Below are 72,089 nucleotides of genomic sequence, written 5' to 3'. Positions count from 1 at the left end.
ATGTAATTTAAAATTTATTAAAAAATGAAAAATAATAGTGTATAATAGCCATGTTGAGATAAACAAAAACTTAGGGAATTTGTTGCCGGCACACCTAACTTCTCAAAGATGATAAAGAAAGTTCTTTTGGCTAAAGAGAAATGATATTAGAGAAAAACTCAGATCTACAGCAAAAAAATGAAAAGTAATGGAAATTGTAAATATGTGGGTGAATATGAAGGTGGTCATTTTCTTTCTTTTTGTTTCTATATTTCTTTAAGAGAAAAAATTTTATAGTATAAATAATATTTTACTGTGGGATGTTTAACATACGGTGGAAGCTAACTGACAAAATAGCACAAGGTATAGGAGGGAAAATAGAATTATACTCTTTTAAATGTTTTGAATTTTACAGCCAGTGGTATAATATTAATTCTAAGAAGACTGTGGTAAATTAGGGATACATATTATTATCCCAAGAAAAAGTAGGACAAACAGGTATCAATTAAAATCCAATAGAGATTATAAAATAAAAGACTGAAAATATTCAGGTAACACACAAAAAAGCAGTAAATGAGGACAAAAGAAACAATGTATGAGACAAATAGAAAACAAATAGCTTATAAATCAACTATATTCCAATATAAAATAAAAATTAAAAAAATAAAAATCACATACACAAAAAGAAATTATATAGAAAACAAATAGCTTAGAAGGTAGACTCAAGTTAAACCACAGCAAAAACTGTCATTTCCACAGACCTACTAGAGAATGGACTTGAGGATATGGGGAGGGGGAAGGGTAGTAAGCTGTGACAAAGTGAGAGAGTAGCATGGACATATATATACTACCAAATGTAAAATAGATAGCTAGTGGGAAGCAGCTGCATAACACAGGGAGATCAGCTCAGTGCTTTGTGACCACCTAGAGGAGTGGGATTGGGAGGGAGGGAGATGCAAGAGGGAAGAGATATGGGAACATATGTATATGTATAACTGATTCACTTTGTTATAAAGCAGAAGCTAACACACCATTGTAACGCAATTATACTCCAATAAAGATGTTAAAAAAAACAAAACAAAACCAAAAAAGCTGTCATTTCATTAGGAAGACCTCACAATCCTAAAAGTGAACGCACCAAGTAACAGAGCTACAAAATAGATGAAGTAAAAACTAACAGAACTAAGATAAGAAACACAAAAAGCCACAGTCATAGTTGGTGATTTCATTACCGCTCTCTCAGTAATTGATAAAACAAGTGAACCAAAAAATCATAAGGCCGCAGAATATTTAATCGACATTATCAACCAACTCAACCTTATTGACGTTTCTATATCACCTTAATAACTACTGAACGCACTGTTCATATGCACGTGAAATTTCCCTCAGGATAGACCATATGCTGGGCACTAAATATGTACCAATAAATCTGAAAAGACTAAACAAACACTCACAGGGAATATTCTTTGAACATAACAATTAAATTAGAAATTAATAATAGTAAAATATTTAGAAGATGCCCCAAACTTTGGAATTTAATCAGCACTCTTTGAAATAACCCATCGGTCAAAGAATACATCACAAAGGAAATTAGAAAATATACCACACTGAATTCTAATGAAAACATAACATGTCAAAGTTTGTGGGATGCTACTAAAGCAATACTTAGAGGGAAATTTATATCTTTGCATGCTTATTTTATAAATAAGTAAGATTTAAAATCAGTGACTAACTTTCCATTTAAATGCCTTAGACTACCTAATTTCAAGGTTTTCTATGCTACAGTAATTGAGATATTATTGTATTATAAATAGACAAATACCTCAAATGAACAGAATACATCATCCGGAAAAAGACTCACACATACAACCAATTGATTTTCAGGAAAGAACTCAATGCAATTCAAAGGAGAAAGGAAAATACATTCAACAAACTGGGCTGGATAAACTTAATAAACATGGAAAAAAATAACCTGACTCCTTCCTTACATGGTACACAAAAATTAATTTGAGATGGATTAAGATCTAAATGTTGAAGTTAAAACTATAAAAGTTTTTAAAGGGAAGCATTACAGAATCCTTGTAAACATGGAGTCAGCAAATATTTCTTAGAGCAGCCACAAAAGAAAACATTGAACTTAAAGAAAAATGATATAGTAGACTTCAAAATTTTTAAAAATTCTGTTTTTCAATAACTGTCTTTATGAAAATAAAAATTCATTCCACAAAGAGGTTGAAAATATTAACAACACACATACCTGACAAAGGACTTGTGTCCAGAATATATAAAGATCTCTCAAGAATGACATGTACACACTGCTATATTTAAAATAGATAACCAACAAGGACATACTGTATAGCACAGAGAACTCTGCTCAATATTCTGTAATAACCTAAATGGGAAAAGAATTTGAAAAAGAATAGATACATATATGTATATAAGTGAATCAGTTTGCTGTACACCTGAAAATAACACAACATTGTTAATCCACTATATGCCAATATAAAATAAAAATTAAAAAAAAGAATAATAAAAAATGTACAAAATACTTGAACACATACTACATGAAAGAAGATAAGTGAATAGTCAATAAGTACATGTAAAGATTCTCAATGTCATTAGGGATCAGGGAAATGAAAATTAAAACCACAGTGATACCACCACTTTGGAAAAATGGTTGGCAATTTCCTCAACAGTTAAATATACACCACCATTATGATCCAGTGATTTCACTCTTTGGTATTTACTTAAATAAAAAGTTTTGTCCAAAGACTTGTATGAGAATGTTTGTAGTAGTTTTATTCATAATGAGAAAAATCTGGAAATAACCAAAAAGTCTACCAACAAGATAGTAAACTGTGGCATATTCATGTAATGAAATACTATTTACCAATAGAAAATGAACTGTTAAAACACACACCAACATGTATGAATCTCACAGACATAATGTTGACTAAAAAATGACAGACACAAAACACTACCTATTTTATGATTCCATTTAGATGAAGTTCTAGAATATACAAATTTAACCCATGGTGACAGAAATCAGAACAGTGATTGCTTATCTGGGGGTGAGATATGATTGGAATAAGGAAACACCAGCATCTTTTGATTTTATCTTGAGTGGCTATAGATTACACGTGCTTATATTACACGTGAATGTGCATGTATACAATCAAATATCATTGAATTGTACACTTAGAATAACGTTTATTTCACTGTATGTAAATTTAACTTCAGTAGTTAAAAAAGTTATAAGTTAATTCTTTGAGAAAAGATATATAAATTGAATAATACAAGGGGAAGTTTGCTCAGCATGCAACATTGTTTTTCCTTCTCTGATTAGTTTGTTTGAACCACAAATATTTTATGACTTGTACTTGTGAAATCTCAGTGAAAACAACCTTCTGTTCTGTTGCTCTATTGTTAAAAGTTATCCAAGGTCACCAAAGAACATTTATTGATTCCACAGTCAACGTTAGCTTTTAAATAATTGTACATAAACCATATAACTACTATTATTCCTGTGAATCTAAGTTATTGCTTTTGCGGGGGGGGGGGAAGATTCTTCAATTTATTTTAATCAGGGATATTGGAGAATAGACCATGCAGGTTATTGAATAAATGCTCCCTAAGATACCTTGTAATCTGCAGTGCTGGATAAAAATCAGAGAAAAATCCTTGAACTATGTTAGTGGTTTGGGTAAAATGAATTCAAACTTATTTTTAAATTACTTGCAGAGGGAATTTCCTGGCATTCCAGTGGTTAGGACAGGGCACTCTCACTGCTATGGCCCAGGTTCAATCCCTGGTCAGGGACCTAAGAAAAATTGCTTGGAGAATTATCCCACGCCTCTCCATTTAACATGTCCTGAAGAAGATGCGATAATTTGCAAATGTGGCTCTTTCTGGAGGAAATACCAAGTACTCACAACGATTTGCAGTACTTAGATACAGCAGATCAGAGGATTTTGACACAAATAATATGACTAGGCATGACATCAGTAATTCAGCACGGCAGGTTGCTGAAAATTTAAAGGGGATACCATTTTTTGTCCTGATTAGAATGCCATCATTCATCTGTTCTAGCTAATCTCAACAAGGAAAGGTATGGGGAAACTTAGATGTCTGCAGCTTTCAGAAATTGGTTCATCTGTTTCCAGGCTAAGTGAATTATTTATCAGTGGCTCAGCACATCTCTAGTGTTTGAAGGCACATTGCACAAATTTAAAAGGAGTTTTTATTTCTGCAGCCAGGAAACAAATCCAATTAAAATAAACAATTTGGAAAGATTTTTATTTCTGAAAGTTATGAATAATTTCTTCAGTATAAAAATTCAGTGTCTGCATTTTAAGAACCACTTTGTACTTGGACTCCAATGCATTTTTAGTACTCGCCTTTTCACATGTTGAATGGCATGAACTACTATTAAATGCCCATGTGTTGTAAATAAAATCTTGAAGATATTATTTTTTATTATTATTATATTTTTTATTTTGGCTGCACCATGCAGCTTCTGGGATCTCAGTTCCCTGACCAGGGATTGAACCCGGGCCACGGCAGTGAAAGCACCAAGTCATAACCAATGGACCACCAGGGAACTCCCTTGAAGATATTAGAATAGAAAATAAAACAGAATGGAAAACAGCTGAAGCCACACTTTCTCTTTCCTAACAGAACCTCAGTTTTGTTTAGGTACCTACTCCATTTCTAGCTCCAGAAGGAGTTCCTTTTTGCCAGTGGAATAAGAGCAAAGAATTTCTCTTGGTTATTCTTCTTGCTCCATATAGGCCATGTGACCTAAGTTGGACTTATCAGAATAAATTTTATTCCATGTTTTGAGGAGGAGTTACTCTCTTTTGTTTTGGTGAACAATAAGTACCCCTGGTTGCCATTGGCATTCTCTTGAAAAGAAGCTGTTGTTAAGGAGAACAAACTAGAGAGATGGATATTTTATTGAATCATTAAACCACTGATGTTTCTGTACTTGACCCTGCACTAACCTCTAGTCTTCCTGGTATGCGAGGATATACATTTCCTTATTGTTTAGGAAAGTTTTATTTAGTTATTTTACCAAAAAAAATTTTTTTTCTAAGCAACATGGAAGCATCTCATTATCTGTACTTAGGCCTTGATTCACAGTAAAATACTTTGTCATTACACTGAGTTTCAGGCTAAAATAGGATATGCATAGTTCATGGTTCTTGTCTACATCACAAGCAACAGAAAATAAGTGGATATGTTTTGTTTCATATGCTGTAATCTAATTCTGAAGTGGTTTACCAAACCATCTTCAGGAATATCGGAAGATAGCATTTTTGGTAGCTGAGAGACTCTAAAATCCTCTAAGTTATGGAAAACTTCAAGACAAAGAAAAAGCCTCAAATATTAAAATTTCGCACAAGAAACACAACTGTGGATTGAAGAGGGTTGGACTGAAGTATAGCAATTTTAGAATGTTGAGATTCAAGAAGTAATTTCTATTATATCTGCTCTCTGATTTTTGAATGGTCATAGATGGCAATGGCCTTATTGAAGTTTTCTGTACTGTTGGGGAATTATGATTCAGTTTCACTGCAGAGCATGAGATACTGATGAAAAACAGAATGGAGGGCTTCACTGGTGGTGCAGTGGTTGATAGTCTGCCTGCCAATGCAGGGGACACGGGTTCGTGCCCCCGTCCGGGAGGATCCCACATGCCGCAGAGCGGCTGGGCCCATGAGCCATGGCCGCTGAGCCTGCGCGTCCAGAGCCTGTGCTCCGCAAAGGGAGGAGCCACAACAGTGAGAGGCCCGCGTACCGCAAAAAAAAAAAACAAAAACAGAATGGAGATTTTTTTCTCTTAAATGTGAGAAGTAGGAAAGTATAACCTGTGCTTAAAGTATCATCAATACAGAGATAATTTTACAATGTGAACTTAACCTTCCAAGTCAGGAAAATGAAAATTAGTCAATGCTAAATAGGAAAGGATTTAGACTACTGTGAGATGTACAGAAGAATAAAAGATGGGAAAGAAACAAAATCCTGAAGAAAAAAAGCACAATCTTTATGATCCATGTAGCAGAATATCAAGACTATTATTAAAGCCATAAGAAGCGTTCCAGTACAGTACAAGATGGTGACGTAGGAGGCTCCTGAACTCACCTCCTCCCATGGACATCGGACATACCAATCTATAGCTACACACGGAGCAATTCTCTCTGCAAGAGATCTGGAAACTAGCTGAACAACTCCTACACACTGGGTAAATGAGAAAATACCCACATCACCCACATTGAAGTGTATAGGAAAGGCTGAGACACTCTCGCACAATAAACCCCACCCCTGGCACAGAACCATACAGTCTGGAGGGATCTTCCAACTCCCAGCTTCTCCCTGGGGAGTGAAGGGTTTGTATCCCACACCTAATGCCCCCACTTTTAAGACTCCCGCATGTGGAACAGGCCCCCAAAACACCTAACCCTGAAAACGTGTAGGGCTTGCATCTGTGAGACCCGGAAGACTATAGTCAAAAAGAAACATTTCTTGACAGGCTTCTGTGAACTTGCCATTGCTGTTTCCCAGGGCTCAGCACAGAGGGAGCAGGCAAAAAAAATATCACATTTCCCAGTCTTTCCCTGAAAGAGACCTATTTGCATACTTTAAAAATTGCCCCCTGAGGATCAGGCTTATAATTTAGCACACATCTAGGGGCTGACTACAATCCTCCCTGTTGAACAGGAAGGCCAGAGACACCACCTTTGCCTTATCACTTGTGCTGACAACAAATCACCAATACCCCCTGAAAGGAGCTTGTACACACATCTGGTACAGCAGCTTTTGTGGCTTCTGCTCAAGAGACAGGCCCCTGGATCACCTATCTCTGATAGCCAATGGGGCTTGCATTCATGACTCGTGCGGAACTGTAGCAGACAAAAAAATTAATGGGTGCAGGAGCACCCCTTCCCACAGCTATACACCTGGGCCTAGTACAGAGGGAGTAGGCAAAAAAGCCTATCTCCCAGTTTCTCCTTGGACTTTACAATGGAAAAACCTGACAAATACTAGCTCAGCCAGGTGTGCAAGATTAACCTCAACAGTGACAAGTCATGTTGATAGTATGTACCCTGGATATAATGTGATGAGAGTGACACTTTACCTCTGTGGCCATCCTTCCAAAAATACATAGCCCTAGCCCTGTTATGAGAAAAACATAAGATAAACCCCAAATGAGGGAAATTCTACAAAATACCTGATCAGTACTCCTCACACAGTCAAGATCATTGAAAACAAGGAAAATATGAGAAATTGTAACAGACATGAGGAGCCTAAGGAAACATGATGACTAAATGTAACATGGTATCGTGAATGAGCTCCTGGAACAGAAAAAGGACATTAGCAAAAGTCTGAGGAAATATTAATAAAGTACGGATGTTAGTTAATAATAATGTATCAATCTTAGCTCATTAATTATAATAAATGTTCTATACTAATGTAAGATTTTAATAATAGGGGAAACAGTATGTGATGCATGGAAACTGCTATCTCTGCAATGATTTTTATAAATCTAAACCTATTCTAAAATAAAAAATGTATTAAAAATCAGTGGGGTAGTAGAAAAAAGAGAGAAAGAAATAAGATATAGGAGAAATAAATGAAAAGAAAATAGGACAGGGGAGAAATATGTCATTTAAGTACAACAAAAAGTGTGCTGTGCCCTTTTATTTTAAAAACATTTCAAACATTTGCATTTAAATAACTTTATGTATCAAAAGCCACATTACTTGTTTTTTAATTCAAACTTCAAATCATGGATTCATTCATTAGCTGTTTTCTTCACACCTTTAGTCACACTTATGTCCCTCTTACACCCAAATTCTTAAAACCCTTGAAAGTCCTACTGAAAAATTCCTTTGCTTTCTTCTGCCTTCCAGTTCTTCTATTTGCACTATTTTACGTTGTTTTAACACTCTCCAGAGCACAATGATCATTCTCCCATCTTTTCTGCATTTAAGATTCTATGCCTTCACCCATTATCTTCTCTTCAATCCAGAAACAACCAACTGTTTTCCTGCAGGCCAAGTTTATCTTAAAAATTAGTCCACATCGTGGTTTAAAATGAATTGAATATAATATCAATACTACTAAGCAATTCAAAGTAGCAAACTACTGATGAATGTAACAACATGGATGAATCTCAAAAATATTATACTGAGCAAAAGGAGCAAAATCCAAATTGGCTGTGTCATTCCATTTTTATTAAATTCTTGAAAAGACCAAATTAAGTTCTGGTGAGTGAAATCAGTCGTTCCCTCTGGGGCAGGGGAATTGTCTGAAACGGAGAAAAAGGGAATTTTTGGGGGGTAATGGAAACATTCTATAACTTGTTTGGGGTAAAGGTTACTTGAGTATATACATTTATCAAAATTTATTAAATTATATATTTTAAATATGTATAACTTATGTAAATTATACCTTAAAAATTTGGAGGAATGAGGACTCTAAGGTAAAAATTAAAAGTTATTATAAATTAATGTTTAAGTGATTTTTTAAAATAGCAGCCAACATTTTCAGTTTAGAAATCTGTGTTTCTGACTTTTTATAGAAAATGGGAAAACCTAGAAACATTGAACCCACAGTCTTAAATAAGCCTAGAATCCATGACTCTGGTCTTATCCCTTTCATTCATTTAGGGCTTTTTTGTTGTTGTTAGATCCTTTGGTCTAAATTCTAGTCTTTATTCCCAATGTGACTGTTCTTGTATTTGGACAAACTGGCCGTATCCTAAGATTACACTTACATACCAATAGCACATATGCAGTCTCATTGAAATGACAGACCCCAAAGTTTACCTGATAAAATATGCCGTAGACCTAAGCAAAGGCAGGTTGACTCAGAGACCCTGGAACTAGATACATTTTATAAAGGTATAAAGATGTAATAAAATAATAAAAAATACACATTGCCTGTGCATAATGAAGACACTATGGATGATTAAACTTTCCTGGTTATTTCTGAGTTTAAATTTATAAAGATATCAAAGCCTAAAGTCTATATCATTAAAATCTCTGAGTGTGTCTCATTCTACAGCGACATTTTTTTTCAAAGGGCTTGCAATTAAACACAGAGCATGTAAGTGATTTTATTAATGAGATTTCCTGCTAATTTAAGGTTATTCCATTTTTAAGACTGCCTGAACATTTATAGGTCACAAAAATATTTTTTTAAAGATTCCTTAGTGGAAAAGTGACCGAAATAGGTTAGATCAAATAAACTTCACCTTCCATCAGAGACTAGACATGAAATATTTCCATTCAGAAGGAGGATTTGGGGGGGCTTAGATTCACCTGATGAGTGAGATATGAAAACCAGATTTCTACCTTAGCTGGGGAGTTTTATTTAGGAGACCATATTCCTCTCATTTCTATTCAGCAGCATATCCCGTGAAAACAGAAACACTGCAATTAGGTCATCATCAAGTTTCCTCATAAAAACACACTATGTTTCAGATGATATTAAGAGGACATGATAAGCAAGCCACAGGACATAGAAATATAACATACCAGCAGAATGTTTTGAAACCCATTGTCAACAATATTAACTAGGCATGGCAAAATAGGATGGAGGAGAAGAAAAGCAGTAATGACTGAAAAGGTCTTTTAGCAAACACCTGTAGATTGCAATTTGAAAAGAAATTTTCTTAACATCAAAAAGAAATAAATTATAAGTAAGCATGTTATTTTCCTCCCTGTAAGCATCTCCACGATTCACTTATCTGGGTTGCTAGCCAACAGGGTCCCAGTTGCATTGTGCATTGTAGCCTCTACAGTACAAAAGATAATAATTTGCATTACTAAATTAGGGAGAAAATACAAATTAAATTAAGCTAAATTTCTGCTCCTCACACTAGTAGTAAACAAAAGGAGGTCTGGTTTGAAATATGAGATTTGATTTTGGCCAAGTATCCTAAGCCCAAAGGGAAGTAAGGGACTAACAATGATACAATTTTCTTAGACATACTTGGAAGGTTCAGATAAATTTAAACTTTGAGTCATGATAGGGAAATGAAGTAGGGTGAGTAGGGAAAAAAGAGAACAAACAAGGTGACTTTGCAATCAATTGTGCATTGGTGTTTACAACTGTTGACCTGGATTTAGAGCTTTCGGGAACAGAGTTAAGTTATACCAGGCCAGTGCCCTGAATGGCTTTGTGCAGTCAGGCGCTTGTCAAGTTCCAGAATGATGCTTCCAAAGCATTCATGGCCTTTCTCACAAAACTAGGTCAGTGGTGTTTGGACATTAACTTTGTTTTTTCATAGACATTAAACATCCTAAAATAATCTTTTATTCCTCTCTACATGAAATAGTCAAGGGAGAAATAAATTTAAGAATCTGGATTGTCCATATTGTTATCTAACTTTTCTGAATTTGATAGAATACAGTCAATATGTTTTTCAAACTTTCTCTCTAATGCAACTAAAGATAGTGATTTGAAACCCCGCAGTAATGAGCATCTACTGTACTTTGTGCTTTATTATTAATTATCTGATAGAATCCTCTCTATGTCTCTATGAAATAAGGTTTACTTCTATTATAATTCCCATTTTACTTATGAGGAAACTGAGATTTTAATTTGTTCACAGCCACTATGCTAGTAAGTGGATGATTTGAGATTTAAATTCAGATCTGTTTTACTTCAAAGTATTTTAAAACGTATGTTGTGACACATTATTGCTGGGATACTGATCAAACTTTTTTAAAAATAAAATAAATTACAATAGAACAAAGCAGAGTAGAAAATATTAGACAGCAAAAGAGGTAACAACAGTTCACGAAACTTTTCTTTCAGGTGTGTGTGCAGCATGTGTATAATAAGCTAAAATTAAAATGAATTTCTTTATCACAGCAAAAAAAAGTTTGAAAACTAATGAGGTCTATACTCTCGACTCAAAATAATCTGTGGCAGTTATAATATGCAAAAAAAGGAAAACCCTAAAATAAAGTACTATAATTGGGAGATGTGATTGGTAACTTCCTCAGCTTTAGAGGCTGTGTGGGCTATTTTTCATTTTTTGTTTCACTAGATATATAAGCAGATATCTCTCAGATGGTTCTCTGGATTCTTTCTGCAAATCAGAGCTTGAGCAACAACTCTGCGGAGTTTCAGTGTACACAGATCTCATTTGATGACAAGTAATAGTGTGTTAGGGCTTATACAAATATTAAAGACAAGGACACTGAACTTAAATATCTTTCCCAAAGTCATCCAACTAGTACATGACAGAAATAGGAATCAACTCTGGACTCTGTGGTGTCATGTCCCCTTCTCTTCACACTTCCTTTAGATGACATACAGCAAGTGTTCCATGTACACACAGCTTTCAGGTTCAGAGCAGAAACAGGATGCTTAAGAAATGCTAGTCCTTAGGGTGTTGCTGGTGTTGATAAGGTGCTATGGCTTTTTGCATTACTAATAAACGTATGTCCTTCCTGATTTGACAGCACCAACAAAATGCAATCATTCAATTTCAAAAGCATTAAGTAACAGAGTTCTGCAGTCTCAAAATGATCAGTTTTTCAGAGAACAAAGAGCCCTTTGATATTCCTGACCTTAGTGGAAATAGGTAGGGGGGATGAAATTGGGTCTACTGTAAATAAGATACTAGCTAACAGGTAAGGAGACTGAATTTAGCAGCAATATATGATAATGAGTAGCTTCAATAGTTTATTGCTCTTTGTAAATATTCTCACCTTCTGAGCTATATGAAACATTATTTGTAATTGGAGAAATAATTTCATTTTGATGTTCATTTAACTGACTCATCTGAACACACATAGGGAAATCAGTTGTATTGTAACCATATGGCTATTTACTAATCTAGTCAATAGATTGAGTAGAGGCCATCTGAAAGACAATACATGGAACATCTCTAGAAACATTGTGATGCACAGTTTAGTGTTAAATATGTAATAGGCACATATGTAAAAATAACCCAAATGTATATTTGTACATAATATATCTGTTTAACTGGCTCAAATATAATGATATATGAATACAAAATATATGTGAAAAAATACCATGGCCACTGTGTTTAGGAAAATACAAGCAAGATGAGCATGAAATAATGTATTTTGCTATAACTCAGAAATTCTAAAGTGCTTTTGAGATGGCTTTTCTGAGAGTACTAATATAGCATTTAGCTACTACCAGCTTCATTTCTATTTCTAGGAGCTAGTAACCAGGAGATGGAATGCTCTGGGGTTAGTGTTGGCAAAAGACCAGGTGTTTCAGATATCAGTACTCACTGGCAGTGCGTGAGGTTTATGAGGATAAAGAGTTGGGAAATTATGTCTCTGTGTTATATATAAAGTCATGTCACAGAATTATTTATCTATCACCAAGCATCTCAAAATGCAGCTGTAATATATAAGAAGACAACTAAATTCAGAAGACTACATTGAAATAAAAAGCTAAAATTTACTAGCTGATTAACTTTGAAAATTAATTAGGCTTCAGTTTCTTCTACTGAAAATTATAGATGATAATTCCCTTTTACAGGATCTTGTCATAGTAATTTGAGGTTGAATCATATAAAATTGCTGATATTGATCATTTTTATCTACAAAAATGATAATTGCATTTAGATCAACTTAATAGTAATAGCTTCACATTTATTGAATCCTCTGTCTTATATGCTCTTTGCTATGTTTTACATGTTATAGTAGATTATAATGATGGCTTCAATTTTTTACCCTTCCCTGTATTTGTGCCCTTTGTAATATACATCTTTAGTGTCCTCCCATCACAAGTGGGCTGACCTTTCCTGTCTCTTGAGTCTGGGTCCAACAACTTTACTTATTTTGCCAGTGGGATGTCAGCATGGGTGAGCAAACAGAGGCTTGCAATTAACTTTAGCAACAGGGCTTCCCTCTTTTGCCGTGAGAACATGTCCAGGACAGACTCCTGGAGAATGAGACATATCTAGAACAGAGTCAAGGTCACACAGTTATTCTAGTCTAGACTATCGGCACTATTATCATCTCACTGAACAAAAGGAGACACTGTGACCCAGAGAAAAGTTCAGTAAACTGTCTTGGGTCATATTAACAGACAGTAAATGACAGAAGAAGGGTTTGAAATTAGGGAGCCTCACTCCAGAGGACATATTCCAACCAGTACACAGAACAGCTTTGTTCTTGTAAAGATGAAATGAGATTATTTTTTGAAAGTGCTTTGTCAGTGTTAAAGCACACTAAAAATATAAGTCATTATTATGAAACTGCAAAAGATGCTGTAAAATTCCAGCTAAGTTTTCCTTTGTCTCATAAAAAATTTTTAAAAACCCCAGGCAAGTACTAGCTGATTTAAAATGCCCTGTTCTTTGATATGCCAGTTACATAGGAAAAACTGATAAATGGTGAAATTTAACATGCCACCTTCTTTCTGAATCAGTGATAGACCGCTGCTATTTGCTAGGCAACTACCAAGTAAACAGAAAAATAAAGCCACCGTTTTCGTGGCAAGTGTCATTAATAATAGATTAAGTTTACAGTAAATGTAATCTGTAGCATAGATCATACAGACAAAAAACCTGAAGGGGAAATGAAGGCATTAATAAGATATTTCTTAATTTTATGAAGCGTTATACACATCAGACCACTGAACCAAAAAACCTAGGGAAATAGCAATGAAACAGGGCATTTATTCCTCAGCTTCGAGGATGCATGCAAGTATAAATGGTGCAAAACAAGATGATTATGCCTAGAAATTGGAATAAACATAAAAAAGAAAAGTCTGGAGATGTTAATAGGCATTAAGTTCATGAGGTGTGACTTTATTTACATGGAATATTTTCTATGGGCATGAATTTTAAAAATTCGATTAGTTTTTCATTTTTACATATATTGAACCCCCCAAAGTTATTATTTTCTTCAAAAATAAAATAAAACTAGATGCTGCACTGGGTGAAATGAATAATGGGGAGAACTGAAGGGAAACAGGACTCTGCATAGAAGTGTGCACCTAAGCTGAGTAAGGCATGACCCGAAGAGGGACTTCTTGATTTGGAAGGCTTTTGTCTGCAGTATTCCTCTTTTTATAAAATACAGAGATGACACTTTTAAAAAAAGAGAAAGAAAAAAATGAACTTAATAGAAGAAAAGAGAAGAAAAATAAAAAGAAACCCCAAAGAAATGGATTAAACAATAGGAAAAGAGTTCTGCTTTGGAAAGCATAACTAAGACTTAAATGATTTATACAAAACCTGTTGTTTCATAAATATCTCCCCAAAATCCTGGGTTTGATTTAACTGGCTCTTATCTTAATCATTTTCTTCTCCTTTGATGATTACCATCTAATTTTCTTGGTCCTTCTTTGAATAAAAAGGAAATTTAGAGGGAAAAGAGAAAGAACACTCAGAAGAGTTTTGCTCTTGAGTGTCTTTACTTTCTCTAGTATTCAGCTTTGAAAACAAACCATTCAGTCATTCATTTATTCACTTATTCATTAACTAACAAACATCTAGGGAGAAAAATGATGACTCCTTGTTAGGACATACACAATTCTGCTAAGAGAAAACTGATTGCGCTTGATGTAGATTTGGATAGCACTTATTTTTTCCTGACAACTACACCTTCATAAGATCCCACCATCTTTTTCATGTAAAATTCTGTAATACTTAGTCTCTTTATATTGTGCTTGCTCAGAAGATGTAGCTTTGTATAATTCCTGCTTAATTTTACCTTATTGTCACTGCTTCATTGTCCTAGCCTGTCAATAGTTTTGAATCCTGACACCATAATCCTGCAGTGCTATTTGCAAATTTTTATGTATTCTTAAAAGTCATTGAAGAAGTTTTCTACAGGCTAGATGACTAAAAATAAATCTGAAAAAAAAATTGGCACTCTATTATGTGGCAGCTGGGCATGGAAATTGATACCACTGCTTTGGAAAGCTGCTTGGAAGTACTTATTAAGTTGAACATGTGAATTCCCTATAACCCATCAATTATGTTCCAAGTTATAAATACACAACAGAATTATGTGCACAGTTTTATCAAGAGGCCTGTACAAGAATAATCATACCAAAATATTTGTAATAGTCCAAACTGAGAGCAAACTATATGTCCAGCTATATATATTTATGTATAATGGATAAATAAATTGTGGCATCTTCATATAATGGAATATTATACAGCAATGAGTTGAACAAAGTACAGCTTACATGCAACAATTTGAACAAATATCAAGAACACAGTGTTGAGCAAAATAAGACAGAAACAAAGCAAATACTGCATAAGTTCACTTTCCTGAGTTCAGAAATCAGACTAAATGAAACTATATAGGAATGAGTCGTTAGGTGGTCAAGCTACTTTAAAAAAAAGGGCACAAGAAATGATTGTCTCTAGGGTGGCGGAACTCGGGGGACAGTGATGAGAGGAGCATGAAAGATCTCTGAAATGCTGGCAATTCTGTTTTTTGATCTTGGTTATGATTATATGGTTGTTCTCTCCGTGATAAATTACTGAGCTCTACATACGTATTTGTACATTTTTGTGTGTATTTTATTTGACAATAAAAAAGATTGAGCAAACAAACAAGCAATTATAATTAGAATGTCATGTTTGGAAGCACCCCTATAAGATCATCTTCTGGTTCATCTCCATTCCTTTAGCCTAAGCTGCCATTAAGCATCATACTTTTTTTAATGGGTGCTTTTTTATAGAGCAAATCTTTCAAATAAACTGCTTAAAGTCCTCTCTAATATTTGTCACCATTATTATTTTGTAAATAAGTGACATATTAGCCTGGAATTGCTAGGCTGGAAACATATTTCAGAAGATATACAGATAAGTCTCCAAAAATTAAAGAAACTGAAAAATAATGACTATGACATATGACAAGTAACTCTTCTTAAATCTCAGATATTTTAATCATAACTAAGAGCTAATTCTGAAGTGAAAGTCTTTTAATCACAAATAAGTAATAACCATATTTCCTTAATCCTAAAACATATTTTGTCACACCTGTGAAATCAAGGTCCATCTTATAATCAACTGCATCCTCAATCTTTGTCAGCCTGGATCAAAGTTAAGGTCTTCCAGAGAGAATTTTCACTTACTTTTGCCAGCCAACTTCCGGCACTACCCACCTGAGACCATTTTAAATTAAATTCTCTGCTTGAAGTTCTTTGGACCACACTGGAATTGTGAATTCAGACCTCAAACTTGCATGAGTACCAACTAGTTGTTCAAATTCTCCACCCAGTGCCAAGATTGAGATATTAAGCTTCCCTTGCTGTTCTTTTCTCTGTGGCCACTGTATTGAGTAGCCTAGTTTTAAACTGAAACTAATATAGCCTTTGGTGACCCAGTTTTATTCAAAGGACTCCTGTTAGACCATGCCTCCACCCAAACTTGGTTGTGTTTTTTCCTTTCTTATTAAAGTACATAAATTCTTACAATCCCTGGTATTTTAGATTATACAGGTAGAGATTTTCTTTTTTTCCAAAAGAAAATATTTAGTCTACAAGTGCACAGAAAAACCCAGACTGATTCTTCCATGTATCATTCTGTTTAACCACATTTTAATTTTGGTCAAAATCTTGCTACATACTCTATATTGTTAGTAAAATATTAGGTTGCAATTAAAATTAATGAACTTACTTTGAGAACTGTAAATCATATCACCATGTGAGGCAGAATTATTGTTTCTATGTGCACACTTTGTGTTCCCTACTTGAATTATAAGACCCATGAAGTCTCAAATTATACCTTTAGTAATGTCCCATTGCCTTGTACGTTTTGGGCCCATATTAAAGATGCAATAAAACTTAGTTTGGAGGGCTGAAAAACAACATGAGGTTAGCAAGAAACAAACAAAACTTCCATAAATAGGGTGTGTGTGTGTGTCTGTGTCCATGTGTCTGTGTGTGTATGTGTGTGTGTCTGTGTGCACCTGAATGCAAAGTAAAAGTAAACATCTGGGCACAGAATCAAAGAAAGCTTCTTTGTTGGTCTTCATTATGAAAATATTTCAGCTTTGTCAGGATTAGATATTATGGAAGAGTGCTTGGGAGGGGATTGGGACTCCTATCTACAATACTTGCTCCAACAGATTCAATTCACAGCCTTAGCAGGTAATAAAAGAACTTTGCCTCTGGACCATGTAAGGGATTGCCCAGGCATAGCTAGGTGCACTGGCCATTTTATGTATTAATGCCAATCTCAAATAAATCACTTTTCTGGTCTGCTGTGGAAGGAAAGAGGATATTTCTGTCAGTAAGTGAATGGAGGATTACTGACTTGCCGACCTTTCCTGACTGTGATAAAAGATGACTTCTTTCCTTTTAGCAATACTTCAAAAATGGAAATTGCTCTTTTAAACGTACATGTGAGAATGAAGTAGGGAGCCCGCTATTATTCCATAAATAGATCGTGGCAGAGGGCATCCCTTGGGAAAGGGAGAAATTCTCATTAGGGCTATTTTTCTGAGAGCTGTCAATATGCATGCGTTTGCATTTAAAGAATGGAGAAAGGAGGAAGCAAGTCCTGACCGGATGTATTTTTAAGACTCTATTCTTATTCCTGCAGCATTTAAATATAGTGTGTAAAATACAGCACTCCTAAATGCCTCATGCTATGTTTGTTCTGCAGATTCTTATGTCATTTTCCTGATGAAGGAGTCAGGAATGCAAAATTATTTTGCCTTGCATTGTTAGATCCAAATAAGAATGGAAATAACAAGGCATGCACTTTCCCTTGACCCAGGATATGTGACAGTTGTCTGGTATTTCAAAAACAAATGGCTTTTGCTGCTCAGGCCACAGGAAAAAAGAATGTGCTAAAGGACTGGACTTTTTGTTAAATGTGTTTGAGGGTCTTTAAAGGCCTGAGAAAATTAAACAAGTGAGAAAATAATGATGCAGAATATTTAGTGATATCAAATACTAAAACAACTCAAATGGTCTAGAAGTCACACCGTATCTCTGGAGTGTTCTATCAATTAAGTCTTAAGTGACCTTTCTTTCAGTAGTACCAGTTGTCAGAACCACTCTTTTGTTTTATGTTCTGTGTGCATGTGGCTTCTCTGGACAATTTGAAGGTATTGTTCACAAAAAGCAAGGATCCTGTGTTATACCAGTGGATGCTTCTGGTGATGAATCAGTTTGTCTTAAGGGCTCGAGGCCACCTGCTGTCATACAAAATCACAGAAAAATGTGAAAGCTAAAATCCACATCAATCAATAGAACTTTGTTTTGAATTTAAATAGGGAAAAAAAAAAAACCTCTGAAAGTGGATGACTTAGCCCCTGGATGAAAACTGTGGAGATGACAGATAATTTGACTGCCTATAACACTTTGCTCTAAGAACTAAAAAAAAATCATGCTAGCATATTATTTAAACACCTAAATATTTTGGTCTCATCACAAGAAAGAATAATCCTCTTTTTGAAGGTATTTATCTGTCACAGTGCATCTGATATTGAAATACATATTACATCAGTGAATTTTCATGAACAAGTAATGATCTTTTCTTAAAACACACACACACACACACACACACACACATTTGCCTTTAGGAGGATACAATAGCAAGAAGCAGGAGGGAGGGTTTCTTCCCACCTCTTGTTTAATCCTAGGTTGAGTTGGAACACAAATGTGGAGATTAAGTCCTTGACCTTGGGCTCAGTTGTCTGTGCTTGTGTATAACTGCTTTTTCATGTGTGGAGCCACCATTTTAGCCAAAGGATGATCCAAAAATAACTGGAACTGTTAGGTTGACTTGCTTAAGCAGCCATACAGATCAGGTGTCCAGAAGAGTTGGATGAGTAGACTCTTCTACCAAATACAATTAATGTGTACACTCCAGCATGCTTGATTCTAATTGGTCCTGATTCACCTGAGCCAAAAAAGCACCAGAGCGGAGGCAATAGAAACCTTGGTTTATAGTATTGTGTGTGTGAGATATTACTCTGAAATGCTCAAGAGAAGCCGTAAATGCAAAGAAACAGGCAAAATCAGCAGGACCAGCATTCTTGGAGAATGCATGTGAATGGTGCTGTCTGGAGTTGTGCAGCACGACAGCTCTTATGGGCTAAGGTAGATTGCCAGTGCATTTGTGATGTAAGATGGGAGAGAAATTACCATGAGTGGCTTCAGAGATTCCAGGACAGTTTTCATGCCATCTAATAATTATTGATCTTTCCCCCTTAGCATATGACTTTGATCCTGGGGAAAATATACACACAGAAGGGAGTGTTTACACTAAAATATTTTCGCTTCATTATATTTTACTGTGAATGAGAGAACTGGGAGCAATTCTGATGGGGAAATAGGAGTGTTAGGCACGCTGGGGTGGGATAGGAAGTATGTCAAGAAATCTTCATGTACTTCCCAATTCTTTTTTGGAGATTTAGCACAACCTGAATATTGAATCCTCTAACAAAGGGTGCTTTGTCTAACAAAAGGTTCTATTGGCTCCAACTAAAACTAGTTTAATCAAAACAGGAAATTATTGGAAGGACACAGGAGTATTTCAGGGAACACAAGGCAGCTTGACCTTACTAAGAACTGGGACCACCCACTGTTATTCTCTCTGCGTCTTACAGGGTCCCTCTTGACTGCTTCTCTCTGCATATCTATTTCATTCCTTTATTCTCTGCAGTTTTTCTTTGCCTCCCTGCACGTACCCCCAAACTCCATAGTTTATGCATTTTATTACTAGCTACATGCAGAGACCAATTCCAAATCAATAGGCAAGGGAAACAGAGGGGACTAGCTTAAGGCAGGAACCATCTCTGCTGTATGTAATCACCTCTGACCAGGGGTGCAGGGTCATGTGGTGCAAATATGGCTGCCTGCCAAGTCCTCTACTGTTCTCAGAAAAATCATTATGGGTGAAGCCTAGACTCCAGAGCTAATCAATTACATCAACCTGTCAGGTTTCTACTCTCATAACTGCACAGTCTTATACCACATAGTTATGACTAAATGATAAAACTTGGAAGATCCAACTGTTAGATCTCCTTGTCCTGTATATATTTTTCTCCAGTCTTTATGCTCACTTTAACTTTGTATTACATAGATTGTAAATAATTCTAAAAATGCTCTGGTTCCAAAATAAAAAACATATATGCAAACCATTCTAAATATAAAAATGCACAAAATTTGTACATATTTATACTCGTAAATCAATACGAGCCTAACTTTAGGAAGAGCATGTCACATGTGTTTTCCCCATCCAGAGAGCATAGTAGGCCAACAAGCCTAACTGAAGTCAAACACTGCTTTTGATTTGAATGGGCATAAGAAGTCTTAATTGTTGCCTCAACTTTTAGAGCATTTGTGATTCAAACATGTCATGCAGTTAGCAGCAGCAGGAGGATGTTGATGTGTTTAGGCTCATACTTGAACTTCCTAAAGTTCAAATACCTGCCCAAATATGTACTAATATTTATTGACTTTCTGATACAAATGGGGAAAAATAATTTTATCCATGCCTGAAAAGAATGCGGGAAAGAAACTCACAGCATTCCATGTCTTTAAAGTTGTCTGGAAGGATGTGCTAAATATTGAGGTTTGCAAAGAAATATTCCAAGAATGGATTTTCCAGAATTCTTCATTAAGAAGCATTTAAAAATATCAAGGTCTTCAGAAAATATAACTGGAAATTTTATATGAAACATTATGCCTCCATATAGATTTCTGTATTATATCAAATTTATGCCAAATTTGTTCCAACAGTGAACAGCACCCATAGCTTGGAGTTGAATGAGAAACATACTTTTCATTCCTACTGTATAGCACAGGGAACTATATACAATATCCTATGATAAACCATAATGGAAAAGAATATGAAAAAGAATGTATATATGTATAACTGAATCACTTTGCTGTACAGTAGAAATTAACACATTATAAATCAACTATACTTCAGTAAATTTTTTAAAAAATATACTTTACATGATCATTAGTGTTAAATGTTTTATTACAATATCTCATTTTGCTTCTTTCAGACACACCATGGCTCAAATAAATGACACAACCATAATGGCTAGATAATGTTTAAGAAGAATCACCTACAAGTTAAAAATGGTAAAGCTTGTTCTTGATGTCAGGAATTGCCACATTACCACAGAAATGGCCACAAAGGGGAACTTACTCTCCAAAAATGCTTTGATCCACAAGTTTCCCAGAGAGAGGCTGCCAAGCATGATAGCGTTATCTGTATTTTCAGTTAACACACAGTATCAGAGGCCAGCGAAGCAGTGTTTCTCCTCCATTTAACCCTTAATAATTTAATTCCCCATTCATAATCATCTTTTGTTGTTGTTGGATTTTTTTTAACATCTTTGTTGGACTATAATTGCTTTACAATGTTGTGTTAGTTTCTGCTTTATAACAAAGTGAATCAGCTATATGTATACATGTATCCCCATATCCCCTCCCTCTTGCGTCTCCCTCCCTCCCACCCTCCCTATCCCACCCCTCTAGGTGGTCACAGAGCACTGAGCTGATCTCCCTGTGTTATGCGGCTGCTTCCCACTAGCTATCTATTTTACATTTGGTAGTGTATATATGTCGATGCCACTCTTTGTCCCAGCTTATCCTTCCTTAATAATCTTAAGAGAAATGTCTTCTGTTCAGTTTTAAAACAATTTCTTTGAACTCTTCCTTGTGAACTACATTTTTATCAAAAAACTAAATAGGTTGTATGATATTAATTTCTTATTTTACCTTTCTGATGATAAAGTCAAAGCAACCAAGGGGCCGTCTTCAGTACCATCATGTATATGCAGTGTTTGAAGTTAAAGTCTATGCCTGTCTCTCTTCTGTGTATAAGAAATGCCTTCCGGTCACAGAGAACATCCTCACCCATGCCAAAATTAGTATATAAATTATATATATAGTTTAGATACTATTTTCTTCATTAATCCACGTCACACGCAGAAATTGAAGTATTCAAGGTTTTTGCTGGTTTGATGACATGATTTTCCAGTATTTGTTCCAAGCTTCTTTTATAATCATTATTTCTATGAAGTCATTCAACTTGGAAATAATTGCTTGCCAAAACTGAGTTTCTCTGGTGAACCACTCAACACAGCTTTAGTTTTACAAAGAACACCATTCTTTGTATGCTGTTAATCTTGGCTTACAAACACCACATATTATCCTTCCCACTTGAACAGTTCAGCTCCTGTTCTCTTAGTTATACTTTGGAACCATTAGACTTACGGCTGGAATATAAATGTGTGAGTCACCTAGCTGGTGAGTCTTTGAAAACAGATTTTCCAAGTATGGATATATGGACCGTCTGCTCGTGGCAACATCTAGTAGTTATTAAAAATGTGAGGACTTCCCAGTCTGCAAACCTGCCTTATATCAGAAAAATTGTTGGCATTTTATTTCATAGAGTTTTGTTACTTAGTCTGATTTTAACTTTGACATTAAGTATCTATGACATTGTGTTCCCAATACTTGACACAGAAGTTATTCAAGTTAAATTATTCAAATAAATTAGTGCTTCCTGTGAAAATACTAAGCACTTAATTCTCATTTTTATTTGCTCCTTTAATCTTATCTCATTTAAGGTTGCACTTCTGAAAAGCTATTAACAGAAGGTCGTAACATGAAAATTTGACCAATAAATTAAAAATCCAGGTATTCAGTGGATTATTCTACAGAATACAAAATAATTTCGCTATCAGTTAATTTTCTAACCAAAATGACTTAAAGACCACCAAAATGGAACATTGTGTTGACAAAGCATGGGCCTGACTTAATAAAACAAACCACAAACTGACTATATGGCCACTATGGCAAAGCAAATTAAAATTGTTTTCCTGTTTCCTGTTCACAATGAAATATCTGAAGGCAATGGATTTTCCCTTGTCTAATCCTAGTGAAGTTATCTCTCCATGTCTTCCAAATTCAGAGAAACTGGGTCATGGATAATTACCAGGCAGGACATGACTGTAAAGGTGTTTTGCCTGTGAGAATTCTGTATGAAAATGAAAGTACCTTATACTGAAAATATAATACATCAAATGAATGATGCTGCTCCATCGAATTAGAATAAGGTCATCGAAAAGGAAAATTTCTACGATAGAAAATTTGTGAAAATGTTAGAATTCATAACTTAAATGTGCATACTTTTGAACATCTGATATTAAATACCTCATAGATTTATGAATGATTTACAATATTTTTTTCAGCAGAAAAATATACTGTGAACCTGTCAAGATTTGAGCGTTCATGAGAAATGAAAGACATGACAAAAAATATATATTTTATATTCAAACTGATTTTATCAACACAAGAAAATTTGCTCAATTATATATGGCTCTATTTCTACCTTCCAGAAAATTTTCTGACAATCATACAAGTGAATTTTTTGCTCTAATATATATTTCTTTCCAAGTATACTTAACATTTATCTAATACACAAAGGGTGATGGGAAATTTGGACTTTATGAATTTCTACACATATGCACATTGAAAATTTAGTGTCTAATTAAAAAATAGAAATAATGCAGGAAAGCCTGCTTTAACATACCTTGCAACTACTGAAAACTAAACAAAAACCAAATTAGAGTATCAAACCCTTCACTACTCCTCTTTCTACTTGTGTGATTAGACAATAGGAAAAAGGAGAGCCTACACTATATCTCCTCTCTGTGCCTTTTAAGATAGAAAGTTAAAAAAGACACTTAATATTCTTTCTTTTATTGTTCATATAACTCAGCTGCAGAAGATAGAAAGGATTTGGGAGATAATTTGAAACAAAATATAGTTAAAAAATTTTTTACACAAAATGAACATGTCATATCAAGCTATGTTTTCTAAATAACATATACTTTATAAAAGAGAAAATGAACTGAAGACATGTAATTTAGAAACCTGTTAAAGAGTCCACACAGTAGAGAAGACACAAAGTCAAACCATATCAGTGAAGCCACTTTTATTTTTATTTTTTCCACATAGATAACTTCATGTCAGCTACAAAAATCATGAAATTAAGAACTGATCGTGAAACTGCAAACTCAAAACCACTGGAGTGATAAACAGGTTCCCCCCAGAGGACTGTTAAAAAAACAATAACCAGAATAGCATGAATTCATATTTAAGTATTAAACATGTCATATATTTTAAAATAATAAATATATAACAGCAGTAGAGAAACTAATAGCATAAACAGCATGGAGTATATTTTATTTTTTAAGACAGATGAAATTTCTAGGCACAGTTTTAGGCATTAAAGAGGACACAGAGGCATAGGTTAGTGTGCGCTGCTCTGTACAAAAATACAGTCTGAATAAATTACATTGCTAGCCATACAATTAGACGTCACTTACCAGTCAGTTCATTGCATGTTTAATAATATACAGGTACATGCTAATCCATATATATCATTTATATTTCAAACACATAGGTCTCTCTATATTTATGTCTTTAAAATTTACATGTTGAACTTACAAAAAGCTAAATTGTTGTGCAAGAAATCCAAATAACTAGCCCTGCTGAGTACTTTATGCTATATGTATGTATGTATATCTCTCTCTCTCTCTCTAAGATAAACAATGGGATTGTAGTTAATAGTTTGGCTTGTAAGAAAACATTAAACAAACCTAAAGCTGCAAAGACATAATGTTATTGTGGGTGAAAAATTCACTTGTGTTGATTCTGATAGACAAAACAGTATTTTGGATGAGCAATGACAACTTTCATGTTATATTGAACTTGTTAGTAATGAAACACTTTCAAATATTAGTGATGGTAGAAATATAGCATAGGGCTCTTCACTGGGAAGGGGAAAAAAGTTATATAAGAAATCTACTTCTCAGTAAACAGCAAATATGTGTGCCTTAGCTTATACTATATTCTGTCACTTTCCAGCTTTTCATATTGACAGAGAATGAAAACTTTGTAAGACTCAAGATATGATATTGTTCTAACAGCACACTGCATCCTCTACTAGGACTAAGAAAAGTGCCTCATTGATGTCAGCACCAAAGTACTGTTTGTCCATTATTCAGGAATAAAGAGATTCTCTCCCAGTAAAGAGTGTTTAGTAGCTGAAATCCCTTTCCAACAAATACCGTTATTTCTCATGCTGCTCTGATAATACGCAATTAACAGCAAGATAGTCTGGCCCAGATTTTACTATTTCTCAAGAAAATTGCTTCAAAAGATTCTATAATAGTAATATCTTTCTGGAAAATTTCCACTCATAGTTTCTTATGATTCTATACAGAATTATATACTTTTATAAAGGTTTCTCTCTAGGATGCATTTAATCATTTTTGTCTGTCATTGCTAAAATAAGAATAAGCCTGGTTCTTCAAATTTACTTTGTGATTCCATAGAAAAGTCACAAGATAAGAGGGTTTTTTTTAAGCCTTTGAATAATAAAACAGTTTTGTTTTTTTCCTGTTGTTTTGGCAACAGTTCTTAAGACAAGCTGAAAGCAGAACTCTGCTTTGGGAGGTAAAGCAAATTATTAAATACTATTGATGTGGTCCTGCTCTTAACAGATTTTGCAATATAACAGAACACAGGTACATTTTAAATGATTTCTCCAATGCTTCTTTCTGCAAGAGGGCCAAATAGTGTCTTTGTTAACAAAAATAATTATTTATATTAGAACTGTATATTTGATATAAAAATATGTTTACAATTAAACTAACCAAATTTGTATATTAAACAGGATTAACACAAGTTTGCAGTGTAAGACTCGTTGCAAGCTTATTCCCTATTATTGATAGTTCCTTCCATTTGACCAGTCAATAAATGATTCCCTTACTATAAATCCATCATAATTGTGTGCACAAATCAGTTAGCCCATTAGTTAACTTCAGAGGACCAGGTGATAACCAGATGAATTCTACTCCTCTATTGACATTTAGACATTTATATAAATCTATCACTATTCCTTTATTTTTTAATGAAGACATTTAAAATACTTGGAAAAAAAGCAGCCTTCTATTTTAATGAATTTTAAACAAAATGATCATCCTAATTGCTACTCTCTTTTGAACTACAGGGCTTACAGAAGAGTCATTAATTTTCAGATTAACACCATTTCAGTTTTTCTTCTTATACAATTCTATTAACACTTTCCAGTGAAACAGTAGAGAACATAGAGCAAAAGCTTTAGGGTATATGCACTTTTGTATGGTAAATAAGTGTGAATACCAATCTAAGCCTCTTAAAAATGTGTACAAGGTTAGTGTTCAAATCACTTCACTAGAGCAAACATTTATTTTATGTGCAAAAGGCAAATGCATGTGTAGGGCTAGGGAATAACTTATTACCATTTATACTAATGGTTCACCTTCTATAAAAATATTTAAGCTTGTTACATATGCACAACTGTTTGCTGTAATGTTTGGTAAGTGATTTAAAGGGTACTTAGGACAAAAGCAACTCATGCATATTTCTTTCTAGTTGCCCCAAGGAAAGTAGAGACTCAATTTTTCCTCATTCTAGATATGGCTGAGGCAAAATTTCTAACCACATAATGAAAAGCACATGTCTCCAAGTCTTGACTTCCTTCCCAGGGAGATGCTGATTGCCAAAGCATAACCTCCCTTTAAAACAAGTATTCTTGAAGGTGGAATATGTATCATTAACAAGTTACATTCAGAACCCCCATTAGATGCTGAAGGGAAGTTCACTTTTCAAGAGTTCACTCAAGCAAATAACCAACGGCCAATGTAGTCACTGGGTGGGATAAGCAGGCGATAAGGACTCTAACAGAGGAATCCTTGTCAGCACAATGGAGCTTCTAAACGTTGCTTATGCCAGCTGCTCCCCTGCAGGCAATAGAAGATTCAGGCATTTCTCATTCCAACTAGTTTCTCACAATGGTTGCTGTCATATACACCCTTCACTTCTCAAGAAAAGTGACATGAACATATTGGAAGTTTGCAGCATTTGCCTATGTCTAATCAGCTCTCTTAATTTGTGCAGGTCCCTAAAATGGATGTAAAAGCTGGTTATGATGTTGACAGCCAAAAGGCAAAAGATATTAAACCAAATGAGCAAACTGCTTGATGCTCCACAAGTGTTTTAGAAAATAGTGACTTAGAAAAGATGCAGATGTAATCCTTTTGTTGGATGGTTGATTTTTTTTAAAATTTTAGACTATTGGTTCTAGTAGTAGTCTTCGTAGTTCTTAGGGTTCAGGCAATAAAGGATGGCACCCCCAAACGAAAATATAGTTGCACCCCAGGCCAAGCCATAACCCCAATTGAACTCATGGTAAATTTTCAAGCTCACAGTTTCAATGAACTTGATTGGGTAAAGGACCAGGCTGCAAACCTGTAAAACAACTAAAAAAAAAGCAAATCAAAATTAGGAAAATGTTATTTACAGGAAATAAAATGATATACAAATATACATATGTATGAGAATTACACTTTAATCAAATAAACAAAAAAGCCAAAAAATTTGAAGCATTGCTTATTCTAGATGGTACACTTTAAAATATTGACAACTTTTTCTGTTTAACACTATTTCACAGTACAGTAAGAATTACTCTATTAATAATTAGCAAATCACTATAATAGTATTTGATGAAATAATTAGTGTAATATAATTTATATGAGCATACAAAATAATGGTTCTCACTTTACAAACACATATATAATTATCACTATTATGGCAAGTAGTACTAGTTTAGCTAAACTGTTTCACTATACAACACCTGTAAATAGCTTCCCAAGAATAGTGACCCCAAATAGCAGCTAAAAACCCTTGTTATTTATTTATACTCTTGAGAATTTGGGGACTTTGAATTCATCTGTACTGATGAAACTGGTGTACCTGTGATTCAAGATGTGCTTTTGTTGCTGTCACTTTTCAATATCATCTAACTCAGCCCAATATTCCAAGTCCTACCTTGATGTCCTTACTCTGATCAAAAACTATTTTTATTCTTTTCTTTTCATCCAGTCCATACCTCTCATCTTTTAAAATGGGTTCAAAAGTCATCTTTGTCAAGAAGCCACACCAACTTATTAGATATAACAGATATAGATATTAGATATATCAGATTAGATATAACAGATATAGATATTATTATTAGATATAACAGATATAACAGATATAAATATATTATATATTTATTCCTCACCTACTTTCAAAAAAGAATTAAGTCTATGAAGGCATGGTAGGTAATCGTACTAGAAAACCTAAGTTAATGATGTCTACCACAATAGGGCACAAAACTTAGCTCTTACTTCTTAGTTAAATCTTAGTTCTTAGGCAGGGCTAAAGGGGAAATGTGATGAGTTATACTTAATAAAATAAAAGAAACCAGTTAATCGGGAAGGGGGAGGTGCTTTTTAAAAAAATATCTAAAATGCAGTCGGTATTTATCCAGTGGATATTTTTATATGGGAGACACTGGATTATATATGAGGTGATGTCTTCCATTCAAAATCATAACTTTCTATTGGATCAACTATTATATAATTTCTTTTTTTTTTTTTTTTTTGGCCACGCCGCACGGTTTGTGGGATCCCCGACCAGGGATTGGACCCATGCCCCCTGCAGTGGAAGCACAGAGTCCTAACCACTGGACCACCAGGGAATTCCCTTCTATTTTATTTAAATCAATTTAATGAGAATTTATGGGATGCATCTGCCTTATTCTCTACTATATGATGGCTTCCACCCTCAAGAGACAATCTTCACCCTGAAAAATCTGAGATATAGTAATATGTGACAGGGATTGGCAAACTACCAAATCTGGCCTGCTTTTTGTTTTTGAAAAAAAGTTATACTGGAACACAGCCAGGCTCATTCATTTATGTACTGTTCACACTACCATGGCACAGTTGAGTAGCTGCAACAAAACCATGTGGCCCACAAAGCCAGAAGTATTTACTATCTGGCCTTTTATAAAAAAAAAAGTTTACCAACCCCTGATATATAATGTAAATTTTGGGTTAAAATAATTATTATTTAACTCATCTTAAAAATACCATAAATTCCAAAAATGCAACAACAAAAATGTGAATGATTAAGGTGTAGGAGACAAGAATAAACTTTGACACAGTAAAAATGATACAGCTTATTACATTTTTTGAAAACAGCAAGAGGATGGATAGTGTGTTTAATTAAACTGGAATTTCGTGCTTTAAAATCTACTCTCATCTATTCTCAGTACCTGTAAAATATCATTAATACCAATATGACTAATGTTCCTAGAAAGTCTACATTAACAGTCATCTATCTCTGGCATAAGACTGATGAACTACAGAAAACTCATGAGGGGGCATGATTCCTCAAAATTATTACTTTCGATAACGCTCAGACTAGGGGTGAAATGACCTTTCTGGAAGCAGATATAAGAATTCCAAACATTTTTGCCATGTAGCTCAACACTGCTCTGGGCCAGCACTAGCCTACCATACTTCCACATTACTACTGACAGTGGATGGATAAGTAGGTCCATATAACAGGAGAATCTCTCAACATTCAAAACAGAAATCACACCTTGTTTATAGTTTAAAAATCTCAGAAAAAGTTTTAAGTCGTTGTTAGAACAATTAACAGCATATTATATAATCCACACTTCTATTTCCAGCCAGTAAGTGCTAAATGTGTATTAATTTAAAAACTGGCTGGCTCTGTGCCTTTGTGATGGAAAGGGTGCTTTCATGTTTTAAATGTCTTAAAACTAACAAGAAGTCAATTACTATCAACCATGAACTACAGAAAAAAAAATTCCAAAGTTACTAAGTAAATTAAAAAGAAAAGCATTTTTCTCCTTTGGTTTCTATACTCTGGTCACTAGTCAAATCATAACTGATCCTGCCAGGATATGATTGAAATATGAATGTGAATTAGAAACAGTAAAATTCATTTACTCATTTAACAAATACTTGAATGTTTCTAAAGTGACACAGTTTAAGGCACTGGTAACACAAGTTGCTACCCTCATGGCTAGGCACACCATTATCAGTAAATAAATATAGAATACGGCAGGTATTGCTAAGAGACGTGAAAATACAAGAAAACAAGACAGGGATGCAGGCTGCTCTTTTAGATGAGAGCTGAAGAAGGCCTCTCTGGGGAGGAGCCATTAAAGCACAGACCTGAATGAAGTGAGGGGTGCAGGTCAATGTAGTGGGAAGTGAGCGATCTTGGGTAGAGGGCACAGGCAGTGCAAAACTGATGCAGGAGCACACTGGGTACAGTGGAACATCAGTAAGGATGCTGTGGATGCAGTACAGCGGTACAGAGAGCAAGGAAGGGAACAGCATGAGATGAGATAGAAAAGACAGCCAGAGGCTCATTCAGGAATGGCCTTGTGAACCATGATCAGGGTTCTGGATTTCATTCTAAATGTGATGAGCAACTGCAAGAGGAATGTGAACAGAGAAGTAAAAACTGATCTGAATTATATTCTAAAAGGATTATACTGCTTCTTTTGTGAATCAGCCAGTTCCTGGAGTGAGGTGTTCACCTAGCCTGCTTTTAATATTCATTTCAATGTGTTTTATTTAGCAAATATTTGGTCTTCATGGTATAATATAATGATATAGTTTCCCTCTAGTGGGAAAAGTAGAAACACAGCTCCATTAGGCTCCACTGGCTTCCTTCTCTCTCTTGAGCAGCTTTCTTAGAGATGGAAATTTATTGTGTTGTTTGCCAGATGAAAATAACCCTAAAACGCTTTATGCTTCTGAATTATTTTACTCTCTTTGGAATCACTGAGAAAAATGCATGTAATAGCAAAATTGAGAAAAAAATATAATCTTGCATTTGTAAATAATTTTCTTCATTTAATATAATATATAGATGCAGATTAAAATGTCTCCTTGCCTTTCACAGATGCTGCAAAGGAAACTAACAAACACACCTAGAGTCCAGAACTCAAGAAAATAACACCATACTATGTTTCTACTTTACCACCAATCGATGAAACATAACAGGCATTGGCTGTGGTATTTTCTATGCTCTATCTCAGAGGCATAAGTAAAGTTGTATAGCGTTTTAGAATTTGAAGGGAATTTGAGGTTCATTTTATTCCCCCTCCCTACTTTTTGGAAAAGAGGCAACAAAACTACCAGCCATGAAATTGTGCAGACAGAAACATGACAAGAACTTAGAGATTCTTGTGTTATTTCTAGTTTTCTTTAAGGGGATATTTTTCAATGTTTTCAATATTGAAATATTCAAAATAGTCAATATTCAAATAGTCAATATTTTCTAACATGGGGATATTTCAATATTTCAACAAACATTTATTGGATGCCCACTGCATTCTAGGTGAAAGAGGTAAGACAGATAGGACACGGCCCTTGTCCTTTGATATTTCATACTCTATCATGGAGACAGACACACAGATACAAACAAATGTGTTCAACAGTAGTAGTAGAGGCATGTTCACTTATAATCCATTCATCATGTTTATTGAGCTCTAATGATATTCCAAGTACCACTTCTGCCTGCAGAAAGAAGGGAGGGCTTCAGAGACGAAGCACTATTTGAACTGGTTCTTGAAGGATGGACAGTACTCGGTCAGAAGAGAAACATGAAAACACCTCTAGGAAGAAGAAGCAGTTTCCATAATGCTTAGAGATATAAGAGGCTGTGCCCATAGAAAATTCACATGGGTAGAATGAAGGGCACAGTCACATGGAGATGTTTGATTTAGACTATAAAAGACTTATTAGCATGTCATAAAAATACAGACTGGTTTCTATAGGGAGACATTTCAGAGGTTATTTGAATTGTAGATGCTGTTGGTACCCTATCCATATACTCTCATCCTCATAATTCCAGTATATGTCAGCCTGACTTTCGATTGTCAGCACCTGCACTTCTTTGCCTGACTTTTCCTCTGGCCACAAAAGCTACTTTGCCTGACTCCGAGGCAGGTACAGTGTTCTGGGAAATTACCATTGCTGTTTCCCCGTCATCACCAACAGCCCTTACCAATGACTATCAGCATTTACTTTATAAATACTCCAATTCCCTAGTCCTTCCAGTGAGGTAACTCTGAGGGGTGTGTTCTGCACTGGTTTCCAAAATTTTTCCAGGAAGATTAAGCTCCAGGTGCTTACAGTGACCACTGGTTTGATAATGTACTCTTTATTGGCTGCCTTCTCTTCCCTGTCTCACTTTCTTTCCATATCCCTTCTTTTACCTCCCAGATTAAGTACTTGCACTTGATTCCTTGCTTCAGATTCTGCCTCTGGGGAAACCAAAGGAACAAGTGACAAGACCAGATTTGTATTTCAGAACTACATCTCATGTGTTTGTATGCAAGACAGCCTAAAAGGGAGGAGACTGGAGGAGGACAGGCCCCTAGGAGGTTAGTCAGTGCATGGATACCTACCTGTGCACAGTGATGACTAAGGTAACATCAGTGGGAAAGGTCAGGGAAAGTAAAGACTATAAAAGAAAAACTGAGTAACTGGATTCCAGGAAAGGGAAAGGAAGAAGTCACATAGACAGTTTAACTCAGACATTACCACAGAAAAATAAATTAGGGGGAAGTTCAAATTTGGGAACTGAGATGTTGCACTTGAGGAAGAGTTATATCCTCAACTAACTCAGTAATGGTGGTGTATAAAAAGAAGCTACAGACTTAGAAGATAATTTAAAGACAGAATTGATAGGACTATCCAGCCAAGTCCCCTAAATATCAAATTTACATAAAGGAAACAATATTTGTAGAATAAAAAACATTTGCCCATGAAAGGTTAACATGAAGCTATCAATTTCTCTCCTTTTTAATTTAATCTATAACTACTTAAAATTAAGCAGTACATATGAAATGAATATCTTGATGGCGATACTGTAAACTGTCCTAACCAAAGGGTAGTTTGATATGGATAAAGATCTGTGAATAGAACTCCTTTTTAGTTTGAAATATAAGCTGGACACTGATTTTTCTGTCAAAATCTAGACTTGAAATACCTCCAGCCATCTCCTTGTGCCTGACAGGATGGAGAGGAGGGCTGCAATACACAAGCCTCTAATCAGAGATGGAAAGCAGGTGCAGGACCCCCTCCCAAAATTTCCCCATTCTGCATAAATAATCATTTAGAGGAGGCTTTCTGCAGATATAACAGAAAGGAACATCCTCAATAATACAATTAGTGGGGATTCTGTCATTTAAAATCTGAATTATGAAAGACTCAGATTTTTCTGCAACTTGTCTTAAAGGCCATGGGGGAGAAAAAGGAAACAATCATCCTAAGTCCCAGTGGGGCATAAAAAGATCTGTAAAACCATACAATAAGAGAAAAGGACCCAGAAAAAGGCAACCCCTCTAATTTCACCAAGTCTTTAGTGAGAACTAGATGTCAGGTATCAGAATCTCCTCATGCATTATCTGTCATTGTCAGTTACACAATAAAAAACATGCTATAGTCAACTGTACTGGACATGTGCACAGTTTTCATGATGTGCTATGTTTCAGTCATGCTGTACTGATCAGTTTGTGACACCTTGAGTTGCTGCCATCCTTCAGGTGTTGCTCCCAAGAGATGGAGTAACTGGAGTTACAGGATGGACTCCAACTGCAGTACACAGTTGGCAGCTGAATTAAAAATTCAAGGCTGGGGCTTCCCTGGTGGCGCCGTGTTTGGGAGTCCGCCTGCTGATGCAGGGGACACGGGCTTGTGCCCCGGTCCAGGAAGATCCCACATGCCGCGGAGCGGCTGAGCCCGTGAGCCATGGCCGCTGGGCCTGAGTGCTCGGAGCCTATGCTCTGCAACGGGAGAGTCCACAACAGTGAGAGGCCCGCGTACCGCAAAAAAAAAAAAAAAAATTCAAGGCTGATTCGGCTTTTATTTTTCTATGTGTTATATGTACCCAAGTACAGATAACTCGTGAAACCTCACTTGGGCTCTCAAATTAGAGAGCTGCCCTGAATTGAAACCCTGGCTCTGCAACTTACTAGCTGGACAACACCAGACAATTACTTAACCTTTCTGAGGCTGCTTCTTCACTGATAATATGAGTAAAATAAATACCTAATCTTAAGACTGTTATAGCAGAGATAGCAGTGTGCTACAGGTCTAGCAGTATGACACATGGTAGGTGCTCAGTGAATTATTATTATCATCAACAGTATCATTATAGATAACATCTTATTCTGAAGTCTAAATTTGTAGGACCGAAGGTAGAAGAGTTGTGGAACATAGGACAATGTTTTAGATGGGTTGCAGCGATGGCTACCTCTTAGATCTTCTAGCAATTATTCAAGCAGGTAGCAAACCCACCCTAAATCAAGGACCTCAGAGAAAAAGAGAAGACAAGAAAACCTCTAAAATTTGTCTGGCTGTGTTTATAAGACTTAATCATCAGCTTTTAGTAAAAACCCTTTAAGAGTATATTATCTAACACCAAGATAGTGAAGTTGCATACTATAGGCACCCAACATACATTTGTTAAATAAATGAATGAAAATATGGATATATGAAAAATAATCTTTACAACTGTTACTTTTTTGAGCTGTTTTGGTCTTAGATTTGTGGTCACAGGGAATTTGCTGCTTCATAAATTGCCAACAGAGAAATGGTTTAAGAAAAAACAAATTACAGTTAGCTAGCTGTTTTCATGCCTGTTTTTCCCTATCAGATTATAAGCCACATTCCTCAGTCTTCTTTCCGTCATTCACTCAGCTATTTACTGAGTGCCCCAGAGTACCAGGCACTGCATATGGTACTGAATTAATGATGTAGTTCTGCGTAGAAATGTTTCCAAGTGGTAGTGCTATGTCTGTTTTGATTTTATGTACTGCAAGTTTCAGCAGAAGCAAAAAAAAAAAAAGAATATTTCTTTGTTGAGATAAGTATCATTCCCTATGTGTGTGAATACCAAGATAAAGCTTAATATTATTTGGAGAAGAAAATATTGTGAGAAAAGTGGAGAAATACAGACCATTTTCAAGCAGACCAGGATGAGTAAAAAGGGAAAATAGTCCCAAATACACATTTACAAAGAATCACTAAACTGGTGAGACAAGCCAACCACTCGAATAAGTATGTTTCCTAAGAAGCAAGCAAGATAAACAACCATGATTTTTAGCTAGCATTGTTTCAAGAAGGCAGATTTTCCAACTTTGTTAATCTTACACCCAAATCATAAATGGATTATTATGTTTAATAAATATCTTTTCCAGAAGTCAGCTACAGGCAACTCTTAATGGCTTTTGCAGATGGGAGAAACTTTTTCATGACATGTTTCAAATAACCAGTAAGTTTTACCTTGCTTATATGCAAAGTGAATGCTAAACTAATGGTTATTTCAAGAAAAGCTTCCATAAGCAGTCTCAAAAGAGAATGAGTAAAATTAAATCTCAGCACATGTACAGTTTTAAAATGTAGCAGTATAATGCTCATTTTCGGTCTCAGCAGGTAGAATAATACTGTATGAATGTTGCTTTAGGGATTCGTCTCGTTATTTTATAATTTACTAATATTTGTGGCAGCGAGAGTTAAATCAAAATCTTTTTTGACCAAATCCATTACCTTTAACTTATACTCATTTACAATATGTTTTCTGTTATAACAAGTGCTTATTTTCACATTTTCACAAATTTTGCTATACTTGGGAAAAACTATAGAACTTTTTAAGAAAAAACTGGAACTTCCAGTTATTTCTGTAAGAATGTTTATAATAGGTGCTTTAAACAACAGATTTCTTTATAGATTCTGCATATGCCATTATAAAGTAAGTTAAAGGCTAAATGGGATAGTAACTAGGTAGCACAATAATACTGGGTATTTATAAGAGAATGTCTAGACTGTCTCTATATCTTCATAAATCAGAAATATGAGTATTCTAAAAATTATTCAAAACATAATTCCAGTTTTAAAGAACTGTATATCATTTCAGAACAATTTATCAAGAAATTCTATTATAATTGACTCTAATCACTATGTTAATAAATCCTAGCTGCAAAGATAAACATACTATAATTAAAATATCTAAGTTATTTCATTGTGAAAATAGGAAAAGAGCCGTGGCAAATCCATGAACTGAGAAATAAACTGCAGAATGATGGAATCTTTAGGAGAATCTTCATGTTATACTAAATGATTCACAAAAGAGACCTTTATTACACGAGATCAACAATATAATGATATTGTCGCCACCGCCTAAGACTTCAAAATATTTTTTGTAATAGTGTTTTCTACTCTATTAGAAAGTATCTGTCATGCTATTTAGCCAGTTTTATAGGTGTCTCAATATAATGTCCAGTCCATAATAGGTACCCAATAAAGAGTGAATGAATGAATGAGGGATCCAGTAGTGAATGAACCACCCGTTTAGGATTCAGTAGCCTCCTAGCCCCAGGTCCACCAGTAACTACTATGTGATCTTGAGCACATCACTTAAGAGATTTTAATTAGATGTATTTCTACATTCTTTCAGCCCTGTGGACCGTTGTTTTCATGACCCTTGCATTCTGACCAGTCTTCATGGGTATAAGAAGATGAACACAAACAGCAGGGGGCAGCAGAACACTTCTGATTGTATAATTTTAGACCAAATGACCCTTCAAATCCTGAGAAATTTCATCTATCCCCATCTTTAAACAGCTTTAAAAAATCCATCTAACAGGCTAGATGGTTCTCTCAGTGTCTTCATTGTTGACAGTCACAGGGGCTTATTTTGCAGTCTTCAAATCAGATATGACTGACAGGATAAATTGAAGGCACCAACAAGAATATTTCAGTTTCAGTCATTTATAAGAATATTTAAGGAGATCCTTATAAATGAAACTTAAACTCATATCAAATAATGTACTGGGCTTTTAGTCTTATAAGCCCCTTTCCTAAATAGCTCCCTGACTTTTAGTAAAAGTTCCATTTTACCTGGGTTGATATTTTAATCCAAGCTGTGCTTCATAGAAAGATGGGTTGCTAAATTAATGAATATGCCATTGAACTCAAACGACTGAGTTGTCTGACGGGTCACATTAAACATTATGATTTTTCAGTATAACCATGTTTATTTCAAAACAGATTTATACCTTTAAGAGTACACATATTGGAATTTTTTTTCAGTTTTATGTCAGAAAAAAACAATTTTGCCTTAAGATCACCAAGGGGGCAGTAAAAGGAGGAAAAAAATACTGGATGTGAAGAAAGACTGTTGGTAAACACATCTGTTGCAATTCCTAAGGCAACAGCCCTTGTCAAGAGCCATTATTTATTCGTGTTTTAGTTCGAAGTTTAGAAATTGCCACTGTGCTCTGTGAAATGCTTAACACATTGAAAACTGATACTATGATAAACCTGTAGCCAATTTACCTTAAAATATAACAAATGCCTCTTGATCTGTAAGTAATACAGCAACCACATTACTGTTTCTGCGTGAGAAGGGAGGATGGTAGAAAGGTTCATGAAACTTTAATGTTTGAAAGTAATGAATATATTTACCTGCTGCAAAAAGCATGACAGCAACAGGTCTGTAGAAGCGCCTTCGAGATCCCACGCAGATGGAAATCAAACCCACCAGGAATGCAATGAGAATGATGGCAGCACCGCCCAAGAGTAAAGCCAGAGTAGCAATCTGCCAATCTGGAAAGAAAAAAGAAAGGCATTGCTTTTTTCAAGCAGTACACTATGCTCAGCAGCAGTCACCTTGCTGCAGCTAAATAGACGTGATTTTACTGCATACCAAGCATCCTTTGGGATTTGAGATGTTTTGCAACAAAAATTACTACAAATGTCCTTATTCAGAAAAGTCTCCTACATTAAGCTAAACACAGTTGTTTTTTTTTTTAAATCTTTTTTATCCATGTACCCAAATCTCACTTATCCTTCCAGACCCACCTTGAAATCTTCGCTAAGCACAGTTTTTAGACCACAGGTTTGCCATGCTTTTCTTCCAAGGACTCTATTAAGCATTCATGCTAAATTGGTGCCCCCTGCACAACCTATTGTCATTATTATTATTATTTAATTTTCTATTGAACTATAAAGTTCACAAATCATAAGTATAGAAAGTAGAGAACTTGATGAATTTCATGTATATTTACACACCCACGTAACCACCACCCAGATTAAGATAGAGAACATTTCTATCACCCAGAAAGTTCCCTCGTGCCCCTCCCGAGTCAATTATCGCCCTCCTACCCAGGCTACAAACCAACATTATTTACGTATTAGATTTGCCTTTTCTTAAACTTTATATAAATGGTATCAATTCTTTGATGTCTGGCTTTTAAGTCTGTATTTATTTTCTGGCTTTTATGTCTCTGATATTCAACCACGTTGTTGCATGTGGCTGTAGTACATACTCTGTTTTTTTTATTGCTGTGCTTTCTTAGAAAGCCTTCCTTTGCACACACACACACAAAACCCAACTTTTTAATTGCCTTTCTCTCCCTCCCCCGCCCCCAACTAAAACAACTCCCCCAGCAAATTAGCATCAGGAAGATTTGTTGTTTTTTCCTCTTCTCTTTCCTTTCATTCTAATCTTACTGTTGTATTTACCACCATAGGGATGGTTTCTGAAAGTAAGTATTCCCAGGGTGGCAGAATGGACTCTAAGTGGCTCCTTGGCTCCTTTCTTCATTCACACGCGTTAACAGTAAGCATATACTGACCACTTACTATGTGTAGGCCTCTGTACAGATACTTTGAGTCTCCCATGCCCTGAATGAAACCGAAACCTCACTGAAATGTATTTGTTATTTCTTATAAAATAAAGATTTAGAAAGAGTATGACACAAAACTGGCCCATTTTCCATTTTATAAGAGTAGAATGTTCTCTAAGAAGTAAAGTGAATATATAAAAGCACTATCCAGCTTAGGAAGCATCACAGAAAATGACACTGTGGAGAACATTCTTTCATGGGTTTTGTTTCAAAGTCCCAGGCTGCCTCTTCTGGTCCTCACTTTAATGTATGTGCAAGAAATAAAAATAGACTTTAACCCATGGTTAAATTGCAATGCAGTCTATCCAAAGTCAAGAACTCATGATATTTTGATGCTGCACTCTGAAATTATCCCTCCAGACAGCTCCCAAAGTGCACTCTTTACCACTGCAGGATAAGGGACAAGTAGAGGAACCTACAGTGCCCTAAGATTTTCTTCTTTTATTTACACTTGTATAACCCTGCCTCAAGCATCCTCTTCCACATCCTCTCCTCCTAATAAATTCTGGAAATACAGCTGGCACTGAACTAGAACTCGCACAGCATTCAATAAACAAACAAACAAGGGAGAAAACAGAACAAGTCCATACTCCTTAAAATATAAAGATGAATCACAAGAAAGTGGAGAGCATTTTTTTTATGCCATCTATTTGTAACAAAGCAATATAACTTCAAACAAAAGTATATCTGGCTTTCAACTAGAGTTTAAAAGGATAGCCATACTATGGGTTTTTTGTTGTTGTTGTTCCATAAAAGCATGTAGCTTTGAATTAAAAAAACAAAAGAACAATCCTTACATTTGGAAGTCTCTAAATTTTTTTGAAAAAGTTTATGCATAGCACAATTTTATTGCACTTTAACATAATAAAAATCCTTCTAAAAAGTTGTAAGTTGAAATTTCTGAATAATAAATCAAATTTTCATTATATCTAAATGTTTGAGGTACAAAAAAAATAATAATAAAATCAGTCCATCCAGACATCAATCAAATTCCTGGAGGCTTTAAGAGCCAATGCTGAACATTTTCTTGTTGGAGTATTACTTTCATAAAATGAGTATTGCTTTTAGCAACTTACTCCAATTTATTTTAAATAAATAAGAATTTTGAAAGTATCAATTTTGTTTAAATCAAGATACAACTTATTCACTCACTTTAAAAATATCTTAAAAATAAAAGCACAAGATTGCTTTTTTCCAATAAGCTCTTTCACATAGCCCAAAAGGCATAAAATGCCATACATTTGACTATTTCTACTTTTCAATCCAAAATAAAACAGGAATTTTGATCAATTTTCTCTACTTTAAATATCCTCAAAGAATAGCTAAAATATATGTATTTATTTGCATTTTGTAAAGAACAAGACTAAGAAAAAAATTAGCAAACTTTCCCTCTAAAGGGCCAGATATTAAATATTTTCGGCTTTGTGAGTCATGGTCTCTGTTGCAACTACTCAAGTCTGCCGTGTTGTGTGAAAACAGCCCTAGGCAGTATGTAAATAAAAGGAGCATGGTTGTGTCCCAATAAAACTTTATCTACAAAAACAAGTGGTGGTCTGTCAGGCAATAGTTTGCTGACCCCTGGTCTATACCTCATGTACTATCTATCTATCTATCTATCATCTATCTATTGATTGATTGATAGAATTTTTTTTTAATTAATTAATTTATTTTTGGCTGCATTGGGTCTTCGTTGCTGTGAGTGGGGGCTGCTCTTCGTTGCAGTGCGCAGGCTTCTCATTGCAGTGGCTTCTCTTGTTGCAGAGCATGGGCTCTAGGCACATGGGCTTCAGTAGTTGTGGCACATGGGCTCAGTAGTTGTGGCTCGCGGGCTCTAGAGCACAGGCTCAGTAGTTGTGGCACACAGGCTTAGTTGCTCCGCGGCATGTGGGATCTTCCCAGACCAGGGATCAAACCCGTGTCCCCTGCACTGGCAGGGGGATTCTTAACTACTGCGCCCTGCAAGGAAGTCCTTATGTACCATTTTAAAATGTTGAATTTTCTTTTAGGTAAAGGCCTCTCAGACAATAATAATTTCATAATGAAGTCAATTTGATTAATGAGTAATACAGGAGTGGAAAGTGATGCATATCCAGCATAACAATAGAAAACTGCAAAAAAAATCCTAATTTCACATGTTGAATTTCCTTAAAATAGTAATACTTTATTTCATACCGAAAGCCAATAAAATGCAATAGAAGCTACAGGAGAATAACAAGTATTAAAAGGGACTAGAACCTAATTAGGAGGGGAACCTCTTGTAGCAAAGGAAATAGTTCTAAAAAGTAGATGAATACAACCAGTTCTGATTTTCTTCTATATGTCCTGTATTTAATTTTAAGTATTGAGGCTGTGGCTAATGAGAAAGTCACTTTAGACATAAAGTCAAAAAGGAGCACCAGTCACCAGCATCTCCACAGTTATGATATTGCTACCCTTCCCTTTGGTCCACAACCATAGCTATGCCTGCTCAAACAGAAAAGCCATTTTATTTTCCAAGAGACTAGAATTGGGCCACATATGTCTGCCGCTGTCCTGGCCAGAAGCTGGGGCTTAGACTGAAGTATTGAGGCTATATCTCTGGTGGACGGTGCCAAGTTTCGGGATTGCTGTCATTATACCCATTTGGAATGATTCACTTGGGCAGGTTGCCCAGGACCAAAGCTTTAACTTGCTGACCAGTTGAACATCAATCAGTAAGCTGAAAAAGCAGTTTGAAATGGCTACCATAGTCAAGGAGGATCAGGGTAGTTTTCAAGGTTCAGCACTAGGCATATTGGAGCTGAGAACAGTGCACGTGGCATTGTGTCTCTTTCAGTAAACAGCAACAGAATCCACTGTCCAAATATTAGGACCTGCCTCACAGATGAGTTAAAGCCAGGGACTATGCAGATCGGTCTGATACCATTTTCCTCTTTCTTACTGAACAAGACTAGGAGATGGGGAATAAAACAAGTCAAAAACACTTTTATAGATACCTACTAATGGCCATTAAAATAATAGGCTGGGATTCACGTTTACAAAGACATGTATTTACTTATCTACCAAATGTAGATTTAACAAGAATATATACATATAAAATATTTTGCTATATACTACAGGACTCGGGCAATTTTACATTAATACTATAATAAATGACTGGAAAACTATACATGAATCGTTTTTTCCATTAGAAGGTTTGCATGCCACAAATACTTGCTATCCCATATTCAGTGTTTGCAAAACAAAATGTCATAAAATTCTCAATTTTCAGCTCCATTTCTTCAAAAAAAATCATCTATTTTAAGTTCTCATAATTGGTTAATTTCTATATCAATCTTAGTCCCCCAATTTTATAGCCCTCACAGTATTTAATCAGATGAAGTGTTAAGAGTCCTTAGAGATTTATTACTCGGCATTAGTTTTATACATTTCTATAAATGATATACTGATACTGTAGTGGAGCAGTGAACGTAAACCAGCTCTGCAGAACATCAGTGGCCATGGTTCTGTTTTACACATTGCAGTGCTCTGCACAAGTAAAATTGCTCATTATTCAATGTTGGGCCACCTGATTTGAAATCTGAGTTTGGTTTCTAAGACCTGAGAGAACAAGTGATAGTAGGTTTGGAGGAAATAATGTACAACCTTGGTCCATAAACTGGTTAGGTCTCAAGTGGGCTGGGAGGGATGTTTTAGATCCGGAAATGAAACCTGAAATGAGGCTGGCATAGTATATGTCAGGTTCCACTTAAGAGTATTTTGGCAAAACTGACACAGTGACACACCGGATGCGTTGGAACTGTACCTACAAAAGCCAAGGCTAAAGATAAGTATGTGCTTCCCTATGACAGCTTTCTCTAACAGAAAAAAGATAAAAGAAAAAAGGAAAAAAATAATTAAAATAAATAAATATATATAGATAAAAGACAAACACACAATGTTATACTTTCCCCCGCAGCTACAGAACAAAAATTGGGCAGTCCATACGTCAAAACATCAAGTCCAACATTAATGTGCAACTCAGGAACTAAATTCAAATCCTCTTTCTAAGTATTTTTATTAGCGGGTGCCAGAGTTTCCAATGTCTATAAATGCTTTAGTATTCTGCAGAATTGTGCTGACTTACTTTACAATCTAATACATGAGACTGGCCTGAAATTGCTACTGCATTATGAAAATTCTATGGGCCACATTATAACTGCCAAATTGGAGAATTCACATTCCCTTGGGGAATTCACGGTCAAAATTTACTTCCGATTTTCAGGAAAAGCAAAATCTAAATGATGATACATTTTCCACACTTTTGAGCCAAGGTCAGTGTACCACACCAGTGCCTAAAGCTTTCCTCCACCTGTCTCATTTCAAAACCTTTAACTCATCAGACACTGGCTAATTTATTTACCTCTGCAGGTATTGTTTATACGCTGAGATTAGTTCTACTGTATGTAAATCCTTGAGCACACAATTGTCACTTCTTCTAGGAAATTAGATATAATTAAAAAGCAATGAAGAAACACATTTTTAACCTTATAAATTCAAGTCCCACAGCAGGAGTGGGTGGTACTTCCCCAAGTGTATTCTAATATTTTAACGCACGATTCTCACTATTCCTAAAATTCTCATCAGAAAGTAAAATATTGATTTTAATAACTTTTATAATCACACTGAAATGTGCCAGAAAGGCACTTATATTTTTACCTTTGGATTCTCCAAAAGAATATTCACCAAAATGATATCCATAACTGCAATCAAAATCATTCACTACTCAACCTAGAAGAGTAATCTTTTCTGTCATCTTGACGCTATCTCACAAGCCATCCACAAGTTCTCCTTAAAGTTACTCTGCATGTGGCAGATGAAGTGGAAAATCGGAACCATTTGTGAGTGAGTTTAAACTTAGTTTTCTTGGCTAAGTTGCATCCTGACCTAAATCCGTCAGCATTGCATTAATTTTCCACTGTTCCATGGGATACAGACACAAGCAAAGGCAGCCAAAAGAAGAATCCGGATTCTAATTTCAATAATTAAAATGACCATCTCCTTTTTCAAACAACTAATATCAAAACTAACATTCACATGCAAACAAATATTTATGGCAAACAACTACGTCTTTCATAAAATGACAAACAGTATAGACACTGTGTGCACCGAGCTGCACACAGTCAAGTGGAATGTCAGAGAAGCACCTACTTTAAAACCCATGTTAAGTTGGCAACAATATGATTTAAATCTCACTCTTTAGGCCCATTTATGGATAAAAAAATGTGTCAGAAATACAGCGCCAACCTGATTTTAAGCACATAAATTACCCCAGGTAACCATCCAAATACATAATGCAACAATTTTAATGACCAAAGTGCAGGTCAATTTAACCAAAATTTTGGAAAATTCTGGGGGTCCAAGAGTGCCAAACAGGTTATTAATTTTCAATCCATGACAATTTCATTCAAGACTTCTGAGTTGTTTTGTGTTGATGTTTGAAGAACACACATACTTTTTTCTTTACAAATAAAGGGGCACTTTAGCTGCTTCACAGAATTCTATCACAGAAAATTTGGGGAAATGTAATTTATCATCTAAACACCATAACATAGTGTTTTTTTTTCCCCAAATAAAACCATTGTATACACTGCTTAGCCAAAGCCCTGCTATTAAAGTATGTTTCAGTATTTAGACAAAAAAGAAAGACACCATCACTGCTAATGGCTGCTGTTTCTTACCAAGTATTATATTAAAGATTTCGTTAGCATTTGATGGTAACTAGTATTATCTAATGGGTACTGGTATTTCTCAATAGTAATTCCTAATCATAGTACATATATAAACTTATGATGTGTTTGTTACATCAAACATTGTTCTTCTCTACTCTTTGGAAAAAACCTAAGAAGGTTACAATTTGGAAAACTTGGTTATTTGGAAAAACGAGAAGAAAACCCATGCCAAGACTAGGAGTGGGTGACCTGCCTCTAAGCAACTAAAAAGCTTTTGTGATGGGTTTAGCGTAGCTAATAATAAAGAGCAGATGGAAGGCAGCCAGCCAGTCACCCACGATCAGTATTAAAACACCCCCCAGTAAATATGGAGGGATAAATTTGGCAAGCTAGTGCCCCCACCAGTTCCCTGTTAGCAAGCTTCTTTAGATAAGAGCCCTTCTTCTACCCCCCTGCAGAAGGTGAATTTATATTTATTTCCTCCTTTATAGTACTTCGTACATTTGTATTATTTCATTAATTTGTTTAAAAGAAACTTTCATTCATCACCTTGCTCTCACCACCAGAACGACTAGCTGATTTTGTACCAGGACAATGCTTACTCCCTGCTAGGAAATCAATGAATATGTTTCAATGAAGTTAACTACTTGGATACATACGAGAAGATAGAAAAGGGCCTCCTGGGACATGTCTATCTCTCTTTAAGTCACCTACTAGTGCTAGGAAAAGACTCCAGGTTGCCTTCACAAAGCACTATGCATTATGATGAACATTTGGTTTCAGGACCATAAAACATAACAGAAATAAAACTCCTTCTGATGGAAATTTGAGTCCTTTTGTGGATGTGCCTTTTCATGCATAGAGAATATGTGACTCGGAGTCCCAACTTCTATTTTTTTAACATCTTTTTGCCTAATACGCATATATTTTGAAAAGACAATCAATATTTGTGACCTTATCTTGAAACATGGCTCATTAAAACTATCATTTTAAATCTCACAACAGTTAATAAGCTGGTAGAGATAAAAATGATCTAGATATTTTTTTCCTGGTTTTCTGGAAACCATGGATGCTTCATTTTTGTAGGGGTTATTGTTTGTTTAGTTTTGTTTTGTTTTATTAATGGGAGTCTTTGGTGCCAAAGGCAAGACTACAATAGAACAGAAAATTGATGGTCTACTTATGTCTCAAAATCCCAAACAAATATAGGAGCAAAAAAGGGTAAGGAAGGTGTCCTTGTCTAATTTTCAAGGGAGATGATCCAATACTTTAAAAAGACTGGTAAGATTTAACTGTCCATGCCTTTGACACGTGAGGATGAAATTCTGCTTAAGGAAAAATCTGTCTCATAAATAAGTGTATCTTTAAAAAAAAAAAAATAAAGCCAGAACGCAATAATAAGTGTTTCTTGTTTTTGTTTTAATCTTTATTTATTTTTTGGCTGTGTTGGGAATCCACTGCTGCGTGTGGGCTTTCTCTAGTTGCGGCGAGCGGGGGCTACTCTTCATTGCAGTGCGTGGGCTTTTCATTGTGGTGGCTTCTCTTGTTGTGAAGCATGGGCTCTAGGCGCGCAGGCTTCAGTAGTTGCAGCACACGGGCTCAGTAGTTGTGGCATGTGGGCTCTAGGGCGCATGGGCTTCAGTAGTTTTGGCGCGCAGGCTCAGTAATTGTGGCGCATGGGCTTAGTTGCTCCGCAGCATGTGGGATCTTCCCGGACCAGGGAGCGAACCTGTGTCCCCTGCATAGGCAGGCGGATTCTTAACCACTGTGTCACCAGGGAAGTCCCCCAGAATGCAGTAATAAGTTGATAGGAAAAATCAGTCTCTTGATAAATAAATGTATCTTTAAAAAAATAAATAAAGTCAGAATGCAGTAATAAGTTGATCCAGTGAAATTTATATGCATATAATCAAGTTAAGAAACTTACATGGCTGGCTTCCACAGACTTTTGGAAGTGTTTTTCAACTCAAAATCAAGCAGTTGTTTTAAAGAACCCTATCATAGAGAAACTTAAAGAAAAAGAAGTTTTCATTGATTTTTAAGGACTAGCCACGGTAACAATGTAAAATTTGATGATAAAAAACATCTAAAACTTAATGGACTTGTCAACATAAATGAGTCTATTTGAAGACTCTTTAAATTCTATGGGAAATCAAATCTTGGATGATAAATAATCTTCTAAAAAGTAGACAGCTGTTTCACATGCAGTCCTTAACTTCTTCATCGAAAATTCCATACATGATAGTATTCAACAATCCTTCAAATACCAAGAGATAGTTATCTGCAATATTACTGGAAATTCTGAAAACCCACCCTGCAAAAATACTATGGCTAAGTACAATCTCTCTATTGAGTCTTTAATATTCTGTCTTGCCTTATTTTTCTTGTCCATGCAATAAATTTAATCGGGCAGGATTATTTTTTAAAATCTTTTCTTCTCCAAATGTGCTGTGATTCTGTGACTCAACATATGGGCAATTATCAAGAGAAGAATCATGTTATTAAAATAATGAAAAAACAAGCAAACAAAAAACATCCCTGCAATTCTCATACCTTTCTAGCACTACAAAACTTGGCTCCTGTATGGAATTGTTACATTTTAGTGTTCATGTACAAACCATCTTGTCAGACTCATACAAAACCTTCTAAGAAAGGCTAAAATTTTATCATGAAACATGAAGTAGCAAATTAAGAGTTCAGATTCTTAATCAGTTTGATCCTTGATCATTTGAGACTATAATCCAAAAATGACCTAAGGTTGAATTTATATAGAGAAAAACGTTCTCTATTTGTAGACAGGTTAAGTTTTTGAGGTCATTTGATTCCAAATCTAGAGTAATCCCATACAAGCGACTAATCATTAAAGCCATGTGTTGGTTGAGGGCAGTTTTTGCCCCAGCCAAATGTTATTTATACAATTGATTCAAAGTTCTTAAAGAAAGAAGCTATGTAGTTGTCTTGGTTCTTCAGAGGCAATAAAGAAAGAATGCAGATTTCCGGCTAGACTCCAGTGTCAGACTATATACTTGCACATGTGGCCCAAGAGCATTTCCTATCCTACATGCTCTTCTACAATGTGACCTTGCCACTGCTCCATCAAGAAGTAGAGCCCAATTCTCCTCCCCTGGAATCTGGACTATACATATGGCTCCTCTGTGATTTCCCAGGCTGGTTCAGACAGAGACTGGTTCTCTTTGAACCCTTGCTCTCAGCAAAACTACTCATCCTGTAAGAAAAGAAGTCCAACTATGCTGAGACCACCATGCTAGAAAGGCCAGTCCCAGCTGAGTCCAGCCTCCCAGCCATTCCCAACAATAAGTCAAACCCTGTGAAACCATTTGGAAGAAGATCCTGCAGTTCCAGATGTTCTAGTTTCCAGCCATTCAAATCACCCTCAGCTCCAGCTCCAGACATCCTGGAGCAGAGACAAGCCATCCTCATTATGCCCTATCTGAATTCCTGACCCACAAAAGTCATGAGCATAAAAAAATAACTGTCATTTGACACCACCAACTTTGGGGTTGGTTTGTTTTCCAGCATTAATAACTGGAACACTCTTGGAGAAAATCTGTCCCTACCACTGATTGAGAACTTGGTAAACTTACAAAAATACCTGGTCTCCTCAATAATATATGGAGATAACATTAGCTAAACTGCAAGTTTATTCAACACTGGGAATAATAGAGATGTCTGGCCTGGAGTAGTACTGAATAAAAGGTAGCTATTAGACAATAAATTTGTGATCATGATTTACCAAGAGCACTGTTAAATGCTGGGAAGTACATATCAAAATTTAAATTTGAGACTAACAACACACTTCATCATTCAATGCAAAAAAAGTTTACCACTTAAGGAGGAAAAAGTCCTCAATTATTGAAAAAAATTATCACTTTGGGTTTGCTTCTCTGAATATATAAGGAAGAAATGCAACCCTAATGAGCAGGTATGTTTGCATATTTAATCTTCATGACAAATCATCTGATGACAGTAAGCTGTATGAGGTCATATGATTGGTAAGTGGTCAAGTTCAGGGCAGTTTGAATCCAAAGCCTCATATATTCTTCACAACACTACTCTGCCCTCCTAGAGGATTATGTTATAATTTATCAGAGTTCATAAAGAAGTTTACTGTGATATTTAGGTAATATAATCCAGGGACTTATTTTGGAGCACCTAAAATCCTTTTCACTAATATATCCAGTAGTACTTTGCGGTCTCACTAAGTGGGCTTAGTATTAAACAGAAACCTGAAAGTGATTCTTCAAATTTATTCCTGACAGCGGGCAAAATCTATTGCTTGAGATATGCTTTTGTTTGTTTTGGTTTTGTTTTGAAAGGTTTTATGAAAGGCCAGGCTTCTCACATATTCATCAAATCCCTTAGCTGACAAAGATTGATCTAAATGGCTCCCTGGAGATTACAATCATTCTACAAATGTGAACAAAAGAGGAATTATATCTGCCCACAGATTAAAATGTCCTTTGTAAAAATCAATCTGGGGAACTTCAGAGTCTTAGGAGACCTTAAAAGGAAATCATCATCAAGATCTTGAAATGTTATACTGGGTTTTCTCTGGATTATTAATCAAGAAAGTTTTGGTGCTAAGTGCTGCTTTTTGAATAATTTTCCACCAGTCTACGCTGTATAGGTTAAAAAAAATTCCATTTGTTCTACTTCTGTTCTTTCTTAGGAAGCCAGAATAGAGTATAACTGTTGTGACCTCCAGGCTTGCTGAGCTATTTGTAAACATGCATCAATATCAACTCATTTCAAGCAACAAGCTGAACTTTCCCTGGAGTAAATCACATTGCAAAGTTTTCCAATGAAATTACGTTTCCCAATTAAGATATGGATTCAAAATATGCACAGATGATACACATCTGAACCCAGAATCACTGTATCTCAGATTTTCTAAGATTTGCAGGTGTTTAGGCAGTTCCGTTTATCTTAAACTACCACCCAAGACAGGTTTTCTTATAATGCCTTTTAAAGTGGATTTTTATATCACAGTTTTTAAAAAATGAGCTACATACAAAGCACTCTTAAAAGAACCCCTTGTCAACTGAAAATAATAATATTCACCTGTTATTAGCCTACAGCGCACTGCCATTTCAAAACTGCCAGTGACTCGTTACAAATGCAGCTATTTTTAGGACAGTGCGCTAATGTTAATATTCCTTGAAAAAGGAACCAACTATTTAATCAAGTATTTTGTGGATGGAAAGCTGGATAAATGCCACTTGTTATATCCCAAAATTGCTCTCAGTAAATTGTGTTCATTTGGCCATCTGCACACCCTTACATTTTGCTTAGTCAGTAAATAACACAGACGTCAAAAAAGCGATCTGATTTATATGAAATAGCTACGTATTTATAAATTTTAAAGAAGAAGTATAAAATTACCCTAGAGGTTATACAGTACGTTTGAAGTCAAGTTTAGGGTGTCAGCTTTCTGTATACACTTCAGTAATCCTATTTGTACTAAGGATTCTCTTATAATTGCTATGGCTGTGAAACCCTATAATTATATTCTAGGAAAAAAGTTATCAAAACTAAATGCGACTAAGCAAAAGTCTAAAACATTACTATCATTTAAAAATAATATTTAAGATGTATTAAAAGGCTGCCAAAATCATCCTTAGAAATTCTGTGGCCAGCAGCCATGTGAGTACTACCTATTCTAAACTTCCTAACAAGCATACTTAATTAATTTATTTTTTTCCTGTTTCCACCGCGAATGACAGTCTATTAGCCATTTTCTCATTTGTCTTTTTGGGAAATTTACAGCTTAAGGATGAATGCCTGGATAGTCCCCCATACACTGAATTGGGACACCGGAGAAAAGCATTACAGTTGACTGACACCCGGATTACTGGTTCGTACTAGAAGTGCTGACGCAACCTACAATACACCAGGACACAAAAGGAATGGTTCTGCTGCTTTTGCTTAAAACCATAAAACAGGTTATAAGCGTCAAACGATGCACATTTGGTACCAAAATTAAAATGCGGCTTTAAAAATAATGGCTGAGGGGAAAGTTTCCCTAGGAACTGGGCCTAAGTAGGACATATTGTCATCGGTAGAAACATTCCTGAAATTTCCCTTCTGTATTTACAAGCTTGCCTCTTCACGGCAGTTTCAATTCTAATTAAGACAAAGGTTTTTAATTAAGCCCTGAAGATGCTGGTAAAGGGCCTTCAGTAAAACTGTCCTTGGTGGTTCCTCCTGAGGTAATTCATTTCGAGACAAAGAAGTGGATCTCTTAAAATCTTCAGAGAAGACATTTCCCTCCCTGCTTTCTGCTATTCAACACAGCAAACAGACTGAGAAAAGCTGCCTGCCCTTTGGAACGGGCAAGGAAAACATTGCTCGTTTCACTTCAAGCTTCCCCCTTGTTTCAGAATACTGGTGCACAGAAGCTTCAAGTGCACCGAACACTGTAAGAAAATAGACTTTGTAAAGTGGGGAGATGAGCGATTTTCCAGATTTTGTTTCCTTTCCTCCTGCATCCTCCCCGTCCACCACCACCTTGGGGAGGAAAAATGAACTGCTACTACATAAAGAAAGTCAATAACTTGTTCCAGATAGCCTCCAACAAAACCATTTCCACCAGCCCAATTTGCTTCTGAAGTATACTTTTTCTAGGATGAAAACTATTTTATTTTCAGGAACGCAACAAGAAATAAATGCTGCAGTATGAGTTTCAGCAAGAGGGTAGAATAACAGGTTTAGAAGAAAAAATCAGAAGCTGTACCAGCCTCCGATTTTTACCTTGCAGAGTCCTATTACAACTGTATTTGCATTAAGCTTGTGTCTCCCTCTTTCCTTGCTTAGAGAGGAAAAAAGCAAAGATAAATGGGTATGGAGGCAATGAAGGAAAGATTAGCAAACACTGCAGACGCGCCACAAACTCGAGCTGGCTTCTCCCCATTCCCCACATTCCTGGCCGAGAGAAAAGGATACGGGCCTGAAAAGAAAATGGGAGTTGAAGCTTGTTTCTCCTACCTATCTGAAAAGTCTTTATGCAATCAGGGGGCTATTATTTCAGGAGACGGAGAGAAAGGGGCAAAAGATTCACGTTGCTAAGGAGACGTGCTGGAGCTGGCATTCCTACATAAATTTCCATTTCTATTGGAGAGGGGAAAGAAAGCATATTTTCTCCAAAGTTTATTTGGATCCCCTGGTTACTGAAGAAAGGCATTTTACCAATTTATTTTATCTTTAGTTGTAAACAACCAACCCTGAAAGAATTAAAAGACCTAAATGTTGACCTCCCGCTGCCAACCAGTCCCCTCCACAGTAAATTAAGCAACAAAGACGAAATCCTTCAATGGAAATTTTGAGGTAATATCAAAGAAAAAGCCTTTTGTAAACAGACAAATTTATGGAAGAAACTAAACCAAGTGCACTAATTTCTTTTATAACAAGAAACCAAAGACAAAAGCAAATCTGATTTTTGTGGCTCTTTGTCCTATTTCAACTTGCCTGGAACTTGACACGTTTCCAGTAAGGCTTTATAAATAGTCCCAGAGAAGACAGGGAACTGTCACGAAGGAATTTAATGAGTTTCTCAGGGGTGCGCGTTTAAGTGTATAAAATCACAGCCTGGTCTTCTGCCTTTTATTCCCCTTTCTCTGCACTGACACCAGCAGCTGACGAATCAAGATTAGCGAGGAATAGGGGTTTGCAGCAAGAAATCGGAAGTTGTCAGATTTCTGCTAAGGGCGTAACATTGGGAGGGCAGGGGAAGGCAACCGGGGCTTAAGGAGAGAGTAAAGCGGTAAAGGCCCTCCGTGACTACCTAATTCTCCGTCGTCCACCCCATCCCTTTGCTGTTTCCAGGGCTGGCTGAATAAGCCACAACTTTCCAGGCATCTGTGAGTACCTCATGCAGAAGAGCAAGAAAGATCTGGAGGACTGAAGAGGCATCTGGAGTGGGAAAGAAAGAAGAGCAACTCTCAACCAGGACGGTGTCACCAAAAAAGGCAAGGAAATTAAAGCCTGTCCCTCTCCCAACTCTTCACATCGCTCAAAAATTTAAGGAACTAAAATCCAACCGAAACTCACGGGAAAACCCAGGTAAAGTGGAGTAGAACAGGCAGAAACGGGGGCACTCAGAGGTAAACTCAGGCACATTCCTCCTTGAGAGAGAAGTGGGGAAGGCAGACAGAACCCACAGCATCCTGGTGGGAGTTGGGGCGCTTTTGCTTGTGTCTTTTTTAACGCGGGTGTGGAAGGCGTTGCATTTTCAACACAGCCACATGGTTCTCGCCTTAAATGATAACAATTACCCAAAATAGCATACGTGTTACTCCAGAGCCCGAGGAATGGCCACGGGAGGAGAGGGCGTGGGACATTGTACTGGGTTTGGCGACCGGGATTGGGGAGAGGTGAGGGGTGGAGATCAGGGAGTTGGCTGGAGCCCGAGGATCCGCGAAGGGCCAGGATGGAGGGGGCGGACTAGGGTGGGGGACACAGGAGAGGCGGGTAGAGGCAGTAGCTGTCCAGACAGCGGGGCGCGGGGCGGTCCGGGGCGGGAGGCAGGGGTCGCGGCGCGCCGGGCCCTCACCGCTGCTGAGTGTGGACTCGCAGTGCCAGATGTCCAAGCTGGCGGGTTTCCGGCAGGACTCCCACAGGGACAGGTAGTACTGGTGGTCGGCCGTGACCCAGGCCGGGCTCAGCACGGCCCCCAGGTCCAGACACAGTGCGAGGAAGATGCACACCAGCCCGACCAGCTTCAGCGGGGTCAGCACCGACACGCGCACCTCCTCCATGCCGCTGCCCGCCGAAGCCATGTCCCGGGCGCCGCAGCCGGCCCGCCCCGCCGGAGACTAGGATGCCAGGCGGGTCCGGAAAGCCGGGAGCCCGACCTCCCACGGAGGGAAGCAGCCGAGCCGCCGCGCGCGTGGACTCGCTCCCTCGGGGATCCGCGCGCTTTCCGCCGCGCCACGAAGGTGGATCTGAGGGGCGGCCGGCCGGGGACCGGGTCGTAGGTAGCCGCAGCGACGCCGTTCCCGCCGTGGACCTTCGCCGCCGGCCCCGCGCAGCGCTCTGCCCGCGCCCGCTCCGCCCCGGCGCTGCCCCGCTCGCTCGCTCCGCCCCGGCCCCTCCCCGGCTGCGGGAGGCGGTGCCGAGCGGGGAGGGGCAGCGGTCAGCACCCGGGCCGACGTCAGGCTCCGGCTCCTGGCTCCAGGCTCCCGGCGCGAGAGGCTTGCGCCCGCCCCACCCCTGCCCGGTGCGCGCGGAATGGGTCCGCTCTCTCTCTGCCCACCGTGCGCTGTGCGCGCGCATTGAGTCCTCTACCCTAGTGTGCTGCGCGCACATAGCCCCATGCGAGCCCTCCGCCCCAGAACCGCTGCGCTGGGCAATTCCTCGAAGCTGCCCGGCCCCCGGCCCCGCCCCTGGCCGCGCTCGCTCCGGGGTCGCCTGGCTTCCCGCCCCCACCCCCTCCCGTCACGTGGATTTCCTTTTCTTAGCGAGCTGGGGTGGGTCCTTTTCTAGAAGGCGTCAGCTGTAGATTCCTAGGTTTCTTGGGCTGTGGCCATTGGAGCAAAGAGAGGTTCTCTCTCAGCGATGTAACACACCCCCTCCCGCCCCGCCAATTTCTCATCCCGGGGGGATTTGGAAGAAGGTGGAGAAAAGTGACAAAAGGCATTTTGTTCTCTTTTCAAACTCAGGATGGACCCAGTCTTGGACGCGATCTCTTCCCCCCCCCCCCCGCCCCCTCCCGCCAGTTTTCCCTATTTCCTAACTTTCCCCGCCGGCCTACTGCGGCTTCTATTCCCTGGGCTCGCCTCCTTTCGCGCCCCCTAGGAAGGGCGGCGTGAAACGAAAGAACGCAGGAGCTAAAATGGGAATGAGAGCTCCCACAAAATGTGATGTAAACCGTACTTGCTTCCCCGCTGCTGTGTTCTTTGTACGTTATTTAAAACCTTTATTCATTCGGCTTTACATTATGCCAAGTGGGATCTGAATCCCTCCATTGCATTAACCTTTTCCTGTGCCCCGAAGACCTAGCCCAGGGCCTGGCATAGGAAAAGTGGCATATCTTTAAGTAATGAATCTACGCATGTTTACTGTGTGCTTGGGGCTAAGGATTCAGCCCAGTTCGACCTTGTCTCTGTTTTTAAGGAGACGCTCTATTTTTTCCCCCTGTACATGAGGAATAAACTCCCATTGAAACTGAATTTGCAATTTGTAACTGACTATAGTTCAGCTTGTGATTGGTAGGTTATCTGTCTCCTGTATCTCTGACTACTTGCCCTTTTTCCTATAAAAGAAACAACTTATTGATAGTTCATTGGGGGTAGGGGTGTTCCCAGATCTTTCACTGTCTGAAAAAGTTGGGAAGAAACCCAAAAATAGTGGTTAAGATCTGAAGAATGGAAGAAATGCCTTCTCTCTTTTAATGAAACACCATCCTCAACGTTGCAGGAGTTCATACTTTTTGCGGATAACAGTTTCTTTTCTTCTAATCACCTTTCCATAGGGCTGACTACATTTTGACCGAAGCAACATTTTGAATGCAAGAAACAGTTGAGTTAGTGTCAAATGACGAGAATAAGAACCAACTCAATGTGAAATAAAAACCCATTGTTTTCTTACATTTGTTCCCCTACCTCTCCATCGTGATATTTACCGCACTTAACAAAGAATGCTAGAGCACTCTGAGCTCCGGAACCTCTAACTTCCAACAGGATTCTTGGCCTCCCAACCTTCCAAGGAGAAAGAAGCTTACATGCTTATCCTTGAAAACAGTTCCTAATGGAACACTGCAAAGTTATAAACCAGGACGATTAATAGGGAGGACCAGGCTTGGGATATCTTTCTTTTACCTGGATATATGTTCGTGGATTTATAAGGTACATTTGAAAATAATTTTTAAGAATATTTCTTGACTATGCCCGCAAAGTTATCTTTTTGTTCTCCAAGTTCTATCACTTGCCCTTTAATAAGTTCCAGTCCCAGTCTGCCAGTATTTTCTTTATCTTGGTTCCATCTAGTTTGGGCTTCCTTCCTCCTCCGGCCCCACCCTCCCCTTGCTTCATTTTTCCGGCTTGTACTAAACTGCTTACTTGAACAACTCCATCCTTCATTGTACCACCTATAAAATTGTCTCTGTACTGTCTCAAAAATTAGAAAAATAAGGCATTTTTAACAACAAAAAAGCCAAATTCTCCTAAAATACTCCATTCCTCTTTTAATATGTCTAGAATTTGCACAGCATAATACAGATCACCAATCCTTAATCCTCATTTTAAAAATACAAAAAGCTCTCAAGACAGAAGGGTTTTTTTTTTTTCCTTTTCATAAGTTTGTAGCAAACTCATTTGGTAAAAACAAACAAATAAAAAAACAAAAAACAATTACAAACTGATGTGAGGCTATGTATGGTTTTGGTTTATCCCACTTAGTGTGAATAAATATGGAGCCACAAACCCTGTTGGGTGTTGTCTAATTTACAACATATGAACCATAGCATCATTCAACAATCTGAAAAAGTTCCTCAATACAGCTGGCCCCAGAGGTTTCATATAAGGGATAGTGGACCTGCATTTACTCTAAAAAGGGAAACGGTGGAGCAGAGATTCATAGTTAACATTGAATGAAAACCTACCAAAAAACAAAAAAGGTATCTGGCTGGAAGTAGGATGGGAGGTGACAGCTAAGAGGTGTGTGTGTGTGTGTGTGTGTGTGTGTGTGTGTGTGTGTAGGAGGGGAGTAGAAACAAGAATTGAAAAAGACCCATATCTGAGGGACTTCCCTGGTGGTCCAGTGGCTAAGACTCCGCACCTGAATGCAAGGGGCCCAGGTTGGTTCCCTGGTCAGGGAACTAGATTCCGCATGCCTCAACGAAGATCCCACACACGGCAATGAAGATCCTGCATGCCACAACTAAGACCAGCGCAGCCAAATAAATTAAAAAAAAAAAAAGACCCATAACTGAGAAATGATATGGGCCTACATTGAACTGTGAAGAAAGAGTCCCTTGCTTAGGCGAATTTACTAGAGATCTCTTAGAAGTGATGACTTTTTGGCCCTTCATTATGGTGCCACACAAAGGCCAGACACCCCCTCTTTCACCTGAACCTAGCCTGGGCACCATATCACCATGGTCACCCCTCTCCCTAGACCTCAGGGAGGCAAAGGCTAAGGGCCCAAATTCTATCCCATGGTATAGGAGCTCCATGAGAATTAGAGTCATAGAACTCTGACGTGGAACTCTGCCTGAGTTGTATAATCAGGGAAAGGCAGGAAGGAGTCATTCCCAGACTCTGAAGTAAAGGAAGAGCTCCGCCTCAGGCTTGCATCAGTCAGGCCAGAAAAACAGGGCAGCAATGTGAGAGGTGAAGTCAGATGGAAGAGACTGGGAAGTTCATTCAGAAAAGTAGGGAAGTGTCATGGTGGGAGGTAGAGGATATGGAAGAGATGGGGGGGTGAGGAGGGAGCACGTTCCAGACTTTGAATGTGTCTTGAGAGAATAAAGAGGAGTAAATGTCACATTGTCTGCTCACAGCCTGTCAGCAAGGGCACCATCTCTACATTTGCTTAGCAGCTGAAAGGTACAACTACTAAGGTTCAGTCCTTTGGGATCGCTCAGAAGGGATGTAATCAGTTAGGAAGGGAGAAATGATGTACTGTTTTCAGGAATGATCCCAGAAAATCTCATACACTGTTCAAGTCACCAAACTTGTCACTGTCACAGCAGCCTCTGGTCAATGTCAATCCTGTGCCCCTTCTTTAGGTAGGCAGTGGGGAGGTGTCATCCAGTTTTTCTGAATCCAGGTCACCATGCATATAAAGTAAGCTTTATCCATCAGGGACAGGGCAATTTGGCTCTGCAATTTTAAGTCATGCTTCTCTTTCCAGCTGCTGGAAAGGTCTTCCTAGAGCAGGCACTAGTTTGCTATAGAGAGGAAGAAACAGAATGGAGGAGAAAATTATGAAGCAACCGTTAAAAGATTAGAAATATCCACCAGCTGTTTGTCCAGTGTAACAGATAATAATGTTGGCAAAATACTTTAGAAATTAGAAACAAAGACTACTTCAGTGGTTTACTCTCTTTACTATAATTCCATTCTCGAGGTCCGTGCTAGAAGGATTCTGATGTGAGTGAAACCACGATATAATAAGTCCTGCCTGCTATTTATGATAATTAATAAGGTCCAAGAGAGGTCCAGGTTATGGTGTATTCTGTATTGCATTATTGAGATTTCTTCTGTTGTGACAAAATTCTTGGTTTAGAGTTATCACAAATAATTGTGACTAATAATTACAACTTCTGCTCTTTTAAGAAAAGAATATTGATGAAAATGAATAATTCCACATCCAAATAACTATATTCAATCATTTTCTAATGTCTTTTATGATTTAAAAATGTATAATATTGAATCTGTTAGATTTAAGTCAATAAGAGCACATCCATTGTTTCACATTATGTGTGAGTTTTGACTTCAAGTTACTTCTTATTTCATAATAGTGCCTATGACCATAATAATTTACTTGCCCACAGAGAAAGGAAATAAATCATGAAAGGGAAAACACAAGAGGCCACTGGAGTTGAAGGATGATTAGTTTTAAAGTAAATATGTTTATTGTAATGAAAGAAGTGTGTCAGATGCACGGGAACTAGAAATACAGGGAAAATCAGAATATTCCCAGTGGGATTAATTCTAAATGCCTCTTCCATCTCTTTTTCAAGCTTCTATTTTCTTAACAAAATCAATTATGGCACAAGTTTTATTCCACATTTATATTTTATTTGTATTCACTTAGAGCTTTGTGGAGAAATGACCAAGTAAGTATAAGCACTTCTTGTACTTCATGACTGCATTTTTTCTTTTTTTTTTTTTTGCGGTACGCGGGCCTCTCACTGTTGTGGTCTCTCCCGTTGCGGCGGAGCACAGGGCTCCGGACGCGCAGGCTCAGCAGCCATGGCTCACGGGCCCAGTCGCTCCGCGGCATGTGGGATCTTCCTGGACCGGGGCACAAACTCGTGTCCCCCGCATCGGCAGGCGGACTGTCAACCACTGCGCCACCAGGGAAGCCCCATGACTGCATTTTTAAAAAACATTTTATTGGAGTATATGCCTGCATTTTTAAACTTCTGGTTTCTTTGTTTCTACAACTATAAATTGAAACTTTCAGTTACCCTGAAGCAAATGCATGCCTACCCACATATTCTCATCCTAGTGGCATTTCAGTTATCCTTGGCCATCATCATCAGGATACATCATTTCTACATCTCTCCTGGTGTGCCCCACGCTTGAGGACTAAATCAAAATTGGAACAATGGAAGCCTCAAAAATAAAGGGGTAGGATGACCAGGTCTAGATTTTGCTTGGTGAAGCTTGAAGGGGACTAGTGTTGAATCATGACTTGGGTTTGACTTAAACACAAGTCAAGGGAAGTTAGAGTAGAGATGGATCATCATCATTAGGAATCATCATGGGAAGTTGTTCACATTTTCCATTGCTCTCTTTGGAACCCATTAGCTAAGCTTTCTCTGTGACTTTAGATTTCAGTTTAAAGCCATCTTTGTGCACTTCTTGCTGGGTTTTCAGAGACCTTTTACTCTTGGACATTTAAATGAAGACACCTGTGACTTGATGGAAAAATTCTAAGAAGTGCCTGCTTAGAACCTCCCCTCCCAAATTAGACTGCAACAGTGTCAGTTTTTCATCTCAAAAATAGTTTCATCCATGATGGTTGGCACTGTTTTATCCTCTCCCATGTGTTTATTTTTTGTAACATAGATGGTCTTAAAATTGTTGTAACTGGAAGCCCTTACAAGCGCTCTCCTGATAGGGACTCTGTAGTGTAAGAAAGTTCTCTTTCATTAGAAAGTGTGGATCCCTTCTCTGTTTTGTGGCCTGAAGCACTCACTCACACTCACAATGGAAAAAAAATTAACCCCAATTCATACATCTCAAGTATAGCAATGGCCCAAAGTTAATTGAAGGAAAGGCTGAAATTAAAAAAGGATTAAGTAGAAAGGAGGGCACCTGGAGCAACTTATATTCACACTTCCAAGTAGAAGAAAGCAGCTAAGCGATTTCTCTCTGGAATTTCCAAAAGGTGGTCTTAAATGTCAGCAATGCTGGGGGATTGAGGCTAGTGGAAAAAAGATCCTCTTAGGAACTGTATTCCAGTGTAACTCTCAGCTCTAGATTTCACCTTTTAAAATTTGTCGGTAAAGTTAGTGAGTACTGCATGACTCATCAGTAGTTTGTCAAAATTCAAAATGTCAGTTCATTCAGGTCCAAACAGATATTGGTAGAAATATCAGAACAATATGAAGATCAGAGCTTTTTGTCATTCCCTGAATCATTTTTTTCAACTTTACCTGTTTCACATTTTCCCCTCTTTCCTTTCAGGCTTTCTGGTCTTTGGTAAACAAGAATGGGGCTTGTTTTATTCAGCCAGACCAATGTTAAGATAATCACTCTGGAACCTACTGAGTATATGGATTTGGGCTTGCCATTAACGTCAGATCCCTTCTTTATAAAATAGGGTGATACCTATGTCATCGAGTTGTTGTGAGGATTGATGAGGTAATCTATATAATGTATAATGTCTGGCATATGGTAAGCACTAATCATAATTATTATATTAGCATAAGCCAGATGTCAGCTAAGGCCTTCTTGTCCCTAGGAGATTTAGGGGAACTTTGTTTAACTCTATAATTTCATGATCCTTCAGAATCCAAAATCCTTTCCCAAATCCTTGCTGCTTCTGTTCTTCTCTGTATCTGGTTCTGCATCTAGTCAAATGCTCAATTCTACCCCTAACCAACCTAGGTGCAAATGTCAGCCCTCACCAAATTTCCAGGAAAAACACATCAAGTAGCACCGTATAGTTTTGAATTTATGAAACTTTTCTGATGACTTAAGGAGTCATGAGGAAAGGGTGCTACACTGCAAAGAGGAAAACCTTCCACGTCTTGCTTGTCTCATCAGAGCCCGCATCTGTCCTCTCTTCTCTCACTGTCAGTCCCAACCCTTCCTTCTCTATCCATCTGCTCATTCCTATGGCTCTAAATCCTTGCCCCTCGAACTGTGGTCCACAGATGCCAGCAGTACTGGAGTCACCTGAGAATTTGCTAGAAATGCAGATTCCTGACCTCTCCCTGGACTAACTGAGTCAGAATCTGTAGTTTAGTGGGATCCATAGTGATCAGTGTACAAATTAAAGTTTGGGAAGCGCCTGATCTACATCATCTTCTCAGGTCTCTCAGGGCTCAACCTCTACTGCAGGTAGCTGCATGAAAGCAGCTGCTAAGAGAATTTTTAAAAATCACCATTTTCTTCCTTACTCTTCAATGCATTATGTGGTGACCAGGAGAATGGAGTTTCTTTCATGTCCACTTCTCAGCAGGCTCTAATTGTCACTGATTTTGATCCCACTGGCAATGATTACTCCATAAGGGTCATCAGGGTTTTCTTGATTCAATAGTTCTAAACCACCTTTTTTTGTTGTTTTTTCACCTGCTTCTGAGAGCTGTCATTCTCAGTGTAGTCCCAAGAGTCTGAAGATGTGTTAACTGACTGATGAAGACAAATGATGATGCTTCTTCAAGTGCACATTAAAAAGCAACTTTTAAGACTGAGGAACACTAAGAGTGACCCCTGGCTTTTTCTGAATTCATTTTGAGACATTTATTGCAACTTCACAGCACATAAATAAACTACTAAGGATCAAGAAGTAAAAGGCAAAAGTTCAATTAGCCTAGTCATCTGAAAGAGCATCGTAGAACAAAGTACAGCAGGACACTGATAAAGACCATCAAATACAGAGAGTCACAGGCCTGGAAATGATATGTGTAGGTAAAGTAAGAGGATGAAGCTGCATTGTTGTGCTTTCAAACTCAGGCCACTTTGACATTTGATCTCCAGACTCTTTTTAAATTCCTTATCTTTAGCCAGCCCAGTTATTAGATTTGGGAAACTCACATATACTATTCTTAATTGATGAACTGACAAACAAAAAATGGTGTGCCAGTGAACAGTGTTGAGAACATAAGCAGCCTGTGGAGGCGAGAGTAAGCTAAAGATGTCATTTGGGAAAGTTTATCCAGGGGACATGATGTGTGGAGTGAATGGATACAGGATTTTTCAGTATGATGAAGAGAAAACTAAAGTTAAAGACAAATGAAATTTACTTTAAAAATTATAAAAGCTCAATTATATATAAATAGTTGGCAGGTCAGGGGAAAATATAGAAGATAAATAAAAGTTGTTGATTATTAGAGTTGACAATTGAGACTGAAGGACAGGCTAGTAACCCTTGTAGGGACCAATTTTTCATAGCTGGCATAGAATTGGGGTGATTGACGCCACCATTCTATGTTTTGACACCATCACCCTACAGTGAACTAAGTGAAGCTGTGATTTCTGATAACCCTTTATTATTTCTTGACAAGATATCACCAATTTTGATAAAGCAAGACAGATAAAGCAGATTCTTAAACACATTCAGAGAAGTACATTTTTCTAATATATTCTATTCAATATCTTTTGCAATTTTTCTCAACATGTTTTGAACCTTTTTACCAATTCACTGTCACTTTCATATCAATTTCTGGACATTTCTTTGGTCATACATTTTAATACTTTGTGTGTGTCCAGGAGGGATAGCACATATTTTGTGTGTGTTTTTTGTGCTTTGGGTTTTTAAATCTTTTTTAACATATTTTTTCATTGGCTGAATTAGTGTGTGCTGCTGTTTCTCAGGCCTTTCCTGGAGTACATTTCTCTCTTAGAAACAGGCTTCTTTTTAGGAGAAAACCCAAATCTGGTTTTCATTCTTTGCGCAAGTGTCTGAGTACAGGATCAAATAATGTAAGAAAAAGTAAATACATTAAAGTTGTTCTTTGGAGTCGGCAAAACTAAAATAGAAATTATTTTAAAGGGTGTGATTTTAAATATTGATAGACTTGCTGCAAAATCCCTTCAGTTATGCCATGCTTCTTAATTCTACTTTCATTTATCATATTCTTTTAAACTCATGGTGTTTTCCCGATGTTTTTTGGTGTTTACTCCCTTTCCCTAAGTCCAGTGAGAAAAACGGAGAGAGTGGTTAAAACAGTCAAAAGGCATTTCTAAAGTATGTGTACATGATTTACCTTTTCCCATTTTAAAAATCTTATCTCTTTTTATTTCTTTTTCTGCTGTTGTCATATTTAGTCTCTCACACGATCCACATTCTGGCTTATTATTTTTTTTAATAAGCAAGCAGTAAATCAAATTGAAACACACACACACACACAGAGCACCACACAGCACACACAGCCCATACTCAATTATTTGTATGACATCAAATACTGGTGAATATCCTTGTCTCTCCCCAGGAAATATGTAGAACCTTCTTTCCCTGATGTACAGTCAAATTTCACTTGGGTGTGAGCAATTTCCCCAAACTGAAAACTGTCTGTGTATTTTGGGATAATATTCCTACTGCTGTTTTACTGAATATGGGGCTGGTTTTGCCATTACCAAGCCAGATCCATTCCAATCAACATGTCATCAAACCAAAATTTAGTACACAAGGTCTGACCAACTAAGTGTTCTAAAGGAACAACAAGGCAAAATATTAAAAATCAAGAGTGCCCTGCAAAATCCAGACATAGGATTGCTGAATCTATAGTGCAAAATGTTCACTCTGTCTTTGATCCGGGCTCTCAGCCAGATTTCTTCACTATTGAAGTGGCTTTTTCACCACTCCATTTTCCCTTCACTCTTTCAAATGGTTTTCCAACTATGTCCAAGTTTCTCATCATATCTGCTAATGCTGCAATGTTTGGTCTTGTAATGGGTTTCTTGCTTTCCCATTATCCCTTCTGGGTAGTATCAGAACAAATGTTAAGATAGTAAATTGTGTACATAAACGAGGATAGTGTTGGTGGTAATCATTAATGGTGCTTTAAATGGAAAGAGATCAGAAATAGAGAAATTTCTCTAGATTTAGTTAGAGTTGACTATACTTTCAATAATTTATTTGACAACGACTCCATAAGAAGAAAAAGTTTGGAAAAGCATTATATAGAAAAACATGCAAGGCTTGTTTGGAAACAACCAAGGTATGTGATACTAAAGAGTGAAGAGTTAAAAATGATTCCACAATTTAAGTCTGTTTGAAAAAGATATGATTCAAAAGGCAACTTACAGAAAGTAGAGTAGTGGTTGCCAGGGGCTGGGAGGAAGGCCGGCATGGGGAGTTACTGTTTAATGGATTTAGAGTTTCAGTTTTACAAGAGTTCTGGAGATTGATAGTGGTGATGGTAGCACATCATTATGAATGAATTTAATTCCACTGAACCATACACTTATAAATGGTTAAAATGGTAAATTTTATGTTATGTGTATTTTACCACTATAAAAACATTGGAAGGAATAAAAGGCAACAATTTTTTTCTTTCCTCCAACGTCCCTTTAAACATTTTTAGTGCAGAGTAATCTTCCTCCACTCTTTGTTGAAAACTCTTATAGAGCTCATAGGTGTCTGTTCACTTTCATGTAATAGTGAGTCCCATGTCAGTTTAGGTGGCAAATATAATTTTGATTCAGCAATTAGAATGTCCAGCTGTGGGACTTCCCTGGTGATCCAGTGGTTAAGACTCCCAGTGCACGGGGCATGGGTTTGATCCCTGGTTGGGGAACTAAGATCCCACATGCAGCACAGTGCGGCCTAAAAATAAGAATGTCCAGCTGCAATATATTAATCAAAGCTCCAAACTTCATTTAGCATTAATTCTTTGTAGATTGGACGTATAAAGCCACTCTTTTTATAAAGGGGTGCTGCTTCTATTCTAGGTCTCTTTTTATGCTGCTGATCAGGCTGAGGGGTTCAAGAGATGGAACTGATCCTACTCTTTTCTTTGTAAATTCAGTAATTGGAAGAGGGAGTCTCTGTCACCTTCACTCTGGCATGTCAATATCTTTTCTATTTGGTATCTCATCTAAATTTGAGGGAAGGAGAGTTCCATTATAAGACTCTGTTATGATGTGCTGTCAAGTTTGGCTAGAAGGTTGGGAAAGAGAGAAAATACTCTGGGCATCACTCAGATGACTGGTCAAGGACTGTCAGAGACTTAAAAGTTGTGACACATGAGTATTAATAACCTAGTGTGTGAGAAATGTAAGTAGCTCCAAATCAGATTTCATTGCACATCATTTTATTAATATTATTATTAATTATAATTTTTGAGCACCTATCAAATTCTAGCATTTTCTAGGTGCTTTACCCATGCTTTTTAAATTTCTTAAATGAATACAGCCACACAAAGAGGAAGGTGCCAGTGCTGCTTTTCGGGTGAGGTAATTGAGTTGCGTAAAGTTTGAGTTACTTACCTAAGGCCATGCAGTTAAGTAGTAAAGCTGAAATTTTTCTCTTCTGTCATCTGAAATTGATAGAACATCAAGATTGCTGCATTATTCCTAACTAATGTTTTTTTACAAGGAGGCCTAAAGCTATGTTATACAGAAGGAACAAGAGTTGACAAGCACTGCTAATTGCCTTTTGTTCTATTCCTGCTAGTAGACTTCCACTCAGGACTGACACCCCCTCCCCCCCACCCCCGCCCCATCCTTTTTCTTCCTCTGGCATTGCTAGTTGCCTTTTTCTCCACCTTGAAATTTAGTCTTTCAGACTAAGCAGTATTTATAAAAATCACACACCAAGGTCACTTTGTGCAAAGCATGATCTGAATACTAATACAGACCAAAAATTTGTAAGACTACTGTGTTAACCGGGGATGAGTGATGTCATCTTAAGTGAAAGATATTATATAGGGACACAGTATGTCCTAGTTCAGATATCTTTTGTACTGTCATACTTTATATGTCTTTTTTGTTTTGTTTTGTTTTTGTTTTGTTTTGTTTTGTTTTGCGGTACGCGGGCCTCTAACTGTTGTGGCCTCTCCCGTTGCGGAGCACAGGCTCCGGACGCGCAGGCTCAGCGGCCATGGCTCACGGGCCCAGCCGCTCCGCGGCATGTGGGATCTTCCCGGACCGGGGCACGAACCCGCGTTCCCTGCATCGGCAGGCGGACTCTCAACCACTGCGCCACCAGGGAAGCCCGTTTTTGTTTTTTGGTCACAACCTGCACAGCTTGTGGGATCTTGTTCTCTGACCAGGGATCAAACCCTGGCCCTCGGCTGTGAAAGCACTGAGTCCTAACCACTGGAACACCAGGGAATTTCCTGTATGTCATTTTAATGTATCATGATCTCATGTAAGAAACCTATTTCTATACAACCAACTAACGAACCAAATTAACTAACACTCTCCACTGTCTGGGTAAAGCAGGCCAACTGATGCCCAGGGCATACTCAAGACTCAGGACTACTAGGCTAATCTATTGTAGCCCCACTCACTGTGGAGATGAGTGTTTACTAGGAATTATGTGTTTGTTATGATACCTGTTTATGGTGCTTGCCCATGTTTTAGTAATTGTCAAATTAACTGTGGGAGAAGCAATGGTGAAAAGTTCGAAATAATTACACAAAAATCTAGCTGCAGTCCAGCTCTGGAATAAGTCGTAAGTGTCTAAGTTCTCTTTGTACTTAAAATAAAAGCAAAAACAAAACCCAGATAAGCATTTATTTATGAAAGATGTTAGGAGACTTCTAATAAGGAGTCATTCAAAGGAAATGTCTTGGACCTATATCACTAGATTCATAAATAGGTGCTCCTTTATGAGGAGGTACCATTCTACTTGGAAGAACAAGGGCTGAGAATGTGAGTGCAACATTAAAAATACATACACATGTGTACACACATACATACACACAGAATGATAAAGTTAGAACCATAGACCAGGATACTCCTTTGTCCCACAAAGGATCCAAACTACCAAAGGCCTCACCTCAGCAGTGGACAAGGAACCATCAGACCTCAGACAACCAAAGTCTAGCTGTGACTCCATATGACAACACCATGGTATTAGAACCAGACTCTCTAGCCTTCTGTGTGCATAGATTCTGGAAGAAGAATTGACCAAGTAAATTTCTTTTCCTTGGTTAATGCAAGCTAAAGCCCTCAAAAAGGAAAAATTGGACATACTACTAGTAAGAACATGTGAGGTTTTAAGCAATCAATTTGAAAAATAAAAGAGATATGACCTTGTTTACATCCCAACCTATTGAAAAAGGTCATCAGCATTAAACCCCATTTTAGGAAAAATTGTTAGATTGAATATAAAATGATCTAGTTATCTTTTCAAAACAAGAAATACATTTTTTTAATATCCACTTATTTCCAAATGTAAAAAGCTACAGATTTAGAGAAATTCTGATTTGTACAAAAAAGAATTATAATTTCCGCATTTAATTTAAAGTTATTTTCTTGCTTTTGTTTCATCCAATAATTTCACTTAGAGGTACATATCCTAGAAAAATTCTTTACAGCTTTAGTATTAACTTTATTGTTTTGATATTGCAGTTGGACCAATATTTGCACTCAGCTCCATCCAGGCTAGTTGTTTTTTGCATCACAAAAATGATGTGAATATACAGTTAAAAGAGCTAAGCTAAAGCTGGTACATATACCCCTTTCTCCCTCATGAAAGAGCAGGGCAGGTTCTGGCCCTGGGCTGGAGCATTACTTATTCATGGGCCATGCAAGGAATGCAGATAAAGGATTAATATATGAACCTGCATCCTGGGGAGAAGCCAGGTAGACCACATAAACAGATTTTCAACCCTAAAAGTGCCAGACCAAGAAGTAAAATCCAGGGATGTGGCAGCCAGTGGAACTGAGGGAATAAGATGGTATTTAGGAGGTTCACAATGGAGAGAGGAGAGGTGCAAGGCATCCAAGGCCTCTCACTGTTTAGGAGGGAGCTTTCACAGGCTCTCCCATGGCCTGAAGGCCGTGGGTTATTTCTCAGCTAAAATCCTATTTTTCAGTTTCCACTGGGCTTGTGTATACTGTTTTAACTTTGTGAAGACACTACTGAGCGTGGGTGAGGCGGTGATGGGTATTGGAGCACAGTGTAGTTAGGTCCCTAGAAGGGGTTATGTCCAAATGACCATAAATATTGTTAATGATTTCCTCTACTCTAGAGAAGCAAGTCTATATCTGACCGAGTCTACCTCTGAGCAAACCGCCAACCTAAAGCTGTTTTTCTTCACAACCACATTTTTTATTATGAAATACAGCATATTTACAAAAGGGAGGTATATCAATTTAACCAATAAGAAATTAATGAGTTCTTGTTAACCATATTAGAATAGAATATTAGCAGCTCAGAGCCCCATGTATGTGCCTCACTGATCTCCCCATCCTTTCTTCAACCTAGATGTGCACATGGTCTAAAAATTTCTATTATTTATTCTCTTGCTTTTACTTTATACTTTTACCACATAAGCAATTTAGTATTTAGCTTTATCACATTTAGTGCTATATGAATAAAATCCTATAGCATGTCTTTTTCTGTGACTTTTTTGAACTTCATAAACACCAATGCATGCAGCTACTATACTTTCATTTTTTTCTCTTGCATAATGTTCCACTGCATATTTATACAATGAATGAATATTTGTTTGTTCTTCTGTGGAAGACCATTTGGACTGATTCATATGCCTTTAAGAACAGTGCTGCTCAAAATATTCTGGAAGCATTGCTTAAGGCCTATGTGCAAGTGTTACATGCTATGGAGTGGAATTGTGGGTCATCAAGTATGCACTTGTTCACCGTTACTGGATTTATATTTCCACCAGCAGTGCATTAATGTCTGCATTAAAAACCGGACATGATCACCAGTTGACCTGCAAGCTGGACCCGGTTAATGAAAGGCTCCTCACCCACCCCCCTGTCCTTGGAATTACACCCACCATTCCCACACTAGGAGCTGTTCCAAGGACGCAGCCTTGAGAGAGTAATATGTTGTTGAGACCATCTGGATGGTATACGTGACTAAACCCTGTTAAGGCTTCTATATAGACTTTTAAGATTCTGGTGGTTGGGTGCAGAGATCTGCTCATCTTGCATCCACCCAAGACAAGCCACCTAACAATATGGAGTGGTCAACCCCTTTGGTCTCCCATTGGCCCTTTGTGTACAGGGGCCAGTTTGCAAACTGAAAATGAAATATATTTTCTGTTGCTCCATCTCTTCATGAACATTTGAAATTTCTGAAGAGTTCTAGGAAAAACATCTCAAAACTGTTCAGCTGTGGGGAGAAGGAGGGAAGCACTGATTGATACCTTTTTTTTTTTTACCCTGTTGTCCAAGATGGGACATTGGGTGTTACCTACTCTGTACTTTTAGGTTTTGCATGCGTAAGTGCAAGTGGGCTCATGCAGGTAACCCTGGCCAGCATGGGTTCCAGGAAGGGAGAGGTAGAGGATGCAGCCCCAGGAGAGGGAGCTCCTGAAAGTAACTGTTAAACAAGTCATTAAAGGCAGCATGGAAGTGGTTGCTGCAGCAGGAGATAAAATAAGAGTTAACACACAAGAAGTTTTATAATTTTTGTCAGTTTTCATTTTTGTAGATGTCCTTTATCAAGTGAATAGTTCCTTTTCTAGTTTTGTCAGCTTTTTCAAGTAAAATATACATAAAATAAATTCACCAATTTTAAGTGTGCAATTTAATGATTTTTTAAATTAATTTTTTATTGAAGTAACATTGGTTTATAACATTACATGTTTCATGTGTACAACATTATATTTCTACTTCTGTATATACTACAGTGTGCTCATCACCAAAAATTTAGTTTCCATCCTTCACCATACAGTTGACCCCCTTTATCCATTTCACACTCTCTCTCTTCCCCTCTATCTACTACTCTATTCTCTGTATCTATGTGTTTGCTTTGTTCATTTATTTTATTTTTTTGGTTTATTTGTTTTTATATTTCACATATGAGTGAAATCATACACTATTTGTCTTTCTCAATCTGACATTTCACATAGCATAATACCCTCAAGGTCCATCCATGTTGTTGCAAATGGCAAGATTTCATCTTTTTTTATCCTTGAGAAGTATTCCATTGTGTATATATACTACATCTTCTTTATCCATTCATCTGTTGATGGGCAGTTAGGTTGTTTCCATACCTTGGCAATTGTAAATAATGCTGCAATGAACATAGGCATGCATATATCTCCAACTATCCCACTTCTGAATATTTATCCAAAGAACATGAAAACACTAATTTCATTTTTGACTAATGCATATAGTTGTGTAACCTCCACCACTATCATGATATAAAACACTTCCATCACCCCACTATGTCCCTTCATGTTCCTTTGCAGTCAATCCCTCCTCACCCCAACCCCACCCCAACCCCTGTCACCTAGACCTTGGTAACTGCTGATCTGCCTTCCATAGTTAATGATAGAGGTTAATGATTTCCTATTATTTCTAGTTCTCTAAAAATTCTTATTAGGAAAGGATGTTGAATTCTATCAAATGTGTTTTATTGATCTATTAATATGATCATGTGTTTTTTCTCTCCTATAGGCTCTTAATGTAGTAAATTTTACTAGTATTTTTTGTAATATTAAAATAATTCCTGGATAATACCAATTTGGTAATGATGGGTTTTTTTCAACAAGACTATATTCAGGTTGTTGTTAGTTTGTTCATGAGTAGTGCATCTGTATTCACGATTTGTTCCTGTAACTTTTCATAGTATACTCTTTGGAAGGAAGTTATTATACACAGTTCACAATTAAGGAGTGGAGACTTACGCTCTTTATCCTTAAGGGAGGAGGATTTACATAAATTATTTGGAATTCTTCTGCACAAGAGACTTGTTTCTTCTCCCTTTACTTTTTTTTTTGGCCACACCACAAGGCTTGCAGGATATTAGTTCCCCGACCAGGGACTGAACCCGGGCCCATGGCAATGAAAGTGCTGAGTCCTAACCACTGGACCACCAGGGAATTCCCTAATTATTTGTTCATTTAATTATTTATTTATTTATTAATATCACTATGGACTCATGGATACTTATTTTATATTTTGGGTTACAACTCAATGCTATGTTATTTATTTTTTTACTCAAATGTTGCCTCCTATGTTCCTTTGACATACCCAAACCATTGAAATATTTTGTTTTGTTTCGTTTTGTTTTTTTAAACGCTTTCTTTCTGGCACTAAAAGATGCTCCAGGCTTATTGTGTACATTTTCAGCCCCAGTCCTAGAATCAGCCATTTCTCCAACGATACCAGTTCTGTAACTTTTTAATACACTATTTTAAAAATTGCTATAAAGGTTATTATGTCATCACCAAATGAGTTGGAGGAAATATTCCTTCTTTTTCTCTACTGGAAAATTTGATTTATTGTTGGAATTCTTTGTTATTTCACATTTTCTGGAACTTCCCTGCAAAGCCATCTGATTCTAGTGTGTTTTCTGGTAGGATAACAAACTATTGATTTTGTATTTTAATGGCTTTCTATTTGTCTAATTGAACGAGTTTAGGTAGGTTGCATATTTCTAAAAAATTTTTCCCATTTCATCTAATATTTTAAATTTATTAACAAAATTATTCAGAACATGATTTTATCTTTTTAATCAGTGTAGTATCTGTAGTTGTGTCATCTCTTTCACTCCTAATATTGTCCATTTTGCCTTCTCTATTTTGTTTTATTTGTTAATATGATCAGAGATTTGTTCAAGTTATTAGTCTTTTCAAATAATTGTTTTGTGGGGCTTTGGTGGCCTCTTCCGTTCCTATTTTATTTATTTATGATATTTATTATTTATTCCCCATCATTTTGGGGAGGTTTATTATGTTGTTCTTTTTTTATTCTTAGGTTGGATGCCTGGTTAATTATTTTTAAATGATTCTTCTTTTTGAATATACGTACTGAAGGCTATAAAGTTCCTCTAAGTACCACTTTGGCTATATTCTACAGTTTTGATATGTGTGATTTTGGTCATTTAGGTTGAAATATTTTATAATTTTTTTTCTGACTCACAGGTTATATAAAAAAGTGCTTTTAAATCTCCAAATTCCTTCATTCTTTATTCGTCCTACCAGTATTTGTCACAAAAATACCAGCAACTGCTCTAGTCATTAGTCATATAGCAATAAATAAAGCAGAATAAAAGCTATGCACTCTAGGAATTTACATTCTAGTGAAGGGAGACAGATAAAAAAATAAGTAATGTTTTAGATGGCATGAAATGATTTAGAGAAAAATAAAGTAGGGAAGAGGGAAAAAGAATGAGTTATGGATAGGGTGTTGGAGGCCTCAGTAAAAAAAGGAGTATTTGTAAAATAACCTAAAGGAGATGAAGGAGTGAGTGTTCAGATATCTGCAGGAAGGATCCTGACAGAAGAAACAACCAGTGTACAGTTCAGAGGTTGAATCAGGCTTACTGTATTAATGGAACAGCCAGTGTACCTGGAGCACACTGAGGGAGAGGGGAGGTTATGGGATTGGAGAAACAAAGCCAGCTTGGAAGGGTAGGTGTGTAGGCCTTGTGGACTACTGTAATGACTATGAATTTCAGCTTTCACTTGTAGCATGATGTGAAGCCATTGGAGAAATTTGAACAGAGGTATGACTCATCCAGGTTAGGTTTTCCCAGGATCATTGGGGTAGAGTTGAGAATAGATTGGATAGGAACAAAAGGGAAGCAAGAAGACAAAAAAAATGTATTGCCATTCACTTCGTAGATTAGAATGTGGCCAATTTTCATAATGTTCCTCAAGTTCTTGCAGAAAACATGTATTTTTCAGTCATTGTATACAATGTGACATATACATTCTTTAGATCAAACTTATTTATTGTGATATGCAAATCTTCTGTATTCTTGCTAAGTTGTTATCTCTTTAATCCATTAGT

The 72,089-nt window shown here is 37.1% G+C and overlaps 1 protein-coding gene across 1 annotated transcript; it reads right to left on the bottom strand.

Moving 5' to 3' along the window:
- Positions 1-22,935: 22,935 nt before the first annotated feature.
- On the bottom strand, positions 22,936-53,167 carry TMEM47 (transmembrane protein 47). Its single transcript, XM_022563897.3, has 3 exons — positions 52,856-53,167; positions 37,374-37,514; positions 22,936-27,290 (listed from the first exon to the last, which is right to left on the bottom strand). The coding sequence occupies exons 1-3, from the start codon at positions 53,079-53,081 to the stop codon at positions 27,112-27,114; spliced, it is 546 nt and encodes a 181-aa protein (XP_022419605.1). The 5' UTR covers positions 53,082-53,167; the 3' UTR covers positions 22,936-27,111.
- Between the last annotated feature and the right edge of the window lie 18,922 nt (positions 53,168-72,089).

Source organism: Delphinapterus leucas, chromosome X, assembly GCF_059928025.1.
Source record: "Delphinapterus leucas isolate spDelLeu-1000000601 "Yukka" chromosome X, BTC_Dleu_Yukka2, whole genome shotgun sequence".
In the NCBI taxonomy this organism is placed as follows: domain Eukaryota; kingdom Metazoa; phylum Chordata; class Mammalia; order Artiodactyla; family Monodontidae; genus Delphinapterus; species Delphinapterus leucas.
The sequence above is the reverse complement of the archived record's forward strand: the minus strand, read 5'-3'. Positions and strand labels throughout refer to the sequence as shown.

Coding starts and splice junctions, on each gene's coding strand:
- TMEM47 (XM_022563897.3), bottom strand. CDS start 53,081: ATGGCTTCGGCGGGCAGCGGCATGGAGGAGGTGCGCGTGTCGGTGCTG. Junction 37,515..52,855: donor CGAGTCCACACTCAGCAGCG/GTGAGGGCCCGG, acceptor TTTTCTTTCCAG/ATTGGCAGATTGCTACTCTG. Junction 27,291..37,373: donor TGTCATGCTTTTTGCAGCAG/GTAAATATATTC, acceptor CTTTTTTTTTAG/TTGTTTTACAGGTTTGCAGC.